Source organism: Carassius gibelio, chromosome A7, assembly GCF_023724105.1.
Source record: "Carassius gibelio isolate Cgi1373 ecotype wild population from Czech Republic chromosome A7, carGib1.2-hapl.c, whole genome shotgun sequence".
NCBI classification, from domain to species: Eukaryota; Metazoa; Chordata; class Actinopteri; order Cypriniformes; family Cyprinidae; genus Carassius; species Carassius gibelio.
Genome location: NC_068377.1, coordinates 12,318,358 through 12,390,446, shown reverse-complemented (window position 1 = coordinate 12,390,446; position 72,089 = coordinate 12,318,358). Strand labels below are relative to the sequence as shown.

The following is a 72,089-nucleotide window of genomic DNA, read 5'->3' as shown; positions in this document are numbered from 1 at the left end:
TGAGCCCCTCAGCTGTATGGTAATCAAGCCCAGACAGGAAAATGGCTGCCTTCTTTGGTTGGCACCCCCCTCCTCCACCCCTCTTCTGCCACAGACAAAGAGTTGTTTGGACACCTGTTGAGCGTGGGGCTGAGATTGGAGCGTGGGGGAAGGGGTTCGGGCCTGGGGAGGTTAACAGAGGCCAACAGTGACTTAGGAACGCATTCCTGAAGGAAAAGGGGGGAAAGACCCCCCTCATTTTTTCTCTTTTCTCTTCTTTCGCCATGACTCCCAATCTCGTGGATCCTCAAAAAGGAAACTAGATTGTGGGCGAACATGTGCTCCCGCCGGCTGTGGAAGGGGCCTGCAGCGGTTTCTACTCCGCTGCGTCGCTAATCACATGGCAGGACATTGATCAAATCCAGATGCGTTTGGAAGCCACCAGTGACGAATGTTGGTCAAACTGTCATTTGATGTTCAGCATGAAAGAGCAGATTGATTGTTGCTGTGTCCAGATGTGAATTAGCCATTTATTTTGATGGAAAGTTGGAACGTTTTTCTACATATAAATGCTGACAAATGATGTCTGGGTGTCTATTTAAAAAATCGTATAAAACCAATCTTTCAAGTCAGCTTGAATCAAAATATATGAACTCTCTTACTGTTCACAATGCAACAGTTTTGCACAGTGCAAGGGGAAATAAATATTGTTTTCAGAATTTCATAACTGACATAGCCAAGGCAGTGCAAGGTCCTAATTCATATTTTGCCCATTTTCGTAAAGAAATAAATACTTTTATTCAGCAAGGACACGTTAAATTGAACAAAAGTGAGAATAAAGACATTCATATTGTATTTAAAGTTCTCCATTTCAAATAAATGCTGTTCTTTAATAATTTCTATTCATCAAAAAATCCTGAAAAAAGGTATAGCAGATTCCACAGAAATAATGAGCTTTATTCAACAACTGTTTTCAACATTGATAATAAGAAGAAGAATGTTTCTTGAGCACCAGTCAAAATATAAGAATGATTTTCTGAAGGATCATGTGACACTGAAGACTGAAGTAATGCTGCTGAGAATTCAGCTTTGCATCACTGGAATCAAATACATTTGAACATATATTGAACTGGAAAACAGTTATTTTATTATTATTTAGTTTATATATATATAAATATAAATGCAGCCTTGGTGAGTTATAGACAAAACATGACATGCAATAAAACTATTGTATATATACACACAGTATTCAAAACAATACAGTATACAATATACATTTATGTGCTTGATGTTAAAATGTTTTTAAATGACCTGTTGTTCGCTGCTTCTCTTCTGCCACTACCTCTGAAGTCCAATATAGTCTGAAGCGGGGCAGCATCCCGTCCAATGTCATGTTACTATCAACCCTCCTCTCAAAGTATAGACTCAGGCTTTCAAAATGAAAACAACATGAGAGTGTTTTTGGTGGGACAGAGTCAGAGCTCAGGACTGAAGTGCCGTGTGTCTCTCTGAGCACAAATCTGGGGCTGTGAAGGTCTTTCTTTGTAGTGTGAATAGCACTCCGTTCTTCAGAGGGGAGGTCACACTCTACAGTAGGGACACAGAGACTCTCTCAGCTTTGAAGTCTAAGATCTGTCTCTCTCCGATTTAATGTAAATCACTTTTGTTTTCCCGGCACTGATCAGATGGCTTCATGATCAGAGGGACTCTTGATGTTTTGCTCTGTTCTCTGCTTCGTGTTTTTAATGCTATCTGTTCTGACAGGGCTCTGTTCACCGCGAAGAAACCGTCAGTCTGAACAACAACCACGGCAGCCTGCAGGCCAACGCCGGTCCCCCCTCCAGCTCGGAGCTCAACCACCAAGCAGACACCTTCAGAGGTTGGAAGCTTTTTTTATGCCGGTTTATTTTAAGTTATTGTTTTATTTTTGTATTGCCTTTTCAGTTATGATTCATATTCAGCTTCATGAGCTTACAACAAGTCAAAAAGCTTCATTTTATATGTCAAGTGTTTAAGTATCTGTGTACTTTCATTGTGTGTGACAGGACTCGTTAGCGCTCTGGTCAGTCAGGTTGCTCCTAATCTGGACCTGAAAGTCGAGGATCATGAAAAAGATGAAATGCATGATAGCCACTCCTCCGACGACCTCAAATCAGACGACGAGAGTGAAAAAAGGGATATGAAGCAGAATCGGGGAAGCACTCGAACAAGGCAAGGAATCCGCTCCTCAAAGCGTTCCCTCGAAAAGTGTCCTTCAGCATTTCAACACTGACCTCAGAGACAGTGAATCCATCAGAACTACATTCAGACTTAACTGTTAGCACAGAACAGCACTTCTGGTGTCTTAATGCCTGTAGTTTTGAAATTAGAGGTCACATCAAGCAGATACAGATGCAGTGTTCAGGTGTTGAGGCCACATTGTTCTGAGAGTTGTGAATGTTTCTGCAGCAGTATCAATGAAGATGAGGACCTGAACCCTGAGCAGAAGGCAGAGCGCGAGCGAGAGAGGAGGATGGCCAACAACGCCCGTGAGAGGCTGCGCGTCCGGGACATCAACGAGGCGTTCAAAGAGCTGGGCCGCATGTGTCAGCTGCACCTGAAGAGCGAGAAGCCCCAGACCAAACTGCTCATTCTTCACCAGGCCGTCGCTGTCATTCTCAGCCTCGAACAGCAAGTCAGAGGTCAGGCACTGTCTGAATGCAGTTGTGTTGTGTTTATATAAGGACTGTCAGTCAATTAAAATATTGAATCATAGTTATTAATAGTCAAAAACATTCAGATTTATTTATTTTTTAAATAGCAGCGTTAAACAAATGTAATCAACTCTATGCGAAAACCAGGACCATTTCTAGCCTTTCATCAGACCATGCTGTCAACAGTGTCACGTGTTTTTTTTTTTACACTATTATGGATATATATTGTCTTTACCTGCCATACAGAGTTGTTCTCAAGCTGCATGCACAATAAAGAGCAGCTTCATCATTGACACACGATTTTATCATACATTGCATTGTAATAATCCACCTCATCCAGCACTGTTTTTTGTTTTCTGACTTATAAACTATCCTGTTTTGGTGTGAGGAACAAACAGTTTAGTGTGTGCGAGTGAGTGAACTGTCTGAATGTAGCAAACTGAATTGCAAAAAGTTGAAGACCTTATTGCAAAATCACGATTCGATCAATAGCTACTAATTCACAAATCTGGCATCACTAGTGCCGATTCTAAACAGACACATCATGATTGCTGAAATATTAGCAGTAAACATGATTCTGAGGTCGGTATGGTAATCTCCACTGGCAGGTTTATCAGTAATATTATACTAGGATGCTTGACAACAGCTCTAATTTATATTTAAGAGCTGTATGCAATGAAAGCTTTGTATAAGTGTTATCAAATTCTTTTTTACAGTAGTTCATTATGAACTATGGTGAGATAATGAGTTCTCCTGTGTGCAGAGAGGAACCTAAACCCCAAAGCAGCCTGCCTTAAGAGGAGGGAGGAAGAGAAAGTGTCAGGGGTTTCAGGTGACCCCCAGCAAGCCCACCCGCCTGTGCACCCGGGCCTCACAGACACATCCAACCCCATGGGCCATCTGTGAACAGCCAGGTAAGCCAAGACCAGCTCCACGCAGAGATGTAAAGTGGGCAGGTAGTTGAAACACCTAGCTTTGCTGAGACACAAGCTCTGCTGCGAAACCTAGCGAGCTGCACCCTCACCCGCCTTCCTTCACGAACATTTCTAATAACACCAGCTTAAACTAGGACTTTATAAGAAGAGATTTTGTTACTCCTGATGTATCTAGTTATACTACTATTTCAAATTGTAGTTTCTGTAAGATTCTTATGCATTTAATTGATACAAAATACAAAAAAAAAAATAATGAGCTAATATGCTGATTTGGTGCTTGAGAAAAAAAATAAATCTGCATTATCAGTTGCTGCATAATATTTTTGTGCAACCCATGATACATTTCTTTCAGGATGGATAGGAAGTTGAACAGAACAGCATTTATTATTATGAATGTCTTTACTGTAACTTATGATCGATTCAATGCATCCTTGCTAAATGAAAATATAAATTTCTAAAAAACAAAACAAAAAAAAAACTATTCGTACAAAGCCCAAACTTTAGAAAGGTGCTGCACACACACAGGAATGTGATCTGAGTGTCAGTACAGTTGGCCATAAGCAGTATCCTTATCTCTCCCTCACTTTCAGATCAAATGGATCCCGATGGAGTGTGTTAGACAGAGTCGGTGACCTTGCTTTCCACGGGCGGACAGGACTCGCAGTTTGTGACACAAATTTGAAAAGACAGACCACTCGAAGCAAAATTCCACCGTTAAGCAATCCTGAGATAGAAGAAAAACCTGGCAAGTGCCCAGCTCCCCGTGAAGACATCCCATATCCATAAGCGACTTTCCGCCCACCAGAGAAAAAAATCAAGCATCAAAGCCCCTCAGCACATATCGCCGTCTGCAAGCCGTGTGCCGCAGCTGTACAATCAGAGACTGTCGCCACCCCTCCACCCTGGACGTGGAAGTTGCCTTGTGCCTAAACTGAATTGACGAATGCATTGTAACAGTTTTATTTTTTGTTTGTTTTTTTTCCTATTTATTATGTTACTGAGCTGTAAGTCTGTGTTTAAAGGGAACGTTCTGACATCGCTATGAGAAGCTGGTGGCGTTTCAGTAGATCTGCAGTTTGTCGTGTGCTGTCCGCAGCCTCTCTCCTGTCGGGCCTCTCCAATCGATGAGATTAACATATTCAGATCATATTCCATGCCCTCGCGAAAGATTCGGATGGTGTTTGAACATTCAAAAGACTCCAGGATCCCCGTGTCTGAAAAAAGAAACAATATATTATTTATATTTATCATACGTTCATTCCACAAATAGCAGCATGAGAAACCACACCTACCTAATTCTGTACAACTCCGAGTCCTCGTCACAGACAGAAAGTTATGAATGAGGCGGATTGGGATCGGCCTGTGCTTTTTCGACTAGATTCCCTGTGTCGCGGAGATGATGGTGGAACGGCAAACTCTGGCTTTACTGAAAGGTCAAAGGTCAAACACAAGCTGGCATGTTTCTACTCATTAGTGAGCAGGACAGATACGGTAAGCAGAAAGATACAAAACCCCAGCATTCCCTGCATATTTCTTAGTGTCTTAAACGGGGAAGGGGACGCAGTCTCGTCCTTTTGATTCCTTTGCCATATAGTGTTATGGGTAAAGAGAAAGAGGGATTTCCGATTCAGTTGTTTTGTATTGACACGTTACTTTATTTGGTGGAACAGCCGTACTGAGGAACCTCTGTTATACCATGAGACATGGCACTGTTGGATTTCAAACGAAGACCATTCATTCACCTGGCCTGAACTGAAGTTTTGTTTTGTGTTCTTTTGTTTTTCTAAAACCATTAACAATTAAAAAAAAAAAAAAAAAGAGAGAGAGAGAGAGAGAGAAATACTTAAAGTAACCACATGTTATTTTTGTTTATTTGTAATTGTATACAAAGCAACTCTCTAGGCTTCATAGTACAGCGTATATTTGTCGTGTGAAAATAGAAGGATGTTCTAAATTTCTTAGAATGGCTTTGTCTTTCCCTTCGTGCATTGAAATACTTGATACTTGATCAGCAGAATGTGAGCGCAATGTCTGTTCGTAAAAGAGAAACGCTGTGAAGCATTCAAATCAGCAAACAGTGGAAATGATGAACAAAGCCAGTTTGGAGCAGGATTTTTCTCAGCCGTTACTTGTTTTCTTTGTAAATCTAAAGCAAGCAGCAGTCACCACTTTCATTTTTTAAAGTATGCGTTTTTCTTTAAGACCAAAACTTTTTTTTTTTTTTTTTAGTCTTGCTTGGAATCTCTTTTTCTGCCCTGTCTGTCTTCCATGTGTTCACACACCATTGAAACAAGACTGCCACCTTCTCCAGTGAATCACTCTCTCAAATACAAAGTCAAAAGAACAAAACTTAAGGAAAGATTTCAGAACATCAGCATTATTTTCTCTTTCTTTGCTCTATGGAGAGTTTCCTTCCTTAACAAAATTATTGTGAAATCCACTAGTCTTTGTGGCCTTGTTATACATTTCAGTATTCAAGAGCTTGTATTTTTGCCGGCTAAAAAATGAATCAAGGTTATGAGTCATCTTTTTGTCTGTTGTTTTGTTTTGCCTGTTTTTCTCCCCCGTTTCTTTTTTCTGTTCTGTTTTCCTCTGTTGGATATGTTAGATTTTGCTGTATGCCCTGATGCTTTCCCTCATAACAGAAAAGGATAAAAAAAGACAAAAAAAAAAAAACATTTGGCTTATTTTTCAGTATAGTTAGTCTTTTATACAATAATATTGTAAGAACATTTCTTGAATTCTAAATATTACTCTTTCTAGATTTTTGAAATCAAAAGTTTTGAGTAAAAAATTTCTTACTTTATTTTACTATATTAGATAGTAAAACAAAAAATGTACGGTTATTTACCATAACCTTTCCATTATTATAAAAAAAGACTATGGATAGCATCTTAAGAACATAAGTAGGATTGTAGCTGGCAGTCTAGTACGTATGGGGTATTGTACGAGCTCTCCATCTCTGTGTCCAGTCTGCATTGTTGGTTGATGAACGATTTGTACCCATGTCAAAATTCAAGGTATTGTCAATGCACCTCAGAAAACCAGCAGTAAGAAGTCAAATTCTTTTTTTTTTCTGTCTCTGTAACAGAAAACACAATATGTATATAACATTTATGTAGCAATAAATGTGCCATCTTTTTTCAACTCAATTGTATGTGCCTTTATTTTCCTCTTTCAGCCTTTGTTTTTTTTAATCTACTTTATACAGCAAAACTGGATTAAAATACATTAATTTCACTTACATCTAAATGATTGAGTCAAAGCTTGGAATTGCGTGTGCTGGGCTTTTCAAAGGATTTTTAAACGTATACAAATAATAAGCTTTAAAAAATCTTTCATCATTTATTCACCCTCATGTTGTTCCACACCTGAATGAATAACTTTGTTCTGTGGAACATAAAAACATTTATAATAATAGAAAATAAAGATGTTTTGAAGAATGTTGGTAACCAAGCAGTTCCCATTGACTTCCATGGTATGGCTAAAAATGTTAAAGGGAACCAAAACTGTTTGGTTTCTAATTCATCAAATTATCTTTTGCGTTGAGGGACTTTTTGCTATTAAGTCTATTTAAAGAACTTCACAAACAGTGTTCATCATTTTCTTTCAAAAACACTATGGAGCCCTTTTCTGTTTTCAGTGTAGTGTGAAAACACCCAATGCAATATTTGAAGGGGAAAAAAGGTGTAGTCTTTTTGGCTTTTAATGTTTGGGGGAAAAAAATCTTTGCACTGAGTGAAATCATTTTCTTTAAAGAGTGATTTGAATTTCAGTTGTAAGAGTTCAGCATCTGTCTTTAACTTGACTGAAAGACAAACATACTTGGTCTCTAGTGGATGGTCATGGGAAAATAACACTGGAGTATGACAGTCTTGACTGATGCTCTTTCATTGTGGGGTGTGTGCATATTCCCACGTATTCCCAGTGTTAACTGACTTCGCTTCCTAATGAAATTATTTTTTTTTTCCATTTCTGTGTCAGTTATGAAATATGGGAGCACCTGTTTTGTCCCAGTAGTAGTGAATGGTTTACAGTGCAACATCCGCTATACCTCATGAAACTCTAATAACAGTTTGCTCTGTTATGTCTAATTTTTCATCTCATCCGTACATTTTTATGCAGTGACATCAGTCCTGGCTGTCCAATTAAATGAAATCCCCGTACTCGTCTCTTTGGCTTACACATCTGTCCTAAATTATGTCTCTGTACATGTGTAAGAGAGACGCTTTCTCACTGGATATGTCCTGTGCTGATGGCTTGGGCCCCAGATCTGCTCTGAGACAGAAACAGCACTGGGGAAGAGGTTGCTAAATGCTGGAGAGACCTCGGCCAATTCCGACTCTGTCAGCCTTCCAACTCGACACCTCATCCAGAGGCCGCTCCAACTCCTCTGGCTGGGTGGGAAGGCTTTGTCCCATTTCTTTTCTACGTGTGTGTTTGCATGACATATGTGTGCATATTCCTTCCTGTCTTTATCAAAACCATGCACTGGAGTGTTTACTTGCAGTCAACTAGAAAAAATGGGCAATGTTTTATAAGCATGGGACCACCATGTTTGCGAGCTAACTTCCTGTGGATCTGGCTGTCTGGGACAGCCCAGCGAGGGAGTGTCATGATGGGCTTGCTGACAGGAGCTTTTTGGCTTCTCCTGCTGGACCACAAACAAGGTTCTCTCGGGGTGACGTGCATCTGATCAGGACGTTCCTGCTGACTCTTTTCCTTTCAGTGAAATCGCTACTGGGTTTACATTTGAATAGCAAAGTTATGGTTCTGTGTACCAGACATTTATATTTACCAAATTGAAAAATTCTTAAACTGAATTCTTTTAAACTGGTACTAATGCAATAGTATTGCTTATATTACAGTTATACTAGTTTTACGGTGCACTTGGTGTCCCATGACCTTTTTAAGTGATGCATTTAAAGTTAGAGTAGTTGATAAACTATTATCTAGCATGCAGGTTATCTAGGATGAAAAGTAGCTCTCTTTGAAAGTTGAAATCCACTCCTTGAAATTAGCATTTTAGTCAGTCCAGTGTCAGAGGTCTTGACTTTCCAACAATTTGAAATCATACATTCCTACTTAATCAATTGAAATTATATAAATTTCACTGTAAAAAATTTTAATTATGAACTAATTTTAATCTAAAACAATATGTGGATGTAGCTATAGCAAGCAACTTAATTATTTGCAGCTGTTACTGGTAACATTTTAGAATATAGTTTCTTACTGCTTAACTCATAAGGAATTATTGAAGAACTAACAGGTGATTTTTTCATGAACACTTCACTCACTATTGTTAATTACCAAGGAAGATGTTTTTAACTAATCAGTATGTAATATGTTAAGTAACAGTTAGCTAATGGATAACTTGTGTATTCTGTCATACCTGCTGAAGAACTATTAATTATCTACAAGTTAAGGTTCAAGAAAAATAACTATGAAATTACTAATGAACAGTTATACACAATTACATTGATTGAATTGTCACCCTTTCATATAATTGTTATATTCATATACGTATGTAGAAGTAGTAGTATGAAAATGCAATATTAATAAATGTAAAACATTTTAGAATTTTGCCTGTATAGTGAATTGTTTTGTAAAAAATCAGCTTCTGATAGGAACCCCACCACGACTCAAGTGCCTTGCGATAACATACCTTAGTTTTTATATTTTATATACAGTACTGTATGTGTGCCTCCTCAGCATATATCACATGATCCATTCATTAAATTCCTGTACGTCAGGCAAGGACTGAGGGAAAGTGAAAATACAGGTAACCAATTAGAAATTAATACAGAATTATCAAATAATTCTGCATGATTTATTTCGAGCCTGAAACATTAGGCACTATTCTAAAGTGAAATTAAATTGAATCCTTTAGTAATTAATAGAGGATTATCAGATATTTCTGCAGGAATCACTTAGAACCCGAAACAGTATTCTAAAGAGTAAATAATAATTACTACATCATTTTGACCCGACAAAACATCAAATCAAACTTACACTCTAAAAAAAAACTATAAAAGTAATCATAAACTTTGTATCTTTAATTCAGATGAGAACATTTCTTTATACAGCATATTTTATTCCATTTTAATGCAAACTAATTTAACAAACATTTTATCATCAAAAGTAAAACATTTAGAAACAAAATGCATATTTCATTTCCATTATTATAAGTTGTTACTGTAGTAGTACTTTGTACTTGTCCTTTTACTCAAGTAATTTTGAAAATGAACAGGCCTACTTGTAAATTTAATATTAAGTAATATTTTATTGGGGTATCTGTACTTTTACTCAAGTGCTTGATTTGTGGGCCACACTGTGTGTGCAGATGCTCTCACACCAACCTGCTGCCCTTCCTGAGCAAGCTGTGCACTGCTGGAGACACGATTCTGTAGCTGACTCGTCAGGAGAGATGTCCTGGTTCTGGCTGGACACTCTGGGACGTCCTGAAGACTTCTTCACTGCAGTCAAACCTCTCTCCTTGAAGTTCTTGATGATCAGGTACATGGTTCTTTCAGGTGAAATATTCTTTGAAGCAATCTCTTTGCATGTGAGGCAGTTTTGAAGCAAAGCGATGATGGGAGTGTTACTTCGAAGGTAATCATTGCTAACAAGAACACAAGGACTGGAAGATTTTATTCTCTCCTTTTATCAGTCTGCTGTTACACTCTAATTAGTATGATAGTGGTTAACCTGACTAGCACTCATTCACACTTTCACATGTGCTGCTGATATGATTAGTCAATTAAAGCTGCAGTAGGTAACTTTTGTAAAAAAATATATTTTTCACATATTTGTTAAACCTGTCATTATGTCCTGACAGTAGAATATGAGACAGATAATCTGTGAAAAAAATCAAGCTCCTCTGGCTCCTCCCAGTGGTCCTATTGCCATTTGCAGTTACTGACTGCTCCTGGTAAGAAATCAACCAATCAGAGCTGCGGTCCGTAACTTTGTCTGTGTTCAAAATGTAGAAAAATGTATATAATAAGCGAGTACATCATGAATCCATTTTCCAAACCGTGTTTTTAGCTTGTCCTGAATCACTAGGGTGCCCCTATAATAAGTGTTTATATTCAGACTATTTTAGATTGCTTCGGGGGTACCGCAGCGGAGTAACCCAGTACCTTTGTGATTCTTCATAGACATAAACAGAGAGAAGTAGTTCCGGCTACGATGTTCTTCCGCAAGACGCAAGCAATTCTATTTATTAACTGCTAGAGCGTCAAAAGTTACCTACCACAGCTTTAATGTTAGCTGGTAATTTTGTGTAATTTTTTTTTTTTTATATGCACCTGATCACTCTACACAATAATCTAGAAAAAATGTAAATGAACACCACAACAGTTTAAGCAGCAAACTTTTTAAAACACAACATTTTTGGCCATGCCTGTACAAGAATTAGAAAACTAGGGGTGAGCTAACAAGGCTAATGAGACACAGGTGCAAACAATGAGTGATGATTAGACTGGGCAAATGATTATGGGACATATAGTTCATGAGGCAGAAACAGTCTGGGCAGGAATGCCCTCTAGTGGACCACCCAGGGATCAGTAATTGTAACAGCTACAGTATTTCAGCATACAGTAGTGTTTTTTCATGTTATTTAGGCCTATCTGTTTTTACTATTTTTAGTAAGATGAACATACAATGCATAGTTCATTAAACATTTAGTCTGAGGTCAATGATCAACATTTTCCGAAGCTACGCACCTCGTTTAATTGGTTGATATAAAAAAAAAATGTTATTTTGAACAATTTTCAAGCCCATTTTTAAACCCTAACTTTGGAATAGCTGAAAGGAAAATTTAGCCAATCGATTTAGCATGATCTTGTGGCAGGCTGACAGAGATTAAGAAATCTTGCAATAACCAAGAATTAAGATATCCAATCTATTTATTAAACGTTTTTCTAGATCAAATAATAACTCAATTATTATATCATTCTAACAGCTGGAGTGTGGGTAAGGCTAGATGAGGCTTTGCTTTCCTCTGGCCTCAGATTGGAAATGATCTATTATGGCTGTCACAAATAAAGTGAAAATTAAATGAAAAGTGTCTGCATCATGCATTTAGATGTTGCATCACATTTATTTTTAAGTATTTTTACAGTGTTGAGCATTTTAACCAATCACACACTATTACATTAACTTTATGAATAAAATGGCCAATCAGAAGCGTTCAAATGAGTCATCGCTGAAACACCGGAGTTTATTTTAGTGCGCGAGCTCGTTGACGGTGACTGAATACTCTACACCAGTTCTCTCATCATCAGATGTGCGTACGATGTAACCCAGTGGGCAATTGATGTCAAATAGACATCAAATTGACGTCAAACATAGTCATCAAAGAACTGGTCAAAAATGCAAATCAAATCGATGTCAAAACTTGACATTAAATTGCCGTCAAGTTTTGACATTCATTTGATTTGCATTTTTTAAAAACATTTTTAACACATTGATGTCCTATTCTAGACCACAAGAATAATGACAAAACAGTATTAAATGCAAGACGTGTTTCATTAAATCCACTGGTTTATATCAGAATTTTGTAAATTTTTCTTAAATGAACATGTAGTTGTAATACCGTATACACTTGGTATTACAATTTCATTTAGCTGACACTTTTATCCAAAGCGACAATTGCTATATATATGTCAGAGGTCACACGCCTCTGGAGCATCTAGGGGTTAAGTGTCTTGCTCAGGGACACATTGGTGTGTCACAGTGGATTCGAACCCGGGTCTCTAACACCAAAGGTATGTGTCTTATCCACTGCACCAAAACTTACTTAATGTGTGGTTATAGCAAAAATGCTGCATAATTTTTTTTTATTTGTAATTAAGCAAATCAGTATATTTTTGGTAAAATATAATATATTCACCTCTTTCATTGTCAGTAATTTATGCATACATTTTATAAATAGTTTTTTGTTGTTGTTGTTTATATGTTTTTAACCACAGAAGTCCCAGAAGTTACAAGTCATGCAAAAGTCAAACAACATATGACATGCCGAATGGATGCATTTTGAAGAAAAAAAAAAATTATTTGATGACTATGTTTGATGTCAATTTGATGTCTATTTGATATCAATTGCCCGCTGGGTTGATATCAATGTGATGTCAATATGACATCAACTGAACGCCTATAACACGATGTTGATTTGATGTCAACTCAATGTCAAACATGTTGGCCCATATACTTACATAATCAATTTCAGTATGGGATGAACCTAATATTTTCACCAATTAACCACTGGAAGGACTTGATGTATAATCTGACTTTGAAATTATGTTTTGCAGCATCTTGATCAAATCTTGTCTAATATTTGACGTCAAATTGACATCAAGGTGCCCACTGGGAAGTAAGCGATTCATCCTCATACAGTGTATAGACAGCTTCAGTGTTTAACGGGGAAGAGTTCTTAAACTCGCACTAGAATGAAGTCAGTGATAATATTCTCTGATCATGTAGCCTAGATTTTCTTTGCTTGCTTTCACTATAATTTATTCATTGTTTTCAAAATCATCCCCCATTGCGTTTTCTTTCACAAATTGCACCCTGAGTATAATAACACTAACATGTAAACTCTATAGATGTTAAACGGAATGAAAGTATGAAGCCTTATGTCGAAAACACTGCAACGCCTTCTTTGCTCGATCCAGTCCGGACCCTCGGATCCCCAAACGGGGACAGACAGCGCTCCCTGCTGAACCTGCTGCAGTGATTTTGTGTTTCCCTGAAGCTCCACAGTCACAGCTTCAAGAACGATTGCACCTACACAGAGAAATGAAAACACAGCAGACCCATGACAAAGGGTGGAGTCATCAGGAGCCTACACTAGATACCCCCAATTCATTTTTGCTCTTAGTTCTTGGCTTGGCCTGTAAGGACAGTTACATTTACAGGACAAATGAGTTCTGTTACTAACTTGGAAATGACATGAGGATGAGTAAGTGACGTCAGAATTTGCATTTTGGGGTGATATTATACATACATACATACAAACATGCATGCATGCATACATACATGCATACATACATACATACATATATATATATATATATATATATATATATATATATATATATATATATATATATATATATATATATATATATAATTTTTTTATTATTAAGGAGGTTGATACTAAGGTTTTCTTCTTCAGTGTGATACATTTGAGGTATAACAGAAACATTTGTCTAAACTGTCAGTTTTATTGAGGGAGGAGAGTCATGTGTCTGTCAAAGCCAAATCTGATGAGATTTGTTAAATGTCTACACCCTCAGAAAACAGCTTGTGCATCTTAATGCTCACTAGTAGGCCTATATTCATTGTCTGTACAACAGTTTTGTCTTGATCATCAGTTGTGTTTAGTTGAAGTTTATTCAGTTGCATTGTTTTATATCAAGGAAGTTGATTGTAATTGTTGTTCTGTTAACATTACTGGCCCTATCCTTTTATAGTGTTTCTATCAGTTTTCTAGCTGTGTGAAGACACTGGGGTGTTGAAGTGTTTTTAAACCTGTCATATGCATTATGTAAATCTGTTGTCTGCAGTGCTCAATCACTAGATGGCGCTGTCAGTCTAAGAGCTGTCAGGGCATCATTTATTAAGTGTGAATGTCTAACAGTTCGTGTAGTTCAGATACACAAGAGAGGAAAATACAGCAGTAGGCCTACACAGTATTGCGTTTTCATAATGCGCTTAGAAATCTGACATTTTAATTAAAAAATTTTTTATAATGATATTCATTCTAACACTGCAAAATGTAATTATTTTTTCCCTATAAAAGCAGATGGCAAATATATGTAGGCTAAGTGTTTTTTTTTTTTTTAGAAATTATTAGTAATCGTAAAGAACATCTTGAATTTTCTTTATTGATTTGTTTTTGTTTTTAATAGCATCAGACATATAGCAACCTTTTTGTAGTTTTATTTTGAAATAGCCTAATTCTTACTAATACTTACATATCCTACATGTACATGACATAACAAAACGTTGCTGTAGAAAGCAAGAAAACTAAATCCAATATGAATGCTGTGAAAGCTATTATTCGATAAACTGTTCGTTTCTTCGCATTGTGTCTTGAGATCAGGCTCTGACAATCAGCTGCAGCGGGTGGGCGGAGTTGAGGGATGGGTGTGGGCGGGGCTTGACGCTCTACAATAGCCCGTGCGCGTCAAGTAAAACTAGTCTGAAAACAAGACGTGCAACAAGTGACTTGTTTGATCTACCGAGAGGAGATGGAGCTTTCGCTTTGTGCCATGGCTATTTACAGAGCTTGATCAACAAATAAACGCATATTTTTGGATAAACGACTAACAGCGGTAAGTGCTGCTTCTGGATTTAGTTTTTATAACAAAAAAGTGTTATTAAACATTGACATCAAATTTCATTAACTTTAATGAACTCCCAGACAGGTAATGTTCTTGTATAAAATAAATTATTATTATATTCTACCTCCAATGCTTGAACATCTGTTAGGATGATTGTTTGGTATTAATTACGCTAAACATAATGTAATAGAATGCAGAAAACAATTAAAAATAAATAAATTGATAAAACTTGGCTCAACCATGTGCATGATTTTGCTAAATAGTACATAGAAAAGGCCAAAGTTGAGGAGTTGGTAATTAGAATGAAACTAAAGACAGTTGATGAGACAGTTTCACCAGAAAACTCTGTTTTGAGTTTCCATGGAAGAGGAATGCAGGTGGAGACCTTGCTGGAATAGTTTCCCCGGCTTGAGTTAGCTTCCCTGTCAGAGCTACACATTTCCAGTGGGCACAATGAGAGGAAATAAATGCACTATATTAACACCATTGAGTCCCTCTGCACATAGTACTGTGATACAGGAGCTGAAAGAGGCTATTGTGTCATATCCTTTTTTCTGCATCAGAGCTGCTCCTTGTGGATAAGGGGCTTGTTGCTTTTTAACTTGGCCTTATTGTTCTTTATTATCTCCTATGGGGCTGGAAAGTTTGAGTCACTTCTGCTGTCATAAGTGTGTTGGCCGATGAGAGGAATTGTGCTTGGCTTGCTTATTCATTATGATGTGTTCATGAAGTGTTTTCTGTAGTAGTTTTTTTTTTTTGCTCTAGTGTCACCTTCATTCTTCATTGAACAGATTTTTTACTTGGCTATTGAAAATGAATCAATGCCGTCTTTGTTTTCTTCATTGTCAAGCCATCAGGGTTCTCCCAGGTTGCATGCACCATAATACACTGCATGCTTTGGCCATACCATTGCTGTTGTAACAACGCCATCAATATAACTCATGCAACCTTTTGTCGTCTTTGAGGTGAAAGGATGTTATCAGAGGGGTCCAGAAGAAACTGATAATAGCCTGTTGCTTGGTGTCATGCCTGTAATAGGGTGATATTTTTGCAGCTTTGTGTCCTGCCATTCCTGTGGCACAATACTGTTGCTCATTGCGTATGCCACTGAAATTATTTGGACGTGATTACACTGACGCGCACAGTAGTAGTGCAACTGCCTGTTTTTAAATGTTTGCAGTCAAATTGGCAGCGTTCTTAATAAGCTGTACTCAAAGAACCAAATTACATGAAAATGTCTTCATTGCTGTACTTTGTTTTATTTCAAAGTAAAATACAGTATAAGCTGTTGATGCACAATTTAGTCACCAGCTGTTTCAAGACAATTGAATACTAAATCTGACTTCCTCTGATTTTTTTCGGACTTTGCTTATCTTTCTAACACAGCCCCCATACTGTGCAGTGACATCATTTACTTTATTTATTTTTTCCAATGTTTGTTTTTGTTGAGATATAACCCACATCGCACTCCCTGTTAGCTTTAGTCAGCAATTTCAATGTTCTTGAGATTATAAAGTCTGTGACCCATCTGAAAGTGACATAATTTGCTCTTATGAAGTTAGCGGTCATCATTGCACTGTTTGTAATGACATCAGATACTGTAAAGCGTCATCTAACTCAAGTTCCTTGGAAAAACTAAAAAGACTTTGGCATGTGCCTGTGTCAATGTTTATCCCAGAATAAATTCCAAACCCTGAGCAATGGATATGTTTCAAAGGCTTGCAAGCAAGGTCCTTATTTGTTCAAACAACCTTTGTTTGTGGTGGAGGGTCATACTAAAAGCTTTACTTTGACTTTGATTTGGGGTCTAAAAAACCTTGATACACAAATTTTGCACAATTATCTTATTCAGAGTCATAAAAAAAACCTATATGACATAATCAAATGCTGTCAGACTTGTTGTGTAATTTTAGACATGCAAAGATACTGTTAGCGTCACAAACTACTTGTATAATAATGGGACTACTGCTTTGTTTGCATAGGTGAGCTGCTCTACAGAGAGGTATTTGGTTGTTTCGTTCAGTGTTCCTGATGGAGTCTTATAGAGTTAGCGGCATGCCAAACACTGGACTATCACAAGACTACATGCAGCCTTCCCGCTCAAGAGGCCAGAGCAATGGCACTTATGGACTCAGTATCAGAGTTCAAGGAATAGATGGACACCCCTATGTGGTCCTCAATAACCAGGATAGAGTTCTGAACCCCTATGCAGTGCCACAAAACGATAATGGACATATGGATTCTGAAAGCCCATTCAGTAATGATGAATATGATTTGAAAGAATCTAGGAAGAATCTTTCTGAAGGCCCATATATGGACGTTATGTCTCCAAAGCTCCATGGAGGTCCTCACAATGGGACTTCTGATCCTAAGAAGCAGTCCAGTCTTTTAAACTTCCAAAAGCATCCAGAGATTCTCAAGCCATATGATCCTGAGAGCAATACCCTTGGTAGCTTTCGAAATCCGCCTTCAGTTGAAAATCGAAATCCCTACACAGGATCCCTACCCAGAGCTGACTCCCCAATTGTGAGCCAAGCCAGATCCATCAGCCAAGTTCCAGAACCATCTTCACCAGATTACATGGGATACGCCCAACATCAGGATCGTCCCCAGACACTCCCGTTCAATGTACAACCTCAAACAGGTCCAACCAAAGACCATGTTCTGGCACAACCTCAGGTCAAACCCTCTGTTCAAGCACAAGCTCAGGTTAAGCCACCATTTAAGAGTCTAGTGCCCTACCAGACACAGACTCAGCCTTTACCACGCCTTCCAGTTCCTCAGCTATCTACAATAGCCAGCAACCCCAGTGACCAAACCAAGGACTCTTCTAGACCTACCAGTTCAGTGAGTAGTGCAAACTCCAGTTTGGAACGAAGTCGACGTGAACCAGGCGTGTTGCCCTTGCGCCGTACTGACTCCAGTGGCCCTGTGCTACAGTCTTCCTCCTCCCAAAAATCCTCTATGGGCTCCATGACACCAACCAAGGAAGACCAGTTGGACCAGCTTTATGCAGAGACGATCAACCGTCATGAGAACCGGCGGTACATACCTTTCCTGCCTGGCACGGGGCGTGACATTGATACTGGTTCCATCCCAGGTGTGGATGAGCTCATCAAGAAGTTTGACAGTAAAGAGACTCAACAACGCAGGGGGCGGTCAGGGCGGAGGAATAGACTTAACCCAGGAGACCTCAAGCGTTCCCGTAGTGTTGATAGCGCCATGCCATTTAGCCTTGAGGGTGACTCTGACTACTTGGATGAAGTTAGCCGGAATCGAGGCAGGTCTACAGAACATCTCCTTCGCCCATCACTCCTCCTACAGAAGGCTGCTGGAGTGAAGACTTCGCCCATGTCACCAACTTCCACTGCTGGACCCAAGATAAACCTAGGAAACACAACACAAGTTAAAAGTGCTCCAGGCTCTCCTCAGGGCACAGTCTCCAACTCTTCAGCTGCTATTTTAGGGTACAAGAATCCCCAGAGTCGTCCCTCTGTAGCACTTGTAGAGAAGAAAAATGAAGAGGTCAAACCATCACAGAGTACGAAGTGCCTGTCAAGTGTAAAAATGGGATCAATTTCTCGCCCTGGTGTCAATGGAAAAACATCAAGCACTGAAGTGGATGCCCCGGTAAGAACACATAGTTTTCCTCGTTGCTAGGGCTGCACTAATGATCGAATGTGATCGTCATGCACATCTTTTCAGTAAAGCCGGTTCTGTAATCAGTAGTAAATCTTCATCACAAGCTTTCAGGTGGAGCAGCATTTATTACAAAGAGCTGTAGTTCGCTGACAAACTACGTAAATTCGTGTTCATAATTGCAGAGCAGATAACTGTGCTATAATGATATAGAAGAAAACATTCTGCAATTATGAAAGTTGTTTGTGTAGTTTGTCAGTGAACTACGGCTCTGTGTAGTAAATGCTTTTCCATCTGAAAGCATGTGTAAATTCCACATTTAATGAGATGGCCCTCACTGCAGAAGACAAGATCCAGGGGGCGTGGTTGGGTTCAGATCCAACTCCTCCCACCTTACATATACCAAAACCTACCCGTCTCTACCCTCTGATCCCTAAATCCACCCTTCTCAACCCCTTAACCTACCAATTTCCACCCCTAGATGTGGATCCAACCACGCCCCCTGGATCTTGTCTTCTGCAGTGTGGGGCAACTGCATTTAATAACATGTTTTTACTCCAAACTCATTTCATAACATCAGTCAAGTGTTTGAAGTAAATCCTTCTGTGAGATGATGTGGCTAAAGCACTCAACATATTTTATAGTATTCTAAGCAGGGATAAAGGCTATGTTAATTAGCATTACATTATTGTATACCATATTATACACATTATAATAAGACAAACTCAGATAAACCATATATTGTTGAAACAGTGTTCGAGATGCACCGATTGCAATTTTCTTGGCTGATTTGGATTTCTGATTTTTTTGTAAGTGTGAACTGCCGATACCGATTTTTGCCGATTCCGATTTTCTTTCTAAGAAATATAATTGGAGGACAAGGGAATATTGTTGCGCTCAGATGAAGGCTAGTTGTAAGTCCAGGTGCGTGAAAACCAGTAAAATGTAGAAGAGACTGTGGATGGTTCGCACTCTGAAAAACTAGACAAAAAGTTTTTGTCTAGTTTTTCAGAGTGCGAACCATCTACAGTCTCTTCTAAGAAATATAATTGACAGCATATACAAACAAAAATGTACTTTTCTTCAAAGCAAAATTTTGTTTTCATAATAGAAATTATTAAACATTGCAATTTCCCAAGTTACAGGATCTTCTCTCACTTAAACAACTCTCAAAAAATAAAAGTACTCTGTGACTGGAAAGAAGTAGAAAGAAACAATTAACTGAAAATGAGTTGCTTTATAAAACAAAACAACTTTATAAATTGACCGTTTTCTCTTTTTTTACATGTCTTACAAAAGTCAAAAGATCCTATGAATTAACAAAACTGAAGTGCACAATACTCTTCTGAATAATAATAGTGCAGTAAGTGGGTAATAAATGTTGCCAGAATATGTATAGGCAAAATGCTACTTGAGCATTAATGGCATGTGTTTCCCCCGTGGTTTATTTTAGCCTTACAAGTTTCACAAATAGCAAACTTGTCTTCTTCACTCACAGTAAAAAACTTCCACAACTACAACATGTTTGCATTAGGGCTGGGTTTTGAAACAAATTTCATAATTAAATTTCGATTCTCATTCACAAGCTTTCGATTCAATTAGGTTACCAATTTAATTCGATTCAATATCGATTATTTTGGATATATATTAGGTACAGTACTTGTTACAGTACCAGGAAGTTTTCTCAAGGAAAACAAACGTTTCAACTAATGCTGTAAAATATACTTGAGAGTCATTTGGTACTACTATAATATTGAAGGTTAAAATTGACTGATTTATAAGCTATAGCATACAATTGTTAAAATTACACAATGGAGTTTATAAAATAATAAAGTTACAATTGCATAATAATATTTCTACTTCAATTCGTATTTTTAAAAAATTTTAATTTATGGATTTATTAAAAAAAATGTAAACAATGACAGTAAAAATTATAATGAATATGTTATATGGTGCATATATTTAGCAAAATACCCCTGAGTTTACGGTCATTGGATATGTTTGTTTCTGAGGTAAATGTGACATTACTTGACATTGTTTATAAGCTGTTATATTGATGTCTTTATGCGGCTGAAACACTGATTGAGAGATTACAACTTTACAATCCTTATCCTGTCTCATGTAAAGTCATGAATCATATTTATTTTAAGCTGAAGCTGGTATTAATGTGGAGGATATGATTGTTTCATGTTGAACTGGGGCACTGCTACAGCGATCTGTCACTCCAGATTAAACAGTGCCAAAACAGTATTTATTGTTTGAATACTGTAATACCATGGACATAAATTGAAATCTGAGACTTTGTTTCCTATTAAAAGCACCAAAGCACAATGCTTACTGCGATTTATTGAATGGGAAGTGCCCTTCAATGTTCCATCCATTAACTGAAAACAGGCTAGATTAATAGATTTTTGGGATTTAAGAATCGATATTCCATTAAAAAGAGAATCGATTGATATCAAGATATCAATATTTTTACCCAGCCATAATTTTCATGCGCTGGCGCTCACACATCTGTCGATGTAGACAGATCGACTCAAAATCGCAAAGACATGAGACTGATCGGCAATCACCGATCATGCAGGAAATCAGCCGATTCCGATACCTGTCCGATCGATCGGTGCATCTCTAAACCGTGTTTATTAGTCACCTTGAATCAATGAAAGCAGTTAAATCTTCTGTTTATTCAGCAAGGCTATAGGGATTTTAGATTTACTACTGATCACAGAACCGTGCTTCACTGAAAGATACGCATGACAATCTCAGCTTCTACGTAATTTCGATTTATCACCTTGTGAGAATTAATTTTTATATTTATCGTGCAGCCCTGCTCGTTGTATTTTGAAATATTTACCACCATTATGGGGGGACCAGTAATTTGTTTTATGCATGTATACATATCATGACATGTATCTCTTTTTTATTATTTTATCTTTTTGCTCAGGTGACACCTGACCTTCTGAAAGGTCAAGAAGAGCTTTCACAACAAACAAATGAAGAGACTGCCAAGCAGATATTATTCAGTTACCTCAAAGATGGGTGGGTGCACTTTCCAAATTGTTTTGTATAGATTTGTTGAACATATCAAGAAATATAAAAAAATGTACATGTAAAAAAAACATTAACTTAGAATATTTATCAATTGCTCAATGACAAATCAGAGTCAACCACAAATGAGAACAAGGAAAAGTTAAAAACCCTTTTAAAAATCTATAATCTAGTATATGCATATACCATTTTCTAAAGAAGTTTAGTTTTAATGCTTGATATTAAAACTATGTCGTTGATAACTTTCAAAAACATTTGTAATTTTACTAGTTTACACACACACAGTACTGTGCAAAAGTCTTAGGCCACTAGTATTTTCACTGACAAAAAATTATTTTAAGTCAGTTATTTCTATATTTTGCTGTAGTGTGTCAGTAGGAAATATCAGTTTACATTACAAACATTATTTTGCTATTAATTGTAATAATCCTGTGAGATATTTGTTTGCACAAGGAATCTGACAGAAGTGAGTGCTCGACACATAGATCTGATCTAATCATCATCATCCAGTCTGTCCTGAATAACAAGAAGAATCAGAACAAACTGAGACAGACTCAGTCCAGAGGAACTGTGGCAATGTCTCCAAGACACTTCTAGAAACCTACCTGCAAAGCTACCTGAAAAACCTGGGACAATTTTTTTTTAATGCATGTTGATTTAATTTAGTTAAGTTAATAGAAGATCATTAAATCTATTTTGGTATTATTTTGGCATTACTCACTTTACACCATTTTTACATAAGTGCCTAAAATTTTGCCCAGTACTGTAGCTTTGCAGATTTCTTGAACTTTCTTGGAGACATTGCCACAGTTCTTCTGGATTGAGGCTGTCTCAGTTTGTTCTGTTTCTTCATGTTATTCAGGACAGACTGGATGATGATTAGATCAGATCTATGTGTGGAGCACTCGCTTCTGTCAGAGAAACCAAGAAAGTGGCAAGATAAAAACCACTATTTTCTGTTTCAAACTTTCACATCGTATCTTTAGGTTATAATAACAGAAAAAAAAATTTTAATCCAGGTTTTGATTTTCAAAGATTTACAGTATTGTTCAAAATAATAGCAGTACAATGTGACTAACCAGAATAATCAAGGTTTTTCGTATATTTTTTTATTGCTACGTGGCAAACAAGTTACCAGTAGGTTCAGTAGATTGTCAGAAAACAAATGAGACCAAGCATTCATGATATGCACGATCTTAAGGCTGTGCAATTGGGCAATTAGTTGAAAGGGGTGTGTTCAAAAAAATAGCAGTGTGGCATTCAATCACTGAGGTCATCAATTTTGTGAAGAAACAGGTGTGAATCAGGTGGCCCCTATTTAAGGATGAAGCCAACACTTGTTGAACATGCATTTGAAAGCTGAGGAAAATGGGTCGTTCAAGACATTGTTCAGAAGAACAGCGTACTTTGATTAAAAAGTTGATTAGAGAGGGGAAAACCTATAAAGAGGTGCAAAAAATGATAGGCTGTTCAGCTAAAATGATCTCCAATGCCTTAAAATGGAGAGCAAAACCAGAGACGTGGAAGAAAACGGAAGACAACCATCAAAATGGATAGAAGAATAACCAGAATGGCAAAGGCTCAGCCAATGATCACCTCCAGGATGATCAAAGACAGTCTGGAGTTACCTGTAAGTACTGTGACAGTTAGAAGACGTCTGTGTGAAGCTAATCTATTTTCAAGAATCCCCCGCAAAGTCCCTCTGTTAAAAAAAAGGCATGTGCAGAAGAGGTTACAATTTGCCAAAGAACACATCAACTGGCCTAAAGAGAAATGGAGGAACATTTTGTGGACTGATGAGAGTAAAATTGTTCTTTTTGGGTCCAAGGGCCACAGGCAGTTTGTGAGACGACCCCCAAACTCTGAATTCAAGCCACAGTACACAGTGAAGACAGTGAAGCATGGAGGTGCAAGCATCATGATATGGGCATGTTTCTCCTACTATGGTGTTGGGCCTATTTATCGCATACCAGGGATCATGGATCAGTTTGCATATGTTAAAATACTTGAAGAGGTCATGTTGCCCTATGCTGAAGAGGACATGCCCTTGAAATGGTTGTTTCAACAAGACAATGACCCAAAATACACTAGTAAACGGGCAAAGTCTTGGTTCCAAACCAACAAAATTAATGTTATGGAGTGGCCAGCCCAATCTCCAGACCTTAATCCAATTGAGAACTTGTGGGGTGATATCAAAAATGCTGTTTCTGAAGCAAAACCAAGAAATGTGAATGAATTGTGGAATGTTGTTAAAGAATCATGGAGTGGAATAACAGCTGAGAGGTGCCACAAGTTGGTTGACTCCATGCCACACAGATGTCAAGCAGTTTTAAAAAACTGTGGTCATACAACTAAATATTAGTTTAGTGATTCACAGGATTGCTAAATCCCAGAAAAAAAAAAAGTTTGTACAAAATAGTTTTGAGTTTGTACAGTCAAAGGTAGACACTGCTATTTTTTTGAACACACCCCTTTCAACTAATTGCCCAATTGCACAGGCTTAAGAGCGTGCATATCATGAATGCTGGGTCTTGTTTGTTTTCTGACAATCTACTGAACCTACTGGTAACTTGTTTGCCACGTAGCAATAAAAAATATACTAAAAACCTTGATTATTCTGGTTAGTCACATTGTACTGCTATTATTTTGAACAATACTGTATTATAAAATGTTATTATTTTGTTCCCAAAATGCAATAAATCCATCATACTTTTTTCTCAAAATGCAATAAATCAGTTGAATCAATATGAAAGTTATTTTTCATATTGAAACACAACATAGGAAGTTGATCCACATATGACAGCCTCTGAGCTTGGTCAATACTAATCTTATATACAGGCACTGGACTAAAACTACATCCATCAGTCATCGTTTCCAACATGAATTCAACCGGTCATCTTGTTAATACTATAAATTAATTACAGCAATAAAAGAACATTTTGTAATGAACAAGAGCATTAACAACATCACATTAGACCACAGAAATTCCAAAATAAAATGTCCCTTACATTCAGCTTCCAAAAGTGCATTCATCTTTGTCATGTTACATTCATTTAGCTGACTAGTGCTATGTGCTGCTGTATTAACAAAAACATGAATGGGATTAATAAAAACATTAACACTGATAAGCTACGCAATATCACGTTCATAATCAAATGCGATTCATCTAATGAACGCGATATAGCGTAGCTTATCAGTGATCTGCAGCTCTGTGTATTAAATGCATCTGAGTAATTTCCATCTGAAAGCATGTGATGGAGATTTACCAGTACTATTAATCACAGAACTGACTTTACTGACGAGATGTGCATGGCAATCACATGCGATTTATCGTGAAGCTCTTGTTTGTTGATCACAAAGTACAAAGAAGATGAGGAAAACTAAGATGCCAGATGTATTCAAAGCGTGCCATTACTGTCCTGAGTGCCTGGAATGGTGCGCTGTGATTGGTTGAGTGGAAATATCGCATTATACAAAAAAAGGCAGACCGGCGTTTATCTCATTTTGGGGAAAAAAGGAGAACACCTGACCTAATAACTGTGAATATCGCATTTTGCATAAAATTAAAAATTTACATTTCAATACCGACCAGATACAATACTTGATTTGGGCAGAAACTCTCAGAATTTTTTTCTTTTTTTTCTTTTTAAATGGAGTTTATCACGGTTTGGAAACAAACTCTTTATATATAATTTATTTTATTTATTTATTGGAGTGTTGTCATTTTTTTGGAGTACTGACATTTTATTTATTTATCTTATTATTATTGGCCTTAACTGTCATGAAGGCCTGCAGGAATCCTCTCTATTGTATAATTTCCATTTCTGCTACATGTTGGTTTCACAACCCAATTTTAACTGGCACACAAAAGTTTTTGACAAATTATAAATGTGACAATTGGTTCCTTATTGGTCTATGGTTGTTTCCTACTCAATTGTTCACTCTTTTTTTTTTCTCTCTCTCTGAGAAGTGATATTTTTCTTGGAATTTAAGGTAGTTTCCATAGTCTGACACATAATGATAACACTACAAGAATTTGACCTCCCCTCATTTCTTTTTCACTTATTACAATAGAATCATCCACTCACAATTCTAACTCCCACGCTTCTTTCTCTAAACAGCAGGTTCTCAATTTTCCTCTTCTAACATCTTCCATCAAAATGGCAAGTCATATTTATTATGATAAACTTTCAAAAAAAGTTTGTTTGCTTGTTGGATTTGTTCCAGACTCTTAGCTCACTGCCAACAACTCCAATCTGTTATTTGACTAGGACTACATTTCCACCCAAAACAGCACTGTTTCCTGCACTGTTTCCTGCTCTCACCTGCATGATCACTGCACAGCTTCAAACGACGGCCCAGCCTGCTCTAGTGCAGGGGTTCTCAAGTCCAGCTCTCTGCAGGGTTCATCAAACACACCTGAACAAGCAAATTAGTGTCTTCAGGATTACTAGAAAGTTAATAGCTATGAGTTTATTAAAGTTGGTGCTAAACTCTACATGAAAGTGGACCTCGAGGGCCAGAGTTGAGAACCCGTGCTCTAGTGAATAGCTGAACCCGTGCCCTCCCTGAACTCCATATTCTTGATGTCAAATGTCCGTTCTCTTTGCTTTCCTTATGTGCTGCATGGAGGGAGGTAAGCAGAGCGGATTATACACCAGTGTCTGGGAACCCTCTGCACCCTTGCATATCTAGGATCAGATATCTTCTGGTCAATGGCAACTTTTATCAACCAGCCCTGCAGGCAAATCTTGTCCTGAGGTAGTAGTTAGTTACCATTCAATGGAGCTTGCCGTATATGCATCAGGTTAAGGGTTTTGATAGCTATAATTAGGCAAAAAAAAAAATTGTCAGCAGTGTTGTGACATGAACGTCTGTTGGCGACAGCAGCTTATGTCATGAAACCATTAATTACCGTCCGCTCTGTGGGATGTGTGTGTGTTTGAAGGAGATGCAGTGCTGGTCTGCTGGTTTCATCTCTCTCTTTGTGAAATGTAATCATACGCTTTAGTCTGAAGTTGCATGGAAGCAGCCCAATGTTTTGTGCTTTTCCCTGATGCATCACTCGAGTGCCCTGGGAACATGTGGGTGTGCGCGTGCGTCCCTGCTCAGACACATTCACTCCGAGACATGTGACTTAAAAGAAGGCAGTAATTAGGGTGGACTGGTCATAAGGTGACACATCAAAGCCAGAGTTCTCTGTTCTCTCCACACAAGCAAAGAGCCAGGCTGATTTTTCCCAGGAATTATACTCCGATACAGTCACTCACACTCACACACACACACACACAAAATCAGCATACATGTTGAATGAATTATGAGCACTTGTGTCATGTTTTGCAGGAGCAATGATAACGATGACACCACCAAGAGAAAGGTCAACCTGGTGTTTGAAAAAATCGAGACCTTGAAGTCACGGGCCGCTGGGAACGTGCAGGACGACAACAAAGTGAGCCGTTGTTGTGGCGTTGTAATTGGGTTCAACAAACAGCTAAGACTGTGAGCCTCTTATAAGAGAGACTTAGTCTATCTCTTGGAGAAAGTATAAAGGCTGCAGAGGTTATTTACTCCGCAAACAGCATAGTCATGGCTAATGTTTAAACGTTATGCAGGCAAAATCAGTCGTCTCTTTTACTGATTTTATTTTAAAATATCACCTACAACATCATAAAATATTTTATATGCAAAGACCAGTTTACAGTGAATTCGCATTACAAATTGCCATGGGTTGAAATATTTCTGATTAAAACTGAAAGAGAACTTGATGCTTATGCTCTGTTTGGATGGTAATATGGATCAACTCTCTGTAATATAGCACCTGAAAAGAGCTGTGTTCCATTTAAACATTTCTCTTTCAGTCTCCAGACCCTGCAGCCCAGGCTAGAGCCCTTCAAAAGCAGAAAGCAGATCTGGAAAAAGAAATTGCTGATCTTAAGAAACAGCTTGAGGATGAGAGCAAGGTAACGGTGAAACCCTCTCTCTCTCCACTTATACCTCTACTCCCGTAACCAGACCACTGCTCTGTCTGTTAGGAGCTTCCATGTTAACTGAAAATCCCGCTCTTATCACTCCTCGAGATCAATTATCAAATGAACCAATTACTGTCTGCTACTGTCTGAAGACTGGGCCTTATATTCAAAGATGCCCAATGTCTCAAACAGTCGATGATTTTAATTTCCTGTCCTTACTGTCATTTCTTATGTCTTTCCCTGCAGAAGCGCAGTGATCTGAATGAGACTCAGCTGAAGGTGGGAGCAGGAATGAAAGACTTGAGGAGAGAGCTGGACCAGAGTCAAGCCGAGTGCAGCAGACTGCGGGACAAACTTAGTAAAACAGAGGCTGACCTGCTCTCTACAGTAGAGGAGTAAGATGCTGTCTCACACAGACGAAAGACCCACACAGAATCTGTGCATTTAGATAATTCTGCAAAAATGGAACCCCTGTAATTGACAACATTCAGTTAAAAGCTCTTTTAGCTTGCCCAATTTACTATATTTAAATCCATTCTGCAGATTTTAATGCAGAAGATGCTGGTTCATGTCTCCATGGCCCTGCTTATGTTTATGAGCCGTCTATTTGCTCTCTGTGAATTTCGGAGCAAAAGTAAAACTTACAGGTGTTGGCCCTGATGTGAATCCTCCTAACACTGAAAATCTACACTACCCTCAGATATGCAAGTTTCTGGGATTCCTCCATCTTGCCTCTAAGGTTGTCAAAATAAAGTGTCAATTATAGAGACCACGGTTTGAATTGGCAGGGGTTTATATGGCCATGAACTCAGCAGATGTCTCTTCAGGTATTCTGAGTGTATTCATGTGTATTTCAGACTCTACCAGGTGAAAATGGAGAAAGAGCAGTACCAGACTGAGATCCGGGACCTACAAGACCAGCTCTCAGAGATGCACGATGAGCTGGATGAAGCCAAACAATCTCAAACAGACAGCACAGACAAAGAGGCCATGATGGAGGTACATTATTTATACTTTTCTTCAACAAGGACATATTAAATAAGAATAACAGATTTCTCATCCCAAAACCCCAAATCATCCCAAACTTTTGAACAATAGTCTAACTTCTGTTGAGGCGCATAAAATTTCACAGAAACCATGCAAATTTTATACATCAGTAATCTGTACCATGACAGATCCAGCATTTGCATATTCAAACTAATTAAGACTTGAAACTGATAGAACTCTCCTGTCCTCTCTAGGACTTCATGCAATTGAAGCTAGATCTCCAGGAGCTCCTTCTAGCCAAAGAGGAGCAGGAGGAGCTGTTGAGGAGGCGTGAGAGGGAGCTGACCGCTCTCAAAGGGGCTCTGAAAGAGGAGGTGGCCACTCATGATCAGGAAGTGGATAAACTTAGGGAGCAGTATGAAAAGGAGATCCGTAAGCTGCAGATGGCTGTGGAGGAAGCTAAACAGGTGATTTATATCTGCCTTTTTACATTTTGAACTGAAACAACTCACAAATAAATGTGAGGTCTGTGTGATGTTAGAAACCATGTAAACATTTCCTGAACCCATTCCCTCTCTATTTCCCTATCATTTCCTGTCAAGTGCCATGTAACAAAGGAAATACGAAGTTTAAAGTATTTTTAACAGATTTAGTGTTAAGACACACCCATTTCATATTTTTTAAAATGATGCAAAAAAAGTTAAAAAATATTGTCAAATTATGATTTCATGTTTTGAAAAAGTATGGGACTATTTTCACCTTCAGCCTTGTCATCAGTTTTCATAAAAAAGTGATTTTAGCAAACTCTAATAGTTGATCGTGATGATTTTATTCGGATGAGGGCAAAACAGATGACAAAATCCCCAAACACTGAAGACACACATACTGTTAGAGCAGCATGAGAGGCGTATTTAGTTACGGAATAAAACAAATGTGAAGAGAAAGAGTGAAAGAGGCAGTCTGAGGACAGAATGGTGCCCACAGGCGGGTGGAACTCCTTTAGCCTGCCTCTTAGCTCACTTCCTTTTTGCAACAAAGGAGCTTCCTGTCCAGAGGAGGCCATTGTTGTCTCAGTTTAGTTGTATTTTAAGAGAGTAAACAGGCAAAGTGTCTTGGGCCGGTGCCATAATAAACCTGCTGCAGAACTCACTGTGCTTCTTTTCGAAATAGCTGCATGTTGGGAGAATAGTGGATGGTTTTATCCTTGGATCTTTGAGAAGCTGACAGAGAGACTGATTATGTCTTTCTGGATATTTTAGCCAGCGACCAAGCCATCAGGCTCAATAAGTATTGCCGTGCACGTGGTGTTAGTGTTGATAGGAAGGTCCCATGTGGAGGAACACTGAAGGGTGAAGCACTAAATGGAGTTTAGCGCTGCTTAATATCAGCGGCAAGCCATCACGAATCTAATGAGGCTCTGATGGGGTGGTTAGCTGGTTTCTTTCTCTTTCTTTGAAAATGAATGATGGGTTTGTTTCATATGCAAATGGCTGGGGGAATTGTGGCCAATAAGTGGGTCACTGTGCAGACATGGGGGTCTTACGGATGACACAATGAGGAGAGTTTTATCCAAAAAGGTTAGTTTGTTTTTGTTTTCCCCCATGAGGTATTCTCTAAAGTTTGCATTAGTTCAGATTACTGATATCAGGTTTCTGAGTAAACTTTATGTGGATATTTCTACAAGGCTTTTTACCAGCAATGTAGATGCAGAGTGGTGTTTGTTTCTGTCCGTTTGTATGGCTGCATAATAAAGGTATTGCTCTGCCCTAATAGTACGAGGGGAAACAGAAAGGGAAGTTGGGGCTCACAGTGTCCCCCATCTCAGCAAGAGATCGAAGGGATTCTCTCCCTGCTCCAATAGCTTTCTCTATTTTCTTATTCGGGACTGGATTCTTTTACCAAAGCCAGACCCTCACTATTATGAATCGGGTCAGTTATGGACCGTTATATCAGCCAGTTATTTCCATTTTGAGATTATTCCATTAATATCAGTGAACATTACAAAAAGTTTCACTGCTGCCGTATTAGTTTCAAACTCTATAACGGCGGCTTTGTGAATGGAGTTTTTTTTGTATTATTATTATTGTATTTAATGTGTTTATACAACTGTTTTGACTGCAGCTCATTTACTGTCAAGAAAGTTGTATTATATCTCTAGTTTTTAAATTAAAGATCCCATTTTTCTTGCTTTTTTGAAGCTTTTATTGTGTTTACAGTGTGCAATATAACATGTGTTTATGTTTCGCGTGTAAAAAAACACAGTATTTCTCACACAATTCACATATCTGTATACCGCTGTTTTCACTGTCATAAAAACGAGTGGATGACTTCCTTGTTCTATAAAGTCCCTCCTTCAGAAGTACGTAACGAGTTCTGATTGGGCCAGCGGTTCCTGTGTTGTGATTCGACAGCAGCTTACAGCACGCTGCCCTCCTGGAAACACGATTGGGCTAGTTTTGGACTAGTTTTGAGAAGCAAGTGGGCAGGAGCATGTGCTGGAGATGTACTTATAATCACAGGAGCGTTTTTACTGACGAGATGCGCATGAAAATCGCATTACATTTTTTTTGCACAGCCCTAACATCTAGTTAACAAAGCTAAACAGCGTTGCCCTTTGTGTAATAAACTCACCAACTTAAATAATAAAATACACTTACCGGTTGTGGTCCATAAACAACACCTTCTCCAGACAAAGAGGAAACTGCTCCATCTTTCAAGAATAATCTTTGTGCGAATCCAGCATTAAACTGATTGAGATTGAGGAAGCTGTCCTCAGCAAAATGTGCTGCACATAGTTTTACATGTGGATTATAATTTTTAACCATTAATCTCCAAGTACAGCATTCCTGGGAAGGCCAAACAAAGATGGTTGGACTCTGAGATGAAAATAACAGCGTTTCGACAACATGGCGACAAACACAAATGCAGCTCCTCCTCTTCTCCGTCGGAGCACAATTGTATTGTTAGTTGTTAAATAAAAATTTCCATTGACTGAATAAAAAAAAAGTCCTATCCATAAAAAGCATTTTATTTCATTAAAGTTTCCAGTTGATTAGCTAATTTTTGACTTCAAACACGTTATATCTTAGCCTGGTAATACCAGACTCTGCTACTTCACTTTGCTTCGTAGACAGAGTCTGGAATGGCATAATAGAGAAGTGTTTTCTCTCTCGCTAGGGGGCGCTTGTCTGAAGTTTAAAATCATTAGTTACCCGTAAGCCAATCAGATACGTTTAGTTATGACGTATGTTATGTGCCTGTACAGCCGCATCGAAGCACAGACATCATGCATCGAACTCAAATCTATGATTGAACTTCTACTGTAAACCTGTTGTAAACACATGATGATGTTAATCTACGCATCTACGTCACGGCTCTCAGCCCGCCCTCTGTTCGTTGATTGGCCCGGCTGTTTCCAGACCGGTGGCAAACAAAAAGCTCTGACGCTGTATCAGACTGAGTACAGAAGCGAAATGAAATTGAGCGGAAGTAGGAAGTCTGACGTAGTCAGGCTAGTTATATCTGACTCTACCAGAAAAAACTAATACGTAAAATTAAAGCAGTTTTATTATATCATATGTTATATTATATTTGTTGAGAGACAATGGGTTAATAGTTTTCAAGTGTTACGTACTTCATAATGGAGCATAATAATTACAACTAGTTTTAAATTGGTGTATAATGAGAGATACTTAATCATAATTATGCTATTGTTTACTTAAGGTGCCTTTAAATATTTCTTATATTTAAAGATGCTAGGCAGTAGTCTGTATGCTGCCATTCAAAAGTTTGGACTAAAAAGTAAGATTATAATATTTAATTAATTATGATTTTAATGTATTTGTATTTTATAAAAAATAGAGTAAAAACTGTAATATTGTGAATTATCATTATTAGAGTTTAAAAGAGTTTTTAAAATGTCTTTTATTTTAAAATAATTTAAAATGTAATTTTCCCCTGTGTTAGCGAAGCTGAATTTTCAGCATCCATTACTCCAGTATTCAGTGTCACATGATCCTTCAGAAATCGTTTTGGTGCTCAATAAACATTTCTTATTATAAATGTTGAAAGTTTTGCTGTTTAATATTTTTCTCCCAGTGAAGTATTTGTTCTCAGGATTATATGATGAAAAGAAAGTTAAAATGTTAGTTCACCTTCAAAATAAAAATGCTGCCCTTTATTACTGACCCTCATGTAGTTTTAAACCCATAAGAAATAATTAAGATATTTTTGATGAAATTCGAGAGCTTTATGACTCTGCATAGACAGCAATACAACTGACACCTTCAAGCCCCAGAAAGATAATTAATGACAGAACTTTCATTTTTGGGTGAACTTTACCTTTAATCTGTCTTTGTTGAATAAAAAATATTAATTTCTCAAAAAAAGAATGTAAGTTCTGAAGGTAAATGTCTCGGTGGTCTACCCTACAGCCACTCATATGAGCAACTCCTCTCAGTCCACCACTACTGAAAATCCAAACCAGATCTTGCATTGGTTGTTGGCATCAGAATGTGTAGCTTTTGGTGTATTTGAGTGCAGCGCTGTTACTGTGCTGTATTTGTTTGTTTTGTGGGCTGTGGCTGATATAGAGCTCTAACGGTCGTTTTGGGGCTGTTTGGGGAGCGACAGTCTCACAGGACGTGGTGTGTTTCCTCAGGTGATGATAGCAAACTGTTCGGGCCTGCTCTGTGGTGATTCAGCTGGATGTCAGAGTGGGAAGAGAGGAAGTGTAGGACCTGATAGAGGGACAAAGGGATGTGTAACATTGAAAATTAAAGAATGAAAAAAAAAGTGAAGAACAGCCATATGAAAACAAATAGAAGCTTTAAAGAGATTATGTGCATCTACATCTCACCCTTCAGCCTAATAGAAACAAGCTCAGTTGTTTTCCTTACAGTGTCTTGATTGACAGTGACGATGATTGTAAGCGATTTCTGTGACAGTTCATAGTCTATATAAACAGCAGCCCTCATGCGTGACGCATACTTGGCATATAAGTAGGCCACGGCAGGGTCCTCACTACAGACTGAACCCTCTCCAGTTTTGGCCTGGATTCTTCTGCCATTGTTCTCACTGTCCCACAGAGCCAAAGTCCCCTGCTGTCAGATGAAGTGTAGTGCCCTGAAACTCTACAAACCTCCCACCATGAGCTCAGCAGAGGGGGTCCGACTCTCTGTGCTCCCGCCTTTATGAGATTAAACACAGAAGCACAAAGCTAAGGATTTAGCCCAGGCTCCAACTGAATCCAGACATCTTGGCTGTGCTTTTAAAAACAGCATGATGGCAGTTACATGCCACTACCTTAAACGAACATTACAGATGTGTCTTTGTGTATAGAAAACAAGTGCTGAGTTGATTTAAGTTACTATCACACCCAGTCTCATATCACACAATGTGTATGTCAGTGTCAAGTGTGGCTGGGAAAGTTATTTGCCCAACATGCTTCTCATATCTGTTGTAATTGCAATAAAGAAAATTAACATTGAAACATTTATATATGAAGAGTACATCGAAGCTGAAGGATATCAACCGAAGCCCTGCTTGCACCTGGTTTTTACATCATTTGTCAGATCTGCCTGGTTTGCATTTATGTGACCCATTAAATCTTCCACATCACTGTTCCCAACTATTTACAATTACAACAACTGTTCTCAATGATTTCATGGGTAGTTTTGGCATAGTGAAGAAGGCATATTAAGATGCGAGGCGAGAGTAAACAAATCCCAAAAAGCTTTGGGATCTGATCTCCAGAAATGCATGTGACCACATTTGTAGTGTAATGTGTCCTAAGATTGAAAACCTTGTAAACCGGGTAAACCAGCTCTACAAATGCTTGGTCATGAAATATGGGGAAGACGTGCACAAGATTTAATTTGCTCTTTTAGACATCTGTTTGAAATCTGTGTGCATTTTAACCCCTGCTTGCCATTTACAATACCTTGTTCATTCACAGAAAATGTTTTCTGCAGCTGGAAAGAAATCAGTGCTTTTCAAGCAGCACTTTTTCATTTCCACCTTAAGCACCTCTCGCCCGTCGTCCTGCTTCGCCACATTTGTGTCTATGTGCTCTTTGTTTAGGAGCGAGGCTATTGTAACATATACCACTTGGATGCAGGAATAGACCCGGTGTTGTTTGGAGCTGGAGTGGTATTCAAAAGCTGAAAACTTTCTGCTTGGCTGATAAAGTTTCAAGTACCCTGGATGACCTGTCGCTTATGTTTCTATGGTTTTGTATTCTTATCTTTCTGTCGAGTCACAGCGCTTTTATTGAGAAAAGCGTCTGGCATGTAAACAGAGGTCACATTGAAAAGTTGACCATACGAATAGATGACTAATTGGGCTTGGCTCTCGCGGTGAGGACACAAGCTTGGTTGTTTTCTTTGAGGTGGATGAAATCACTGCTTACACATGCTGAGGCACAAGTTAAAAGTGCCATAGAATGCAAAAAAAAAAATCACTTTTATATAAGGTGTTTGAACATTGGCCACAGTGTGTGAAAACAACCTGCCTATAATGGTAAAAATTATGGAGTGAGTTTTGGTTCTTTATTACATGCGAGAAAATAAAAGATCTGAGAGAAAAAAAAAAGTTTGAGAGAAAAAGTTATCACACTGATAGCAAAAAAACATTTCATGAGAGAAAAAAGAATATTTGAGAGAAAATGTTTTCATGCCAATAGCAAAAAATAATAATATTTGAGATTAAAAAATGTTTTGAGAGAAAGTATTTTCTCATAGAACATAAAAAAAATATACATTTTAAATTTTTAAAATTATTTCTGAGAAAAAAAATCTCTCTCAAAATACTTTGAAAAAAACTCTCAAATATATATTTTTTGCTATCAGTGTGAAAATATTTTCTCTAAAAAAAAAAGTGTTTCTCTCGAAACGCTTTTCTTTGCTCTTGATGCAATTTCTTGCTCTCGTGTCAGGATTTTGCTTTCACTGTGAGAATTGTGTCATGGGCGGGGCCACGTTCCTATTGGCCAGTCGGGTGAGCATCGTCTTGTCTTGGGAGTCGAACTGAATCATTACACCATTGTTCGGTTCACCTGCATAGATGCCGCCTCTGCCTTATGACTAGTTAAGTTGAGCAGTGAGCACGGACACTCCAATGTTTGGGCAAGATGATGACACACAGCTGGCTGAGCAAGTTCAGTATCACTGGAGATTAAACATTAAGAAATAGCACTCATATTCATGAATGAATGTGTATTATATTATTTGCTTGCTAATCGCTAGTAAAGCTAACCAGCCATCATGCTAGGTAAACTTGCAAACTCACCTGGTTTATACTATGTTTAAATCAAATGCCAAATTAATGTTTTGATTTAGATAGTTTCACGCCTTATTTAGTGAGTAGTGAGCTAGTTTCTACCTTTGCACTTGCTAGCCTCAAAGCACCTGAAGAGTAACTGCTTGTTCTTACAACCTCCCGTACAACTTTCAACTAACGTTAGTATGCATGGAAGGTGGCAACCCTACAACTAGCTAACGTTAGACAGTGATTGATATACCGTTTGAAAGATTTAAAATAAAAAAATAATTACCATGAAAGTACAGGCACAAACATATTTGTGGGTTGCTAATGTAAGAGTTAGTCCTAGACCTGCAATTTACCTTGTCAGCTCTAGACCTCGGCTAGATGGTAAAAAATATTTAGAATAAGCCCCGTGTAGCTGAGTTTGTGAGCTATACATGCAGTGTAGCTAAACATGTAGTGCAACAACCATACAAAGACTATTTTTAACAAAACTAGGTGGGACACTTTCAAACGGTATATCAATCACTGCTCACTACTCACTAAATAAGGCGTGAAACTATCTAAATCAAAACATTAATTTGGCATTTGATTTAAACATAGTATAAACCAGGTGAGTTTGCAAGTTTACCTAGCATGATGGCTGGTTAGCTTTACTAGCGATTAGCAAGCAAATAATATAATACACATTCATTCATGAATATGAGTGCTATTTTTTAATGTTTAATCTTCAGTGATACTGAACTTGCTCAGCCAGCTGTGTGTCATCATCTTGCCCAAACATTGGAGTGTCCGTGCTCACTGCTCAACTTAACTAGCCATAAGGCAGAAGTTGCATCTATGCAGGTGAACCGAACAATGGTGTAATGATTCAGTTCGACTCCCAAGACAAGACGATGCTCACCCGACTGGCCAATAGGAACGTGGCCCCGCCCATGACACAATTCTCACAGTGAAAGCAAAATCCTGACACGAGAGCAAGAAATTGCATCAAGAGCAAAGAAAAGCGTTTCGAGAGAAACACTTTTTTTTTTTAGAGAAAATATTTTCACTCTGATAGCAAAAAATATATATTTGAGAGTTTTTTTCAAAGTATTTTGAGAGAGATTTTTTTTCTCAGAAATAATTAAAAAAAATTCAAATGTATATTTTTTTATGTTTTATGAAAAAATACTTTCTCTCAAACCTTTTTTTAGTCTCAAATATAATTATTTTTTGCTATTGGCATGAAAACTTTTTCTCTCAAATATTCTTTTTTCTCTCATGAAATGTTTTTTTGCTATCAGTGTGATAACTTTTTCTCTCAAACTTTTTTTTTCTCTCAGATCTTTTATTTTCTCGCATGTAATAAAGAACCAAAACTCACTCCATAAAAAATCCACTCACTCATTGTTTTCTAATTAATAAACCCTAATCATTCTCTCTACACAAGCAGTTCCAGACTATGGCGACATAGTCGGTGAAAGTCCCGTCCATTTGTGACGGTCTCTGCCCTATTAGCATATCCACAGCCCTGAGTGAGAAGCTGCGGTCCGCCATTACTGTTCTCTTGCTGTAGCTGCTGGAGGTACAGTGTCAGCGCCAAAGAACCATTAAAAGTGTTGTGTGTTGGGATGCACCAACGAACATATAAGTAAACAGTTATTTTTTTAAAACAGCTAGCAAGTCTTTAAATTTTATTGGTGTATAAGGCCAGTAGATAACTTTTTTTCCAACTTCTACTTATTTTAATATATTTCAATATGTATTGAAATGTATGTATAGAATTACAGTGTATATAATTACATTAATTGTGAGTGTAAGAGAAATTACGTTGCCTCTAGAGCAGTATATGCAAAAATGGTGTGAGGATGATAGTCGGGGTTGACCTGGGATTCAATTTTGCATGGCTTCCTGGATGGATTTAAGATTATGTTGTACCCCTTCAGATTACAGATGTGACATGCAAACCTGAATGATTTTAGAGTGGATTAGAGAGGTTTAGCTCTTTGGAAAAACTGTTCTGCATGTGAAGGAGAAAATCATGGTGAATTTGGGATGGCTTCAGGCAGAAATTGTTAGTTTCACTAATGGTTTAGGCAATAATCGATGCTGTGAAGATTTAGGACCACAGGGCATGAGGACACTCGGTGTCTTTGCTTGGAGTTCATGAACTGATTGTGATTCTCCTGCCATTGTTATGCTTGAGCTTTGTAAACTCTCACAATGCTGGTTAATGCCCAACTATACATAAACAGCCTGAGCAGGCTAGAGCCCCATTCAGAGCACACTGCTTTCTCAGATCTCTCAGTCTTTGTAATGCCTCTGTCAAGAAAAGAAGCACAGAAACATTGCTCCGCTCGGCCCTTTATTTCTCTCTCTTTCTGTTCTTCAAAGACCTGACTGCGGGAACTGGGGCATGGAGGGAAAGAGAATGTGTGAATGTTCGTTAAATACAAACAAGAGTTTCGTCAGTTTCCCCAATGCAACAGTTTCTCAGGACCAAACTCGTGTCCTGTAGTTTATCAGCGGTAAAATTGCTCACTCCAAGTAAAAGGAAAAGGATATTGCAACAAAACCATTGTAACCTTCTCTGAAGGACACCGACATCATGATAAGACGCCTTATGTGATGCCCTAGTTTTCAAGACAAAAGCAGCGATATTTACAATTTCCTCACTAAACTTTGTCGACCTTTGTTATCTTCTGTGCTAGTTTTGTAGCTATAGAGAATGTTGTCTTTTGCTCTGTACATATTAACAAGGGACCTTCTGGCTGCTGTAGTTTAGGGATGGTTCGGCTGTTTTGGGGTGGATGTCCGTGGTTATTTTGGGTGGTGTTCTGGTTAATGAGAGCGGGAGAGAATCATAGAGGGGCTTTAGGACATTAAACTGTAAGCAGAATTGTCATGAGTCTATGAGACAGACTAATGAGTCACTGCTGTGTTAGGCTTGAGATGACTTTAAAACACACACACAAACAGCTGTGTGTCATCGTCCAGATGTTTGTTGACCACAGGGTATTTCACAGATCAAGATTATAGGTAATAGGTAAGACTGTTTAGACCTGATATACCCAAGGCATTTAGTTTTGTGAATTTTAAAATGCACTTTAGAAATTTGCAGAAAATATACTGTCGTCTACAGCTAGTATTTATCAGACAGAATACATTTTTCTCAGTAGTAGCTTCTCGTTTAGCTAAAAATGGTCTTTGTCCACAGTAGCTCACAGTGGTTGGTTAAACCAGTTAGGCAACATTCCCTCATGCATAGCAAACGAACGACCTGCTCATCCAGTTCTGGGGCCATCCGTGTTGTGTGTAAACATTGAGTTGTCGTCAACAGGATAAAGAGTCTTTCGTTGCATGACAGCTCTCTCAGTTTGTTAGCTGCAAACATCACGAGTTCTCTACGGGGTTTTTAGGTGTCCTTGTCAATAGCTGTCTAACTAGCAGAATGAGTTTGGAATGACCCAATGAATTTTACATGTACAGAAGCTCCCTTATTCATAAAACTTGGCGAAGAAGAATGACAAGCAGTCTGTAAAAGTGGTTGAGCAAAAGCCCAAACCAGACAAAGACGCGGCCACCAACAGAGCACAGACTAATTAAGGAATTTGCTCACGTTCTGAGACCGCTGCTGAACCCATAACTCGTCCAAAGGCTTTAAGAATCAGGAAAAAATGTAACTTGTCAGGTTGAGTCATTGAGAAACTGAAGGAGACATGCTTAGCTGGCTTTAAATGGACAGCACTAATAAAGTGTTGTTTTATATTGTCCCACATCATTTAAGGTGATGTCAAAGGTCAGAGGCCTATTGTCCCACACTCACTTTTCCATTAGACACATTGTGCTAGGAGTTCATTGATGTGTACTTCAACTCCAGCACTAGTGTCTAAAATTGAACTTTAAACCAGCTTCTAATATTAATAAATTCACTAGTAGGTAAACTGATCATCTAAATATTTATAACTGGCTAACAAAGCTGTATTTTGCGTTATTTTTGTAAATTAAATAACTTAATTGTCATGGGGCAGTATATATTTTTAATGAATTTGTGATGATTCAATGTGGAAATATTACATATACACTACTGTTCAAAATGACACAATAAATTGATTAAAAGTGACAGTAAAGGCATTTATAATGTTACAGAAGATTTTTATTTAATTCTATAAATTTACATCCTAATTATCAGAGAATCCAGAACATGAATATGAACCAGCACAACTGTTTTCATTTCATGCTGATAATAATAAGAAATGTTTCTCGAGCACCACATCAGTATATTAGAATAATATCTGATGGATCTTGTGACACCGAAGAGACAAATTTTAAATAAAAATGAAAAGGTTATTTAAATTTGTAATTATATTTCACAAAATTAGTGTTATTCTATTTTTTTGGTCAAGTAAATATGGCCTGGGTGAGCGTGAGACTCAAATTTGACTGACCCCAAGAGCTAAATAAACCTAAATGACCAAGGCGTTTTCTTGAGAAGATCCCAGTGTTGGGATACATAACGGTCATTTTTATTTCACACCAAAGCCAGCTTTTCCTGTATGTAGTGTTCAATTTGGAGCCTGACTGAAACTGTGGGTTTTCGAGATAACATTTAAAATTTTTCTGTTTTGTCCTCTCTCTCTAGAACAATGTTACAGCCAGTAAGGAGAAGGAAGAAGTGGAGGCAGCACGGAAGGCATCCGAGGGCCAGACAGGCCGTCTGTCTCAGGAGGTGGAGAGGCTGCGCAGGAGGGCACAGGAGCTGGAGAATGAGGTTGCCAAACTCAACCGCATCATTGATGAAGCCAAGCTACAGGAGAGCAGGCTGGGGGAGAGAACTGTCCGTCTGGAGGTACCTTCTGCCCTCTCTGTGATTGTCTGAAAAAGAAACTTAGATTTTTATTTGCTACTCCAAGGAAACCCTTTATTCTGGAGTAGAGGCTCAATCTGTGTCTAGAATTGCAGTAACACAGTTGTAAAACATCTATAATGTGTTTGTTTGTGGCTAGAAAGAGAAAAGGCAGTTGGAGGAGTCTCTTGCTGAGGTCAGGGAAGAGGAAGAGGAAATGACCCGTGCAAACCGGGCTCTCAGCACTCGTCTAGAGGATGTGCAGGTGAGACCTGGGAAACCTGAGTTTTTGACTGGAGCTAAGAGTTTGGTTGAGATATGAATTTGTTCTTCTGTGTATACAACTACTGTTGAAAAGAACAAAATTAGAGATGAAACCGTCAAGTTCCTGAATGATAATGTCTTTTTTTCAGCTTCAGATATGTATAATGTGTTGCTTTTAGGTCACATTGTCTTAAAACTATCGTTCAGAGCAGCTTCCCTATTTCAGTAATTGGCCTAAAGGAAGTCATGTTCGACTGTGTTAAATGACACATTCCCATCCATAGAGAAACTTGACCACACTGAATCGAGAGCACCATGAGCTGCAGGAGCGACTAAAGGAGGAGAGGAGTCAGAAAGAGCAGTTTAAAAACACCAAGAATGAGATTGAAGATGAGAGGAGGCTGCTGGACCGGACCATGGAGAAACTGCAACGGGAGGTGAGAGAAGACCAGAGTGATTTTTTTAATCATGTCCTAATAAGCTTATTACTAAGTTTAGTCAGAAATCTCCTACTGGTTTTTCAGTATCTCTTTCTGTCTGTATAGATGTATGAGATAGTGGAGGCGTCTCAGAGCTCAACTCAGGAGCTGCAGGAGCAGATAGACATGTATAAGGACAAGAACCGGAGGGAAATGGCAGAGCTTCAGAAACAGCTGCAAGAGGGAGGACTGGAGCTGGAGAAATCACGTCTTACCGCCAAGACCCTTCAGGAGGAGGTGGGTGGAGGAGGGCCGTTATATCAAAAGGTTTTTAGAAAAATGCCAACTTGAAGCCAAGTATAAAAACAAAAGAACCAGCTGGTCTGAGCTGCAACTGTTTTATTATGGCCCATTCACACCAAGAACAATAACTATAAAACTGTAACCATAAATGTGTTAGCATCCACATCTACCCACAATATCATTCTGTGTATTAAGCACACGCTGCAGTTATTTTGCCTGCCGCTTTAAATGTTTGCGCTCTTTTAAGTTCTGATTTGTTATCACTGTATTTATTGTTTATCTGCTTGAAAAGAAAAAGTTCTGAAAGTGATTCCAACGATATTATTTCTCTGTGCCGTTATCAATTGTAAAATCATAACAGGTGTGGTCTTCCCTATTCTCATAGAGTTAGAATGATTTTTTTTTATTTTTTTTATAATTATCTTTATAGTTCTTGTCCTTGGTATGAATGGGTGTGTACCCTGTGATACTTAGTGCTACAAAACACCTAAATATGTCCAAAAGTGTGGCATTACCATGATAACTGTCCAAAAAAGTTATATTGTGCAGTCTGGAATACAGTTAGGAAAATCACATTTTATTGGTAGGATCATCTGAGGTAAACATTTGAAAGTGAAACACAGAGAAGCCCTTATTGTCAGAGTTCATGCTTTATTTATCCAACAGCACAAAAAAATCATGTAAATATGGGAAGTTTGTCTAGCCAAAGTGAAGCTGGCATTTCTTAAAAATGATGTACTGTGTGTTTCTGAAGAAGCATAACAGTGGGCTAGAGAGATATTTGTAAATGTAAACTCAATCAAATGCCGAGTTGAACATTATTTGCATAACTTCGAGTTGATCTCTTTCTCTGTGGAGATGAATATCACCATAACCGCTCTCTCAGTGTTAAATAAACCTCTGGAATGTTCCCCGCCACCATTAATCATCGGCCGACATTCTTTTGGCAGATCAGATTTTTCAATCACTTCAGCAAAATAATGCAGTCTCTTTCCAACCCTTTAGTTTATTTACTCAGCAACCCCAAGTGGGACTAACCTTTGACCTCTGCTGTTATGCGCTTTAACCCTTGTCAGTACTGTGGCATTTGAAGAATGTTATTGTTTGATTTGAGAATCAGGCATTGTTGGTCTGTCCCCCAACCCCCCCAAATTCATTTACACTTTATGAGCTGAGAACAAGGGTGTAATCTGGCCCACTTTTAGCGCTCACTGACTGTGAAATATCTGTTCATGAGTGGATAAGGGAACAGATTGTCCGGAAGAAAGATACAAAGAAAAACAAACAGTTAAAAGAAGATAAGAGATAGAAGAGTGAGACATGCTCCGTTGAGCAGCTGTGTGTGAAGGAAGAGAAGGATGCGTGTTCCTGTGGGGTCTGAGCGATGACCCACTGACTCCTCATCCTCCCAGAATTCCTTCTTACACATGTTCTCCTCTCTGACACCCTCTCCTCATACAGAGCATGACCTCAGACACACAGCTGTTTCCTCTGGAGCTACATGCAGCTCTCTGCTATTAAACCAAATCACACCCATTCAAGCTGTATGCTTCTTACATGCAGGACACACATTTTATCCTTCTTTCCTGAATATCTATTATTACACAGTCTTCTCTTAAAAATGACACGTAAAGCTCAAATTCACTTGTTCGTGTTGAAGAGTTCGTTTGATGTGTTTAGAAGTAACTCTTGACGAAGGCAGCACCTTGTGGCCGAAAATGTAACTGCAGGAACAGGACAACAAAGTGTTGAAATCAGGTTCAAGAAAGGTTCATTTCACACATGTACCATGGGACAGATATAATGGTATTGGAGTTTAAAGGGACAAAATTAAATGGCAGATGTTTTATATTATGTTTTTATATGAATCTTTTCATAATTTTATCACACCGCTTGTCCACTGTAGGGTTGCAGGATATATAAAATATTATATAACTCCCTCTTCACTTACACTATGGATCAAAAGTTTTGGGTCAGTAAGATTTTAAACCTTCTTTTCACCAAAAAATCCCAGAAAAAAAAAAGTGGCTTCCACAATAATATTAGGCAACACAACTGTTTTCAGCATTGTAGGATGATGTGACACTGAAAACTGGAATAACGGCTGCTGAAAATTCAGCTGTACTGTCACAGGAATAAATTACATTTTAAAATATAGAAAACAGTTATTTGTAATATCATAATATTAAATAATATTCGTTGTCGTTTTTTTGTTTTTTCAAATAAATGCAGTCTTGATGAGCATAAAAGACTGCTTCTAAAAATCTCAGTCTTTCCAACCCCATTATTGAACAGTAATCTTTTCACAGCTTCTGTATGTTAATTGGCTAATTTAATTACGCTTTCAGATACCAATACGAGTACTGTACATGTTTTTACTGAATCAAAATCCACTACAGAGTTCACGTTTTCTCCCAAAATCAGTGCTTAAAATGTGAAAAATCTTTCTTATTAGGCCTGTTCACAGCCATCCGACTGGATGTAAGTGTGTTAGTCTCCGAGACTAAGATTTGATTGTGTTTTCAGCTGGCTCGTGTGCAGGAGGATCTGCGGCAGTGTCAGAGAGACCGAGATGAAGCGCTGCAGAGAGTGAAGGACCTGGAGCAGAAGGTTTTCGAACTGGAGGTGGAGACTCAGACCAAAGCCCATTCAAATGACAAAACCAGACAAGTCAAAGTCTTGGAGGTGCAGCACGAATAAAGACATGTCTTCCTTTTATTGAACTGTTGACTACATTATAATGTGAATTTGTTATAATGTGCAAACTGTTTTTGTCCATTAACAGGACCGTCTGTCTGCAGTCCAGCTGGAGCTGGAGGAGGAGAGACAGAATGGAGACTTGCTGTTGGAGAGAATGGACCGGGGAAGAGAACAGGTGACATCCTTTTGACACACTCGCATTTTATTATGAATATTTGACCATAATCAATAGTGAAATCATTGAAACTATATGGAAATATGGGAATTATTAAGTGAACAAGACTATCTTATGTTTTAGATTCTTTAAAGTTTAGATTACGGGTCATATCCCAGATGCCTCTCTTCAGGTGGTGCATCCTGGGATGCTTTTTAAATAGTATTGAAGAAGTTCTCACGTAAATGTACCTTTTCCTCATAATCTCGCCTAGCTCATCCATTTAAATGGTCAAAATATAGTTTGTGATAAAATTCGTACATAATTTATTTGTCTAATAAACTAATTTGAATAAGGCTTTTGTTTAAAAGGTTTTAAAATCATGAAAAACAGTATTGTCAAATTTCTCCATGCTTTTGGCAAGTTTGCATATGAGATTGTTATAAAGCTGGTGTCTTTTTTTTGTACGGTCTACTGGATTTTTGTTATATTTACATTTCAAACTGGAGAAATGCACAATTTTCAAATAATTTCTACGCCACTCAAAATGTTGTGTCTTGAAGATGTCCTTCTCTATGAGAACTTTGTTACAAGCCCCACACTTTTTCAATTTTGGTGAAATACAAGTGATGGAATTCAGCTGTTGGGTTCTTCTTTGAAAAGTTGCACTTGAGATTCAGAGTTAATTCACACCAGAGCAAGAGAAGGATGGAGTGTGAGAGACTGTGCTTGCGTAATTGTTCTCTTTGGCAGCCTGCCTCTTGGTGAAAGAGTGCCTGTCCGAATTTCTGGCATCAAGTTAGAGCATTCTCTAAAGCTCCACTTCGGACATAATATGCAAGTGGCCATGCATCTCAAGCTGGCCAGAAGCAAAGCTTACTCAGCTACACCGCATTTTAGCAAAACATGTAGAATCGCAGAAGAGAATTCTTTCTTCCTGACAGACAATCCCAGTAAAGGGAACATTTTGCAAACTTAGGAAACAATGACGCATGTTTCCTGAGGAACAAGGTCTGGTTCTACAATGTCAGGGACTTGAAGTGTTGGTACATTGCTTTTTATGGAAGCAAGACCAAACTTTTATGTGCAGAGGTTTATTTTTTGAATCGAGTCATTGTAGGATCATGCATCATTTGGTAGGACCTCTGACCTTTTTAAAACTTTTTTCACATGTAGCCCAATTTTTTTTTCCTTGTTTATTGTTTGATCCGATTGCACCTGACGAACCACATTTAGACTCCTTAAAAAGTGACAGATCTAGATCAGAGCTGAAGATGTGATTAATAGATTAATAAGGAGCGGAGCGTGTGAGCTTTTTTTAATTGTCTGGAAATAGAGAATCGAGGAGAATATGATGACACAATAGTGTTAGACTCCGGCCGAGGTGAGTGTCTGTGGAAACAGTAGAGGGCTCTGTGGAGTAACAGAGGGGGGTTGGTGTCAGGTTGGGCACAGCTGCGTCCAAGGCAGCAGGTGCACGAGCGGCTGTCTAAATGAGAGTAATCTCCCGCTCTTTGCTCACATGCTCTCTCTTTCTCTCTCTGTCTGTATCGCTCTCGTGCTTTGATTAGTTTGAGTGTGTTTTCTGCTCTGCTGACGCAGCGCCCTGCAGGGCCCATCCCTCATCCCTGAGCCCCGCTGTCATGCGCTAATTGGCATAAAATATCATCCACTCTTAGCGCCTGGCAGCAGCCGCCATCTCTCTATCGATGGCTATTTCTCCTTTTCCATTTGTGTCCCTTCTTCTACATCTATCTTCACTGTCTGAAGGCAAGTTCTTTCTACATTTTGAACATCTTTTGTGCATCTCATGCTTTGAAAGACTGATGTCCATGAGAAATATTTTTGGTTTGGAGAAATTATTGAAAAATGTGAACATTTTAAATTGTTTAACTAATGAAAAAAAGAGAGTGAATATCTACAAATTGATGTAATTGCTCCAAGTCTTATACAACTATGATTTTTTAATATTTCAATTCAAGCTAGAAAATCCTTTAGAAATGTAAAACTACGTAAAGATGCATTTAATTGACCAAAAGTGACTGTAAAGACATTTATAATGTTATTTCAAATAAACCCTGAGAAATTCCTTCATTATGGGGAGCTAGACACGGTTGCCCTCTATCCCCTTTATTATTTGCAATGGCGATTGAACCTCTAGCCATTTTGCTGAGGTCAACCTCAGATATCCAGGGTATATCAAGGGGGGACCGAGACCACAAACTTTTCCTCTATACAGATGACTTGCTTCTATTTATACTTGACTAGGACTATACTTGACTTGAGTGTGTCAGTCGCATTTCGGGGTATAAACTCAACCTCTCTTAAGAGTGAATTATTTCATATTAATCGTGAAGCAAAGATTATTCTGAGCTATATAAAAAAAAAATAATAATAAAATAAAAAAAAAAACTAGGATATCCCTTGAAAAACTGTCCAAGCTCCCTATTTCATTGATTGGTAGGATCAATTTAATTAAAATGAATACGAGCCCTAAATATTTATAAACTATACCGATTTACATTTGTAAATCTTTTTTGCTCATTTAAATAAGATAACCGTGTCTTATCTTTGAAATAACAAAACCCTTTGGATCAACTTTTTCCTGATGAACTGGAACAACGAGGAACCGGCTCTGGCTCATATACAAAACTTTATTTTTATCCACTTTTGTAACTGCACAAAGAGATTCCTGGCAACTGGATCTTAATATCTGCCTGACGGACGAGGAATGGAATGAGGCTATACATAGAATTCATGGATCTTCTATTTGTGCTAGACACAACCTTATTCAATTTGAAGGGGTACATAAATGTTCCCCTCTGTCAACCCCAAGATGTAAGCAGTCCCCTGCTGCATTAGCCCAGATCTTATTCTATAATCTTTGTAAATATGTCTTTGCTAATCCTTTTTAATGGTATATTTTTGGTATTGTGTGTGAAAATACTGTCATAAAGTGAATTATTTTGATTATATGAAAAATATTGAAATTGTCATCCAACAAATAATGATATTACGGCCTTTCAGGGCTGCTTTTAGCAATGGTGTGAAGCAAAATGTAAATGGACAAGAAGTCTTCACACACTGGCATGTTTTTAGTTCGGGAGGAGTGTTTTGTTGTTGTCGGTGTGGTGCGTTAAGGTTTGTGTCGCTGTGTTCGTGTGACAGTTGGAGCAGATGAGGAACGAGCTGATGCAGGAACGAGCCAGCAGACAGGAAGTGGAGTGTGACAAGATGTCCCTGGAGAGACAGGTAAAAAACAAACGCGTCTGACTCTGATCGATACCTTAAACCAACCTGACCTCTCCAACTAGCAAAACTCTGCACCTGTAACTCTATATATATTTATACATTCCTTTTCCTTTTGTGTGTTAAGAATAAGGATCTAAAGAGCAGGATTGCATATCTGGAGGGATCTCACAAGCCTAATAAAGAAGGATCAGTGCCCCAGCTGGAGAACCGGATACAGGAACTGGAGGAGAGACTGGAAGCAGAGGAGAAGTAAATGAGAAAACCAATGCATTTAGTGTGTCCTACACATCACATCATTTGGATTTGTGTAAAATGTCTGGTATTAAAAAACTAACTTGATTAATACAGGGAACGGGGTAACCTGCAGCTGGCGAATCGTCGTCTAGAGCGCAAAGTGAAGGAAATGATGATGCAAGTGGAGGAAGAGCAGCATTCACTGCAGGATCAGAAAGATCAGGTCAGTAAACATTGCTCCTCAGAGAGGAAAACAACCTTTTGGAAATGATATTTAATGGGTCCTTTTAGGCGTGTTGTGATGTGTAGCCCTTATCTGATGTGGTGCTGTGTGTGTGTGTGTGTGTGTGTGTGTGTGTGTGTGTGTGTGTGTGTGTAGCTGAACCTGCGTCTGAAGGCTCTGAAGAGGCAGATGGATGAGGCGGAGGAGGAGATCGACCGACTGGAACACAACAAGAAGAAACTGCAGAGAGACCTGGAGGAGCAGCAGGAGGCCAACGAACAACTCCAGAGTCAGCTCAAAGCACTGCGCAGTGAGATGAGGTAAGCATTCGAACGCTACTGAGATAAATGAACTGGTGGGTTTTTGTTAAATGTGAGCTAAAATCAATTAAAAGAACCAAAGACTTTAAACTACTTCAGTCTGTGTGCATTGAAAATATTTAATACACGAGTTTCACAATTTGAGTTGAATTACTGAAATAAACGAACTTTTCCACGACATTCTAATTTATTGAGATGCACCTGTGTACTCACATTCCTTAACCTGACTAAAAATGGCGAATTATTTGTTAATCCACAAGGCGTAAGAACAACTCGGCACCAGTCCTGATTGCCGATGATGATGTTGATGATGACGACGATGATGACATCAGCACTGATGGTGAGACCTACTTCAGTTCTTCATCCGGCTACAAACGCTCCAGCAGTCAGGACGCCTTCATCTCCAAATTCTCTCAGTGAAAACGCTGGAAAGGAGTTCTTAAGAAAGGTGCAAAGATAAATTTGTGCTCTGTTATAAACTCTTTGCTACAATTTAATCATGAGCTTAATCCCACTGCCTTTTTCCCATGATGATATATTTTTGCTAGGTTTTTGTACAAGTAATCTTTTATGTGTTCAACCCTATTGATACTGTATAGCACTATATATCTGTGTACAATACAATGTTTGTCATTTGCATTGTCTTTTTCTTTCTTTTCTTTTTTTTTAACTGTTAAACATTTTAATTCTGCAGTTCCACTAATTGACACTGACATAAACAGCCTTTAAATTATGCAAAAATGTGTTATTCAACTATCCGGAATGTGAAGGACGGACAGATCTGAAGGCAGTTCAGACAATAAATATTAAGGGATGTATGTATGAGGGAATTTTCATATATGAAAACACAGTTACGGCTTAAGAGTTAGAGTTTTTTTTTTATTTATTTTTTTTATAAACAAGTAGTTTTAATGTTATTTTTTCTGTTCATATGAAGCCGCTTTCACTTCTGTAAATGTTCAGTTCATTTTTATCATTATTCCAGACAGCACCTTGAAAATGCAACTGGCTACACCAATCAGTAGACCTGCAATATGTTACATTGTATTGATGCATTTATGTTTCCAGGATTTTTTATTCCTTGAAAACAAAACAGTGTTATGGATAAACCATATGAGCCTTTTGTATTATATAACATTTATAACTGGTTTCATTGTAACTTTTTTTGCTACTCATGGGATGCTGCCCTGTACCTGCACAAATGTGAAATCATCTGTGTTCCTGTTGTTTCAGAGTTGGAAAAGCAAAGAGGTCCTTTTTCCTTATGCAAGCCTTGTATATTACTGTGTTGACAATCACCCTTTGAGAAGACTGTGATGATTTGCACTGTATGTGGAAGTGAATTATTTGTGTCTCTGGTGCTTACATGTTGTTTAATGGAACAAAAGCACTATTATTAGTTCGTTTTTTTAAGGTTCAAAAGTTAAACCTACCTCTACCTTTCTGTACACAGCTACATTTAAAAAAAAAAAGAAAAAAAAGTAATAAACTCCAGTTATTCCCATGATGATCATTGTTTGTATTTCCTCTTATTATATTTTAAAATGTACTGGAAGTAATTCATAATCAGTAATGTGTATTAAATTAGGTTCTCTAGTCCATTTGTTTTCAACCAGGAGGGTCTTGTAGTCAAAAGGTTGAGAAGAATCACGGTTTAAAGTCTAGATCCTGATCCTATTGTGCCTTTACAGAAACCAAACTGATACAGGTCTTGTAGAAGAGCAAGAAGAGAAAAAAACAAATGCCTCCCCCAATGTTGCTGCATTTGCATTTGCATACTGTGCATCTCTTTACAGCTGAGCCTAGGAGGTCTGTATTGTTGCAGCACAAACAAACTAACCTCCTGATGTGCAGAGATTCTTGGCAAAACCTTAACTTATCAGGGTGGAGCTGACATGGAAACTATCCTGAAGACCCAAGATTCCTGAAATTCCAAGCCCACCACACACACACACACACACACAGAGAGAGAGAGAGAGAGAGAGAGAGAGAGAGAGATATAGAGAGAGAGAGTGGTTTGGTGATCAAAACAGTTTCTTTCATTGGCTAGCAATGTATTAAGTCGTTTTATCAACATTGAGATGTGGCGATCTACTGCTCTCTTCTGGTCATTGAGAAGTACTGCAAGTTTAAACAGCTAAATGTCACAATACAGAAGTTCACAGTGACTAAACGTTTCACGTTTCAAAAGCAATTTTTATTATTGATTTTTGATTATTATTATTTTGCCAACATCGAATGATGTAAAGAGGTGGTAAAGAGGGAGTTATATAATCTTGTGTTTTTAATATGTTTAATTTTTTTATTTTATTTATATAAATTAATGATTGGCCCTCTTAGAAGTTTACTGAAGCCCTCTTTTTGAGAAGCACTGGGTTAGGGCATTGTTCAAATCCTTAATCCTAAGAATGGGCAATTGCAAAGTGTGCTTGCCTTAGCAAACATCGCTAATAAATAGACTGGAGATGCTTGATTGAACAGTCATCAGGAGCATCTCCTGTCCCTGGCGAGAGTGATCATTTATGATCAGCAGACTACTGAATCCTAATAGTGTGCAGTGGCCCCTAGCAGACGGGCCGGTCCATCACTGATCTGAATGAGAACAGGAAGTTGTTTGCACGTTTTGTATTTCAAATTCATCTATTCACACCACTGTTTGCTCTTTCTGGCGGACTTGAGATGAACAAAAAGTGAGTAAACAGGGCACAGGAGAACAGACTTTCTCTTGCCCTTTCTTTGTTTCTGTCTTTGGTTTTCCATTTTCCATTCACGCTCATGTTTTTTTTTTTTTTATCCTGTCAAATGCCCTTGAGCTACTCTTGGCTTCCTGCTGGTTTATTTTAGAGGAAAACTACTGATTCTTGGTTGATTTAAACCGTTCAGTGAAATAAAATACCATTTAACGTTTGGGGTCAGTAAGACTTTTGGAATGTTATTGATTATGTTTACCAAGACTGCATTTATTTGCTCAAAAATACAATTAGAATATTATATTTCAACAGTTAAAATATTATATTCCATTTCATTTTATTTTATTACAATTAAAAATAAATGTAATTTATTCTTGTGTCTTTAGTGTCACGTGAACCTTCAGAAATCAGTCTAACCTGACTTCGAGAAACATTTCTTTTATTAAAAAACGGCTGTACTGCTTAATATTTTTGTTAAAACCGTGATCCATTTTATACAGAAAGTTCAAAAGAACAGCATTTCTTTGGAAAATTAACTTTTTGTAACATTATAAATGTCCCGTCTGTCACTTTCAATGAATTTAATGTATCTTTGCTGAATAAAAACAGTCTTACTGAAACTAACTGTAGGCAGACTCGACTCAAACAACATCTACCGTGACATTAATGACATTAATTGTGACATTAATGATCCAAAACCTCTCCAAACAAACATTTGCATTCTGTTTCTCCCTCTCTCTGTTTTTCTTCATTTTACTGTTGTCACTCCTCATCTTAGAAATGTGTGTGATCTGCACCTCAGGGAATCCACTCCATCTCGTTGGACCAGGTAAGTAAGGTAATAATACGTAAATAACACAATGGGTACATGTAGGCTTCCAATTTACGTTTTCGTTTCGTAAATTGCTGGTGAGGTGAACTGAATGGATGTGTGTGGTAAGATGGTCGATGCAATGGCTAACTGACAGCAAAAGAAGTGGCAAAACTCCAGGAAAAGTCCATGGAAAGTCCTTTTTTTTATTCTTGGGATCCACAAGTTTCAAACAGACATAGCAAAAACCAAAGCAAACTATCAAATAAATGGGCAAGTTGAACCCAGGAAAAAAACTAAACAAAAGAAAACTTATTTAAAGTACAACTCAGGACATAACAGAAAACTAAAGAAAAAACCTAAATAGTTGGCTACTGTTCCAACAAACACCCGTCCCTCCATTCAGACATTTCCACTACTCTTTTATACCCTTGGCCCCCTCCCCTAGTATTCAAACGGACCAATCATAACACTCCATTTGTTAAACGGTACATTTCACACTTCACATAGACTTTCAGCCTCACAAGTCACACCCATAATGAAGTTCTCCTTTAACCAAAGGCTTCCCTCCCTAATAATTCATCAAAGTATACATATACAAGACATTTTAATCCACACATCCTTAATTGTGTAACTCCTCCCCTTCAGAATGCCATAAACTGGTTTCCTGTTCACGGGCCGCTCTTTTGGGCTTTCCAGGAACCGGTAAGACACAGAAACGAAACACATGTTACGATTCACACATTTCTTGACTTTAACACTATATTGAATGTTTCACATTACAAGCAGTCACCATGGAATGTGCACCTTCCATGTTACTGTTTCTAAGTAAAACAAACAAAATAAATATCTTGCCAAACATGTCTATGGTGTTTTCATTTGACCCATGTGTGCCACATCACAATGTGTTGTGAGAAATGATGGTTCTGAAAATAGTATTTCACATGGTTAGAAAGATTTATCTTCAGGTCAGACTAGGGAAGAATCTCATCTGCCATACAGTATGCTATATCCTGTTTTAGCATTAATGAGGGAAACTCCACAGCCAAGAAAAAGCTGTAATGTGTGTTGTCCTCTGAAACAGCCAATAAGTCCCCTGGATAATTTATGTAGTTACTATATAAGCCATTCAGATTTATGTAGGTACTGTGTGCTTTAACACCTACAGTAAGCATTGTTTAAAAGCCCGCAGACCTTGAAGCAAACAATGCTAACACTTGCTATATTAACATAAAACATAAATATTGAAGGTTCATATAATGATTTGTAGATAAATATTAAAGATAGTTTTAACATTTGTTCATCCTGTGCTATTGGAAGTTGTTAAAAGAAACAGGCTGGGCCGCAAGAAAAAAAAAATCATAGTCCAATAAAAATTACACAACCATATGCAATAGGCTAGCAGCATAAAGGAGAAACTTGCAATAACAGGCATTTCACTGCACAGGGTGTCCTACCCTTTCTATTTTAGTATGCAATGGTTATTGGAAGGCCAGCAGTTTGAGCCGAGTGTTTAAGAAAGAGTCATTAGAACAGAAGAATCAAGTTTTATATTATGATAACGGCTTAGGCTACAAAATAGTTATAGAGTCAAGGTTTTGACTCATTTGTAGTCGACTGTATAATGACTGTATCGAGGAAATTCACTCGCATGCTGTCTGCCAAACTGTAAAGTTAAAGATGAGAATTAATCTGGTCATGTCATCTCAACACTAAGGCCCTCGCGACACACTTGACTCCCAGCGTTTATTTGTTTCCTGATATGACGGAGTCATCTCGTGAGTGAATATGGTTATAATTTTGCTTTCATAGTACATCATCACTCAAAAAACATGAACCAACGATTTCGGGGATGCTGTCTGTGAAATATGTAATAGAAAGATGCGTATACTCAAAAAATGTTTGCGTGAGAACACGAGAATCGATTCTACTTGTTAGGAACATGAGTCGACTCACATTTTCTAAGAAAAATCTGTGTATTTGTAGTAAGGATATGTCTTATCTATATTTGTATGTAGAACTAAACTTCCTAGAAAATGACCTGTGAAGTGACACTTGCCATAAAAAACTGATTATGACTCAAATGGCCCATTTATCCCTGTGATGAAGGTTTGTTGTGATGGGGAAAAAACAATAAGATGCAAGATTTATAACCTGTATTTGTTTTCCAAGGGGTGCGTCTCACATAAATGGAGGGTTAATGATTAGACTGAGTCATGTAGTAGACTATCTGTTTCCAAGAGTAATGATTGACTTGTGCACTTTGAGAGATATGTTAATCAAACAAAATCACACAGATTAATGATTTCTTCAAGCAAAGTTCAAGGCATCTGCAGTGCGTCTTGACTGCAACATCAATCGGGTTCTGCGCAACAGTTTTTTATTACAGGTAATTTACAGGTAATTTATTATAATTACAATTATTAAAGGGATAGTTCACCCAAAACTAAACATTCTCACTGTGTTTGAATATGCGTACTTCCCTATGAGAAAATCAGCATGTGATACACGTGGTTTGTCTGAATTCAAAGTATTTATAAAACATGAAAAACAAAACGTACCCAGATGACCTACTATTTTCAGCGAGAATCTGAAGTGTGCATCTGATAAACCCTTTTTGACACTGGTAGGCCATGTAACATTGACAACATGGCCGATATAGTACATCAGGATTTCATCCACACTGCCCATATTCATACTTTATTTAATTGTTGCAAGATTCGATTATATCAGACTCTACTGTATTGTCATTGCACACAGAGTCCAAGTACAGAGCCAATGAAATGCAGTTAGCATAACCAGAAGTGCAAATAGAAATTCAAATCAATATAAAATATACATGTATATATCTGTGTATAAACATCTGAACTGAAAATAACTATTAAAATAACAAATGGTCACACTTTATTTTAAGGTCCAATTCTCACTATTAACTAACCTTTAACTATGACTTTTGCTTTAATTAACTCCTAATTTGCTGCTTATTAATAGTTTATAAGGTAGTTGTTAAGTTTAGGGTATTGGGTAGGATTATAGATGTCATGCATTATATGTACTTTATAAGCACTAATAAAAAGGCCAATACGTTAATAATAGGCATGCTAATAAGCAACTAGTTATTAGTTAGAATTGGACCCTATACTAAAGTGTTACCTAAAAAATGATTTGCTAAAGCTGGAGAGATGCTAACTAAGCCTTGCCTCTAGTCTATAAATATCTATAAAACCTGCATGATTTGCATGAAAAAAAACATTAATACTTTACCTCAAGCCTTTATGTATACGTAATGCACCTTATAATGCAATGTATGATCTATGAAAAAAAAACACAAAAACAGAGATGTTTCTCAAAATGTCTTTTTTTTCACGGATTAATAAAAGTCAAACACGTTTGGAATGACATGAGGGTGACTAAATGATAACAGAAGTATTTTTTCTTTCTGTTTGTTCCCACTTCTCATATTTAGTCAGTGTTATGAACCGGTTACCAAATTAAATTCACTTTAAATCCACAACAATTATTCTAAGCGTAATAACACAAGCTACACTACAATCAAAAGTGAGGAAACCGGCCTTAGGTGTGACGCCTTCCTGTGTAGAAATGGAGAGGGCTCCACCCCAGTGCCATCAACCCCACCCCACGAAAACAGCCAGCTACAGGTAGGTGGGAGCTGAAGAACTCACACAGGTGAAATGTTGCTCAACAGGTCTGATGGGAAACAATGCTTACGTACAGTAGCCAGCAGAGATACTGAAAGCCTGACAGCTCATTCTCTCTCAGTGAGGACGAGTGTGTATGGGACGCTGTCACTCTGGAGCTGTCTGCACACTGGAGGGCTGTGTTTCTCTTGACCTCTGCACATTGGAATACTGAGCCTCTATTTCCCTCCCTTTCTGTCTCCGGTCTCATCCGGGGGAAGGAATTCTGCCAGAGCTGTTGAAGGGAGCTTTTTTTCCATTCTTCCCCTCTTTCACACAAACACACACACGGGTTTCTCCTCCTTTGGTGTGTAGCCTGCGGTGGTGAGGGCAGACATTTATACTGTTTTTGTGGATGTGTTGGTTGGACAGTGCAAAGTAGACATGCTGCAAAATGGCAGGGCTGGTGCCATCAGCACCACAACCACCACTGAGTTACCAGACCTCAATAAGGTAGGAAACACTCACTCACGTTTTCTTACTTTTTTGAACTTTGTTTCCTTGCGAATGTCTGATTAAAACTGATTCTCAGTAAGAGTGTTCGTTTGCCTATGTTTGGTTCAGTTTCTGTCCTCTTGTGTCCTTGTGTCTCTCGGCTGTCACTTATGTCACTCTAATGGGGCGTCTATATCAGAGCTAACCAGACGTTGTTGATGTGTGCGAGACAGAGTTGTGTTATTCAGAGAGGGGCCTGTAATAAGAGCCACCGTCCCGGAAGGCAGGGCCCTGTCATGTTTATTTTATAAGGGCCTGGCGCTCAACCACTGTTGCTGCGGTCAGCTGCCATTCAGAGACATTCTTACTCCTAATCAACTGACACCATCTCAGATGGCGCTAAGATGGCAGAGAGGGCATCAAACCACTGAGAACCACATTTTTGACTGTAGTAGTTGTTGATTTGAATTGAATAGACGGCCACATCTGAAGTGGTTAATCATTGAAGTTTATGCGCGGTCATATTTCACTACAGTTTTGTTATTCTATCTGTCTCAGTGATAAAAATCACTTCGAGCAGCTTGTTTTTTTTTCTCATGCTCGACATTTCTCGTAATAGATTATCCTTGACATAACTTTACGTTTTTGTTTTGGTTTCAGTGAAATTGCTCCCATTTTCTCCTGAGATAACAATCACCCCGATTGTCTGCTTCATTAAACTAAGATTGGGACTAATCATTGTTTGTTTGTCTGTTTATTTTTTGCATCTGCTGTGTTTATGTGTGACGTCCACCAGAGGAGACTCAGGCGTCTCAGATTAACCCTCCGGCCTGAGGACAGTCCTAAAACTCAGAATGAATCTGCCAGCTCTGTAAGTATCACATTTTTAAGTAAACTTCTTGCAGCCAGACAGATGGGCGCAAGCCATCTCTTTCCGTCATAAATAACAGTCTTCCTCTTTTCGCTGACTTCACACAGTCCTCAATCTGTTTGGCTAGTACCACAAATGGCATGATGGCCTGATAACAGGATAAGATCGACAAGATAAAATAAATGACTGATTTCTTTAGGTTATGACACGTCAGCTAGAGATGATCTCGATCCAAGGTCCCTGAAAGTGCTGAAAGTCTATATGACATTTTCAGCAATTTAAATATATTGAACTTTTTATTCCAAAAGTTTTTTTGCACTTTTTATAATACCGTTTTGTAAACTGTTTTAATGATTTACAGTTTCAATATTTTTACTGTATTTTTCGATCAAATAAATGATGCCTTGGTGAGCATTAAAAACATTTTAAAAATCTTACTGGGCTGCAAACATTTGAATGGTAGCGTGAAATGTATTTCTTTATATTTACATTGTATAGGCTATATGACAAGATGATTGACAAAAGGGATCAAAAAATAAAAACAATAATAATAATTATAGGGTTTAATTAAAGGATTTACCTTTAGCCTTACTTTTTAAGCATGTGAAAGATGGAATTCCAGAAAGAAATTTCAGGAAATTTTCAACATTGTTTTGTCTGTGAATGTTGGGTCATTGTTTCAGAGAGAAAAATCAGAGACTGTTTCCTTCTTTTTGGTCTGACACTTGGTTTGTGCATCATAGGTCCATACTGCCTAGCCTGTAACATGTCACACATCTTTACTGATAAAAAAAACGTGCAGATATGCCTGCATTCTTGGAACTGCATGCAAAGAATTCATAGTTAAATGCCACTTTACTTACTGCAACAATATGTTTAGAAGGAAGTTAGGGGAAGTCATGCAGATTAGGGATACACCGATACCACTTTTTTCAGAATGAGTCCGATACCGATGTTTTCATTTTTGGTATTCACAAACACCGATACCGAAACTGATACCTGTATTTTCACAGCATGTCTTTTTCCTTAGTTTTGTTTGTTTGTTTATTTGTTTTGTTTTTACAAATATTGGGTACAGAGACTCAGAAAATCACTCTGGATCCCTCACATCCAAGTCACCCCATCTTTGAACTTTTGCCATCTGGTTGGCGCCTCAGAGCCGCAAATACCAAAACAGCAAGGCACAAGAACAGTTTCTTCCCCCAGGCAATCTACCTCATGAACAGTTAAATGTTCCCTACTTATGCTTATAAATATCCTAATATTTATTTGTTACCCCTCCATCCTAGAACCTTCCTGCATCTCACTCAATCCTATCCCAGTATCATTTATAGCACAATTGTTTATACATTATTTATTTGCCAATTTGTAATTCTCCTTTTTTTTTTTTTTTTTTCTGTGTGCTGTTGTCTCTGTGTACTGGAAGCTTATGTCACTAAAACAAATTCCTTGTATGCGCAAGCATACTTGGCAATAAAGCTCTTTCTGATTCTGATAAAGCTCTTTCTGAGACAAAAGAAAAAGAAGAAGAAAGTTAGCAAACAGATATTTCCTTCAGTTATTTCCACAATTAATTATACCTGTTAAAATGTATTGTATAAGCTTGTGTTACTTTCACTGTTCATTTAAATGGGGAATTAGAGCTCCATTGCAGCAGCTCAATGCTGTAATGAAGGGAACCACTCCTTATACTTTATACGAGTACGCCCATACTATTTCGTGATCTAATAAGCGTCACGCGAACTGAATGGAGACCCTCGCGAACGAATAAAAAACATAATTTTAGAGCAAGCTAAACATGCGAAGCGAAGCGCGCAAAAGTTTGCATTGGTGCAGAAGACATTTCCAGCCTAGCGCATTTCACACAGTCTTCTAGTTTCACTTTTGCTGTAATCATGTATGCTTCACGTGTAATATAAATGTTGTTTATAGTGAATGCTCCTTTAATTTTGTTGTGAGCTCAAAATCATGAGTAATCATTTGGAAAAACTCAATGTCACCCTGTTCTTCCTTTAATGTGATTGGCCATGGGAGGAATTCTGCCTAGCAACAAGAGAAAAAAAGCACAGATTGGTGGGTTACAAAATTCATCCTTTTGGTCTGTTTGGTTGCTGAACTACATTTCAAGAGGAAGTTTTTCTTCGTGTACTATATTTGGTGACTACAATTATGTAGATATAAAGTCGTTTTGCATGATTTCTACTAGTGAAATATGTTAATTTAAATCCTTGTGGTATGTGATTTTGAGATGATTATTGAAACGACAACTATTTGATGAAGTGGCCAATCGTTTTCCTTTGAGAGAAAGAAGATGGCAGCTAAAGTTACTGCTTAACTCGTTAGACCCACTGAAAACCCTAATAAGTTGACTGAACTAAATTGATTGAGTAAACTTGTTGCCTCAGTTTAATTGAGTAATGGAGTCTCCCAAAACTTACATATTTAAGTTTATTTAACTTGACAGTTTTCTAAACTGCTTTTGACATATCCGACCGAACTACACACTTTCCAATTACATCTGTGTGAGATATTCAATCGACAAGCTCATCTGCGCAGCCGCGCGCTCAATCCACTCAGCTTATCAGCTCGTGCACATCCGCTATACAGGCATGAATATTGAATGTTTAACATTATATTAATTACTTTCATGCAATTTATAGATATCCTTAATCTCTAATAACTTCATTCTACTCTCTGTAGTTAGTGTGTCTTTTTCTGGTGACAGCTCTGTTCACAGTGTTGGTTTTTGGTATCGGGGCATTTAGTACAGGAGCGGTGCATCCCTAATTCAGATAAATATTCAGACTTACACGAAACAAAGCTCATGAAATTGAGTCACCTGTTTACCAAGGGAGGTAAATTTACATTTAAGCTTGTTTACATGAGTCTGTGTGTCAAATTAATTGGTGTACTTGTCAGTAGTTGCTGTAAGCCTTCTATAGACAGTGGTGTACAGGGAAAGAAGTTAAGAGAGGTGTGTCTGCATGTACATTAGAGGTTTGATCTGCACCTTGGCCTGAAACTTGCACCTCTTGAAGTTCAACTGATATCCACCCTGTTTGGTCTCTGATAGGAGCTGCTTGGGGAACATCATGCTCTTTCACAACCCAGATACTAAATTATAATGGGAATTATAAATCCAGGCCAACTTTGTCAGGTATTGGTAAGGGAGGAACTCAGGTGCAGACAGGGATTCTCAAACAAAGGGTTTATTACAAAGAGGGAAAAACAAAACCCACGAGGGGGAAAACAGGACTAGGGCAAATACAGCAATACTAAATAAGACTGACTCGACAAGATAAACAAAGACTCAAAACAGGAGAACACTGACTACAACTAACACTCACGGTTATACAGGGACTTCAGAGGAACAATCACAAGTGTGGAACACATCTGAGAAACACAGTTGAGGTACAATCACAGGTACAATGAACCGACGCAAGACAGAGCACACTTGGAGACCTAAATAGGGGAAACAATCAAGACACGACAGGTGGCACAGATGGGACAATCAAGACACGACTAGGTTAACAAGGGGGGCGGGGCAAGGGAACGAGACAACACAAGCACATGGCCCAAAGACAAGGCCATGCGCTTGTACACAAAACATGGGTCTGTCATGATCCTGCCTCAAGACTAGGAAAAATCAAGGACACGAGGGCAGAATCATGACAGAACCCCTCCCTTAAGGAGCGGCTTCCAGACGCTCCTCAAGGGAACATCAAACACGGGACATGACTGACATGACAGACTGGGACACAGACACAAACCAACAGGACATGACAAATAACAACAATGGCAAACATGAGTACACAACGGCAGGGTTGGGGTGACAAATCAAAAAAAACAAACAGGGAAGGGGAGGGGGCGGGACCACAAAGTTCATGGGGGACAGACCAGGGCGGGTGGGGTAGGAATCTTAGGAGGACAGGACAAAGGCTGACGACGGGGGGTACGGGCAGGTCTGGGTGGTGAGGGGCGGGGAGGGGTCTCGGAACAACTGACCGGGGACATGACGGGAGCAGACAAGGGACGCGGGGCAACACTTACGGGACGCAGGGCAAGACTTACGGGACGCGGGGAGACGACATCTACTGGACACGGGGGGACAACATCTACTGGACACGGGGGGACAACATCTACTGGACACGGGGGGACCTACGGGACACGGGGCAACATTAACGGGACACGGGGCCACATCAACGGGACTCGGGGAGACATTAACGGGACACGGGGCCACATCAACGGGACACGGGGCCACATCAACGGGACACGGGGCCACATCAACAGGACACGGGGCGACAACAGCTGGACACTTAGGACTTCTGGGGACAGGGTCAGGGGACAAAACAGGACTGACGGGGACTTCTAAAATTTGGACAAGACGGGACAAATAATCAGAAAAGGCTTTAGCAGCCAGGACAATTGGCATCTCCTTACGAGATGAGACAGACTGTACAAGAGTCTTTGCTGCAGAGTCGGCCGCGGCTCTCTCCTCCGCTCTCACGACTGCAGCTCTCTTCTTTGCCGGCTCGGGCACGCTCACCGCTGCTGGCTCGGGCACGCTCACCGCTGCTGGCTCGGGCACGCCCACCGCTGCTGGCTCGGGCACGCCAGCTCTCACCGCTGCTGGCACGGGCACGCCAGCTCTCTCCCCTGCTGGCACGGGCACGCCAACGCTCTCCGCTGCTGGCACGGGCACGCTCACCGCTGCTGGCTCGGGAGGAGACAGGGTCACAGGACCGGCAGGCCCCTTCTTCCTCTTCCTCCTCGGGCGCGGTGCAGAGGCTACAGCTGGGTCAGAGGCGGGTTGGGGGAGTTTGGTCTCGGACAGGGCAGACTCGGACGCCGAAGACTCTGAAGCCGACTCCCATGAAAACCGTCTCCCTCGCTTGTTGGGGAGACTGACGGTAGTGGGAGGTGCCTCAGGACTCTGGGGGGAACTTGCCTGATCCCCCAGGGTTGCCACGGCCAGGACACGACCCTCTGGGACCGTGGGCAGCTGGGTAGGTGGGGACCTCTGGGGCTCCTCCTCTCGCCCGCTCGCTCCGGAACGACCTCCCCTGGTCCCCCGGAACACCACAAGGCGAGAGCCCTCAAAACAATCTCGCTGGCTGGCTGATGCCATCCAGCATTGCCTCCTGTCTGCTGAGTTCCTTTGTGGTCGGTTCATTCTGTCAGGTATTGGTAAGGGAGGAACTCAGGTGCAGACAGGGATTCTCAAACAAAGGGTTTATTACAAAGAGGGAAAAACAAAACCCACGAGGGGGAAAACAGGACTAGGGCAAATACAGCAATACTAAATAAGACTGACTCGACAAGATAAACAAAGACTCAAAACAGGAGAACACTGACTACAACTAACACTCACGGTTATACAGGGACTTCAGAGGAACAATCACAAGTGTGGAACACATCTGAGAAACACAGTTGAGGTACAATCACAGGTACAATGAACCGACGCAAGACAGAGCACACTTGGAGACCTAAATAGGGGAAACAATCAAGACACGACAGGTGGCACAGATGGGACAATCAAGACACGACTAGGTTAACAAGGGGGGCGGGGCAAGGGAACGAGACAACACAAGCACATGGCCCAAAGACAAGGCCATGCGCTTGTACACAAAACATGGGTCTGTCATGATCCTGCCTCAAGACTAGGAAAAATCAAGGACACGAGGGCAGAATCATGACAAACTTAAAACTGTTGATGGCTTTATCAGTGTCTGTCTGATGGGAAGGGCAAGCTGTGGCCATTTTTCCGTGTGCAGCATCGATACACCAAACCCAGGCCTGCCCGATGAAGAACTGGCCCGTTCTGCTAATGAGAAATTCACCCTAACCCTAAAGTGAGGGTATAAGACTAGACTACGATCACACTACGCTACCCACACAGATTTTGCACTGACTTCAAATTTGTCACACAAATTTGCCAACAGAATGGGGCTTCATTTGAAAGTGACCTTTTTGTGAGTGGTACTCAAGGGTAGCTGGATCAACACCTCTCACTGCATGCAAACAGATGTAGCCTACTGTTCTTTAAAACACAGGTGCTAGACTTGAGTTTACACCCTTGAGTATATCTTTATACTACAACAATAGAACTCATTGAATAGTGCTCAATTCAATCAGTAATATTACATGAGCAATGTAGAATATGAAATAGGGAAAACGATAAATTTTATTTTACAATTTTATGATTTATTAACTTTTTAAGCATCTGCATTTTAATGGATGCACAAAATTTGTAATCTTTTAATATGTTAATTTGTGAATTAAATTGTGGGTTTTGGAGCAACAAGAGGCTTAGAAATTAATGACAGAACTGTCTCTTTTTTTTCTTTTCTTTTTTGGTGAACTATCCCTTTAATATTTTATTATCAAGTAACCATTTTTTAACAGCAATAAAGCTTCACTGTAATATCAGGATGACCACCCCAGAAGGTTAATTCATTTGTTAGATTTATTTGGCTAAATGATATTCCCAAAATGACTCACAAATATTTCTACACATTACTCTACACATAAGGTCAAAATCAGAGGTCCGGTTTTCAACATTTTAAAATGACTCTCCCCTGTTTGAATACCTCATATTTAGTCTGATGGGTTGTGTTTTGTAGATTATCTGTCAAATTCAGTGAAGCCCAGGTCAGAACGCCATGAAGAACACTGGCATCATTGTTTTGTCTTATCTCCACCCACTCCCACATGTTGATCCCCTTCAGTCGGAATCAGACAGAGACATTAATCGTACTTTCTCAACATCTCATTCTATTTTCTAATGAAGAGATATTCTCATATTCACCCTAAAGATTGAGACAGAATTCAGTCTCTGTCAGTGAGGAAGCTGTTGCTCTGTGCTTTGTTTTGGAGAGGAGCGCTGAGGAGGTGTGGTCATGACATGAATGAGATTACAGTTCTGAGAAACTATGCCTTGAGAAGAGAAAGGGGAATACCACAGAGTGTGATCACAGCTGGACTTCATCAGTGTTGGTCCACCTCAGTACGATGTGAAAATTGCAAACATGTAAGAGTTGGAATATGGTTTCTGCCAAGAGCAAAACCTCTGATAATGCCTTTTCCTCAACAATGTGTAACACTGGTTTGCTAAGTATCACCGGAGCATTAACATGTCTGAAAATTTTGATAAGACCTATAAAAATAAAATATTTTATATCACAGGGCGAGAAACTGGTTAATGGTTCCTGGAAAAATAAAAATGGGCTCATGCAGAGAGAAAGGCCCCCTGGGAGAGAATCACCTCAACAAGAAGACAAGGTATGAATGTTTCTGAGAACACAAACAAACACAAACTACTATTACCCATGCTTATGCAAAGATTTATTTCAAATAAATGCTGTTCTTTGGAACTTTCTATTCATCTGAGAAACTTAAATATATATATATATATATATATATATATATATATATATATATATATATATATATATATATATATATATATAAAGCAACATTGATAATAAGAAAAAAGATTTCTTGAGCACCAAACGACATATTAGAATAATTTCTGAAGGATCATGTCACACTGAAGACTAGAGTGATGTTCAGCTTTTGAATCAGGAATACATACAAATGACTCGGTGGGCAACCAGGCGGAGACGTTACCCCTTCTAAGGCTTTCTTGACCTTCAATTCGATCTCCCATAAGAGAGTAGAGATGACAACTTTCTCAGGTAAAATACACTCGGAAGTGACCGCACGTTCAGATGGATCAGAAATACAAGATAAAGAGTCAGGTTTGATGTTTTTAGACCCTGGGCGGTACGAGAGAGCAAAATCAAAACGTCCGAAAAAAAGAGCCCACCGAGCCTGCCTGGAGTTGAGTCTTTTAGCTGATCTGATGTATTCAAGATTCTTATGGTCGGTCCAAACGATAAAAGGTACCCCAGAACCCTCTAACCACTGACGCCACTCCTCCAACGCTAACTTAACTGCCAACAACTCTGTTACCAATGACATAATTATGTTCGGCAGATGATAGTCGATGAGAAAAGAACGCGCAGGGATGCATCTTATCGTCTGAAGTTGTGAATGAAACGCCGGTAAAAATTGGCGAACCCCAGAAACCGCTGTAGGGCCAGGAACCGCTGTACGGCAATCTGGACCTGGCCAATCTACCACAGCCTTAACCTTGTCACGGTCCATGAGCACTCCCTCAGAATAGATGATGTACCCTAGGAAGGGAACAGACTGTGCATGAAATGAGCATTTCTCCGCCTTGACAAAAAGCCCATTCTCTAAGATTCTCTGGAGCACTCATCTGACGTGTTGAACGTGTTCCTGGAGAGACGAAGAGAAAATCATGTCCTCCCTCTCAGGAACAGAAAGAGAGTAAAGTTTGCCCTTAGGAGGAGTCTTACCTGGTCATTGGAACGATGCAGAGAGAGAGAAGCAGCACGGGACTTACTGAACACTTCCTTCAGGTTTAGATACTCCACGTGCACATTAGACAAATCTACTGCCTTACTCTGAAACACAGAACCAGACACAGAGGGACAGGCAGACACTAAACAGGATTCATGACAGTGGTTACTCCATGTGGAAATTGTGTTAGTGCACCAGTCAACCCGGGGGTTGTGTTTAGAGAGCCTCGGGTGTCCCAAAACCATTGGTGCAAGTGGTGAGTCCATGAGGATAAATGAGAGGGTTTCAGTGTGATTACCAGAAGTGATGAGGTTGATACTTTCAGTGGAATGAGTAAACCGGGGAAGTTCTTGTCCATTGAGTGCATTGACGCTGATCTGGTGCGAGAGGGGAGTGATGGGGATCTGAAGTTATTATATTTCACAATATAAATTTTTGTTGTTATTGTTGTTTATGATCAAATAAATGCACATATGTATGTATAATATATATACAGTATATATGTATAGGCTTATTTACCAACCTAAAATGTTAAATGATAGTAGACACAGTATTTCAGTAAAAGCTTGATTGTTTTTTTGTCACCCGGTTATATTAATTGTATCTGTGTTAGTGTTGTAGCTTAAAACACAGGTGCTGGTTTTGCAATAGATATTTGAGTTCAGTGCGTTATTGTTTGCAAAGCAAGCATGAGCTGAAGGGTATCTGTACAGTATGGCTTCAGGGCTTTCTTTGCACAGTAAAATGCTTGTTCACTTATTAAACATATCACAAAAGAGTTTTCTCAAGGCATGCAAAACATGAAAAATGACTCATTTAGACACTAAATCTTAAGCTGGACCCAGTGTAAAAAGGTCCCAGAATCCTGCTGCAGAACCAGACTAAATCGTAAGGCCATTGATCCCCATCGCTGTGCCCTTGAGCGAGATCTTCTCACCTGTAGTTGGGGTTTGCTATTGTGACAGCTTTTTCACTTAGCTTTCCTTCCTCCTTGGCATTGGCAAGAAAGAAATATTTTCTCTGTGTACTTTCCCTGTCTAATGTTAACACAACAGCATTCCAAGTTTCAAGTTCCTTTTCATATATTCATGGTGAACCTGAAGATACTGTATAAAAGAGTGTTTTTATTCTTTCCGACTGGCATGCAGAAATACGACACCCTCGCTCAGGACCATTCTGACTGTCTGCATCCCAACCTCTCTTTGTGAACACTCAGCAGCAATGCTTAAAATACATGTGTCGCTCGCAAATATACTCTATCAATCTCACTCTAATTTTGCAACCAGGAAGTTCAAAAAGACAAACACACAGCTGTAAACACAAGTGTCACACTCTCCTTTTAAACACATTCACAAGCTGAAATCTGAACCCTATGGTCCTATTTCCTCAGCCCCCCATGACCAATGGCATCGATCGGGAACAGAGCACAGGCACCAGCCACCAACAGGAAGTGATGGCACGCGAGTTGTCTGTCAGTCACCTGAGGGATGAGATGAGGTACATCAGAGAGGTACGTGCAGAGACTTTTCCTAAATGTGACTTGCAACTAGAAGACTAGTTATTGCTTAACTAATTAGCAGATACTTGATGCTATTCAGCAAGCAGACAACTTATAACCATCCTTCTTATCTTAAAGGTACGTGACTCTTTGGAAAAAGTCAGAGAGCGGATGTATGGCCAGTTTGGAGGGATGCAGCAGTCGGTGCAAACATTAACTCAGGAATTAAAGGTGAGCAAAACACAGCATGACAAATGTTTCAGGAAGGAATAATGCACCAGTCACCATATATATATATATATATATATATATATATATATATATAAAGTGCTTTGAGTAAACTACAGGGCTTTTGCACAAAAGACTTTGGCCTGATTTGCAGTGCACATTTCTGTGTGATTTTGTTGCAGTCGTGTTTGTATGAAACAAGAATATCCACAGAGTGATACAAGAGACATGAAAGCAAGGCCTTATTTCAGTTACCAGCATGTTCTAGTTAACCAATCAGTATTCCAGAGAGCTGTGTGATAACACCTATGAATATTATCTACCACAAAACCTTTCCGTCAGGCTTCATAAAAATACATTTTATAGTGGTATGACAAGTTCCCAATGTGCTGACTGTGTTTGTCCCAGGCAGCCAATTCTCATAAGCGTTACCTGGAATCAGAGGTGAGGACGAGAACGGGAGCTATGGAGAGCTTTGACCACATGAACAGCTCCCTCATATCTGCAAACATTGATCTACAGGTACACCATCAGTGTGGTCACTGCCAGCTGACAAAGGCTTTCTGTTCAGAAAAACTCTTCACATTGTGTTTGAACACGCTTAGACTGGTCAACATTTAAATGTCACTTTCTTTTTTTTACTGCCAGCATACACATGCTTTTAGAAAGTAACTTTATATTTGTCCCTATGATTGATATAATGCTTATGTGCTGCTGCTGCTGTTGATGATGGCTGTTTTAGAAATCATTGCTGGAAAGCTGTCAAAATCGTGTGGGGAACAGAGATGAGATGAAAGCTCTTCGCAGCTCGCTGGAGAAGACAGAGGAAAAACTGAAGGAAACGGAAAGACAGCTAGCAGCAGCACAGGCTGAAAACCAGTCTCTCAAAAATCAGGTGCACCCACAGACACATATTACACAGCACTTTTACTATTGTGCAGACCCTTCATGTTACAGACATCATAATACCATGTTCCTTTTCGTTAGTGAAACATTCTCTTCAAATACAGAGAATAATTTCATGGTAGATAATGGAGATCTAACTAAAACTACTACTACTACTACTAAAATGTTCTTCACACTAAGAAAAATACTGGTTCAGTGAAAGGGTAGCCAGCATTGCTGGGAAAACCTTATTTCTTTGAAACCTTTCATTTTAAGCGTTTACTGTTCATGGGATATTTGTGTTCAAAAGTTATAAGTGTCAATTCTTTACATAAATAGCATGGTTTTTCACATGTGACAGCTAAAATGCTTTTTGGATGTAGGTCGAGACTTCTCAGGAGGCCAAGACTCAAGCTTTGAAAGAGTTGAGTGCTCAGCTACAGAGGGAATATGAGGAACAGCTGCAAGAACAGCAGAGGAAGTACAGAGAGGAGATAGAAGCTCTGCAGGTACAGATGTAACCGAACAAACAGACACTCACTCACAATGTCTTACAGTCCAACTAGCTCAACAAGAGCTGCACTGCATGCTAATGTTTAAAATGCATTCACTTTAATGTCTGTGACTTTTGAGAGATTCTAATAACTACAGACACACTGTAAAAAAAGACTACATTTGTGTTATACTTCACACGCAGGGCGTAAGGATTCCAATCTCATAACAGGAAACATCTGTAGTTATTCACCAGGGAAGAGAGAAAAATGTTGACATTTTTTTTCCTAAGTAAGGGTGCCATCTAGTGGTGAAAGTGGAGATTTCAGAGAGAATGATGACGAAGACTGATGATCAGAGACAAATAAATGACTAGTTTTGACCTTTATGTTCACAGGCACAGCTTGATGACTACATGAGGAGGCTTGAGGAGGCCGAGAGGAACGCTCAGATAGCTGAGGCAAAGATCGCTGAAAGAGATCAAAGAATTGCAGAGGTTGAGAGGCTACTAAACTGCATGGCTCAGGTAAATAATATCAGTTGGCTCAGCCTTTGCCTGTTACTTCTGAAGGAAACTTTTTATACAGCACTTCTCTCTTTATAACAGGAGAAGGGTGACCTGATAAAAAAGCTTTGTGAATGTGAACAACGCTTGCATGGAATGGACCAAACTGACAATGCAGACAAAGCTGTGGCCAAACAGTAAGACATTTAATGTTTACCTAAACTATACTAAGTTTGCATCTGAAACCAGTGGGGATGTCATATTTCCTTAATTCAGAATGGTTTCAGTGGATAGTTTAAGATCTATAATATCCAGACACCATATAATAAGTATAAGTAGGGCAAAGAAATATAATGCATGAATTTCAGCAATTGATAGTTGCTTTTTAATGCGTTAAAATAAACTGTCTTACATGTTCCTTACATCCTTGATACCTGATAGAGGACTGACAGAGACAGAAACATCACCAAACACAAGCATGGCTAAATGGCACATTTATTGTAATGGGTTTGTGTGAAAATTGTTTAAGGTTCACTGAAATTAAAAGTAGCTATAATATTTTCGATGTTATGTAATAATTAATAATCGATAAATAAGAAATAGTCTAGTAATGATGAATGGCTATAATTACTGGTCTTATTCCCAGAATCAGTTATACTGGCCTTCATTTACAGTATTTAGGGTAAAAAAAATATTGTTTTAAAATACATAAATGTGTAGATTCAGTGTGAAAATAATAAATGCATGAATAAATTAAATTTATTAAAAAATATATGTTATGATTAATCACAATTAATTGCAGGAATCTGTCCAAATAATTAGTTTTTAGGTTTGTTTGTTTTTTTCTCTCCCAAAAACTCCCATTAATACTGAACAGTACCCAGTAATACTGAGTTGTATTTTAGTATTTCTTGCATATATTATATAACTCCTAAGCACCATGTTCTTTCTCAGGTCTGAGCAGCTAAAAGTAGAAGCAGCAGAACTGAGAGAGCGAATAAAGCATCTCAACGACATGGTGTTCTCTCAACAGAGGAAGGTTAAGGCCATGATAGAGGAGGTGAGGATTTACAGAGACTGTTTGTTCTGCTAATAAAGAGCTTACGATGTACACAAAAATAATCCAAAACAAAAATTTCCTTTCAAGAAATCCTGACACCATTATTGCAATTCAGTCTTTTTAATTATAAAACAAACAAACAATTCCGCAGGTTGAAACATTGAGAGCAAAAGTTGCACAGAAGGATATGTTCATCGCTGAGCTGCTGGACAGGATTGCCTTAGTGGAATGTGAGGTAAGAACAATGGTTTCCATTTAGCAAGATGTGATTTTTGCATGCCCCTCGTCTTTACCAAATCTAGAAAGGCACAGTGTGACTATTCTGAATGTGACTTTTCTTGAATTCATTGCTGTTCTGTCAGCTGGGCTCTTTTGAGCCCCATTGGTTGTCGCTCAGATTTCTCACACATCTAAACTCAGTCTTTGTCCAATGTCCTCTTTATATGTCTGTGAAATAAATTCTCTACTTAATTTCCCATGCCTATGGTCTGAATCTGTCCTTTGCTTTGCTTCTTCTCCTAGAATAATGAATTAGGAGACAAGTTGAAGTATTTTGTGTCTACACAGAGAGCATCTCAGACTAAAGCAGCCACCCGGGACATTGGAGTTGGCTGTGACCTCCCCATTAGGTAATGAGCGCAAGATCACTTTGCCATAAGAAATGTAAAACGGCTTTTAAGGCCATGCTTTCACTCACATGCTCTCCATGTGTGCATAGATCTGAGGAGCTGCCGTATGTCGCTCCTGTCCAACCCAGCCCCATCTCATCGGCCCTGAGATCCTCTAGCAGACTGGACTATAGTCTTCTTAAATACACTCCTGGCCAGTACAGCTCAATGCTGCTCTCCAGTGTACGTACACAAGAAACTTCAACCAGTCCCACACAAACGGCACCTCTATCTTCAAGTTCTGTTCAGACAAGCCATGAAGACGGGGACTCCAAATCCCCAACAGGCTCAGAAGTGTCCTCTACCAGCAGTCCTAGAGCAAGAACCGGCCCGTCACAGATCTACACTCCTTTTATGAAGCTGATGGAGCTCTAAAATGAACATTGATTGAATGAAGTTTTACTGAAATGGCAGTAGCAGAAGCTTATGGGACATGAAGTATCGTTGTTTTTGTTTTTTTACTGCTTTTGTAACATTACAGTACACAGTATATGTAAATAACCTACTACTCATTCATGCACTCTATGTTGTTTTGTTTATCAAAAAAAAAATTATTTTATGTGATAGCTTTCCATATTTTACAATTATCTATTTATATTTCCATTTTCTGAGACCATGCTTAGATTATTTTCTAAAGGGTATTACACCAAATATTATTTTGTTATATAAAAAACTCAATAATAGGCTCTATATTTGAGAAAATGAATGATGGTAGCTATAAATTGTGATCAAAGCTCATTACATGTCTTGTAACAGACAATGTTTTTTTTTTCTTCAGTGTGTATTAATGTGTTTAAATGGTTATTTTTAATTGTACTAAGAGAATTGTTGACATTAGTGGTCTCGCTCTCTGTTGCACTATTCCCCCTTGAGTTACTGATTCAAAGACTCAAATTCCCCTCATTATGATGACTCATAAAATTCAGAATGCCAGTTTACAAAAAATTAAAAATTAAAAAAGCATTGTTTATAGACCCCCATTGTTCTAGACCGGAGTGCATTAACCAAGCACAGAGTGAAAAATGATGAGAGGAAGCAGGCATCTGTGGTTAATGCACTTTTCTGAAGACTCACTTAAGTTGCCATCTATTATGATGACTGCAAAGGAAGGTTTATAGACTACATTTGGTATTAATATTTTTTGCTCACTGAGCACTAAAGGTGCGTCTCAAAAATGTGAATATCATGGAAAAGGTCTTTATTTTTTGTAATTTAATTAAAAAAGCTAACTTTCTTAAATTCTTAAATTCATAGCACAAAAACTTAAATGTTTTTTGTTTTGTTTTAATTCTGATGGTC

General features: G+C 38.7%; 3 protein-coding genes across 9 annotated transcripts in view; all 3 read left to right on the top strand.

The window, feature by feature from the left end:
* Positions 1-6,754, top strand: part of LOC128017753 (transcription factor 12) — a 109,809-nt gene extending 103,055 nt beyond the window's left edge. For all 5 annotated transcript variants that reach the window (XM_052603241.1, XM_052603240.1, XM_052603242.1 and 2 more), the window contains 5 exons: positions 1,744-1,858; positions 2,025-2,190; positions 2,428-2,660; positions 3,436-3,586; positions 4,198-6,754. In XM_052603241.1, coding sequence (XP_052459201.1) covers positions 1,744-1,858; positions 2,025-2,190; positions 2,428-2,660; positions 3,436-3,578 — 657 coding nt within the window. In that variant the 3' untranslated portion in view covers positions 3,579-3,586; positions 4,198-6,754. The remainder of the gene's footprint in view (positions 1-1,743; positions 1,859-2,024; positions 2,191-2,427; positions 2,661-3,435; positions 3,587-4,197) is intronic.
* Positions 6,755-14,805: 8,051 nt separating this feature from the next.
* Positions 14,806-50,068, top strand: LOC128017751 (cingulin-like protein 1). The gene is made up of 19 exons (XM_052603234.1): positions 14,806-14,949; positions 16,941-18,588; positions 21,542-21,636; positions 26,989-27,094; positions 27,504-27,605; positions 27,861-28,009; positions 28,472-28,613; positions 28,856-29,068; positions 40,489-40,695; positions 40,853-40,957; positions 41,241-41,393; positions 41,502-41,672; positions 44,205-44,363; positions 44,464-44,553; positions 47,701-47,784; positions 47,909-48,033; positions 48,133-48,241; positions 48,398-48,561; positions 48,822-50,068. The coding sequence occupies exons 2-19, from the start codon at positions 16,990-16,992 to the stop codon at positions 48,979-48,981; spliced, it is 3,933 nt and encodes a 1,310-aa protein (XP_052459194.1). The 5' UTR covers positions 14,806-14,949; positions 16,941-16,989; the 3' UTR covers positions 48,982-50,068.
* Positions 50,069-55,610: 5,542 nt separating this feature from the next.
* Positions 55,611-71,619, top strand: LOC128017750 (myocardial zonula adherens protein-like). 3 transcript variants are annotated; one of them, XM_052603231.1, is made up of 14 exons: positions 55,612-56,213; positions 56,992-57,066; positions 64,252-64,347; positions 66,845-66,964; positions 67,091-67,183; positions 67,589-67,702; positions 67,923-68,075; positions 68,449-68,574; positions 68,955-69,083; positions 69,165-69,259; positions 70,017-70,122; positions 70,274-70,357; positions 70,690-70,751; positions 70,841-71,619. In XM_052603231.1, the coding sequence occupies exons 1-14, from the start codon at positions 56,145-56,147 to the stop codon at positions 71,163-71,165; spliced, it is 1,647 nt and encodes a 548-aa protein (XP_052459191.1). In that variant the 5' UTR covers positions 55,612-56,144; the 3' UTR covers positions 71,166-71,619. The 3 variants fall into 3 exon arrangements, with proteins under 3 accessions (XP_052459192.1, XP_052459191.1, XP_052459190.1); XM_052603230.1 differs by having other exon boundaries at positions 55,615-56,213; positions 70,645-70,751; XM_052603232.1 differs by lacking the exon at positions 64,252-64,347 and having other exon boundaries at positions 55,611-56,213; positions 70,645-70,751.
* The last annotated feature ends 470 nt before the right edge of the window (positions 71,620-72,089 follow it).

Bases quoted from the DNA above. Each gene is read 5' to 3' on its own strand.
- LOC128017750 (XM_052603230.1), top strand. From the start codon at position 56,145: ATGCTGCAAAATGGCAGGGCTGGTGCCATCAGCACCACAACCACCACT. The intron at 68,076-68,448 runs GTGCACCCACAG...TTTTGGATGTAG, and splicing joins ACCAGTCTCTCAAAAATCAG to GTCGAGACTTCTCAGGAGGC. The intron at 68,575-68,954 runs GTACAGATGTAA...TTATGTTCACAG, and splicing joins AGGAGATAGAAGCTCTGCAG to GCACAGCTTGATGACTACAT.
- LOC128017751 (XM_052603234.1), top strand. From the start codon at position 16,990: ATGGAGTCTTATAGAGTTAGCGGCATGCCAAACACTGGACTATCACAA. The intron at 44,364-44,463 runs GTGCAGCACGAA...GTCCATTAACAG, and splicing joins GACAAGTCAAAGTCTTGGAG to GACCGTCTGTCTGCAGTCCA. The intron at 47,785-47,908 runs GTAAAAAACAAA...TTGTGTGTTAAG, and splicing joins AGATGTCCCTGGAGAGACAG to AATAAGGATCTAAAGAGCAG.